The 51,583-nt window shown below is 41.0% G+C and overlaps 1 protein-coding gene and 1 pseudogene across 2 annotated transcripts; one reads left to right on the top strand and one right to left on the bottom strand.

The window, feature by feature from the left end:
- Positions 1-686: 686 nt before the first annotated feature.
- LOC150045716 (large ribosomal subunit protein eL21 pseudogene) lies at positions 687-1,138 on the bottom strand (annotated as a pseudogene).
- An 18,012-nt stretch (positions 1,139-19,150) lies between these two features.
- Positions 19,151-48,988, top strand: LOC150045715 (transforming protein p68/c-ets-1-like). 2 transcript variants are annotated; one of them, XR_016532835.1, is made up of 4 exons: positions 19,151-19,223; positions 31,622-31,698; positions 46,277-46,424; positions 48,766-48,987. XR_016532835.1 is itself a non-coding variant. In XM_090319702.1 (4 exons), the coding sequence occupies exons 1-4, from the start codon at positions 31,501-31,503 to the stop codon at positions 48,795-48,797; spliced, it is 303 nt and encodes a 100-aa protein (XP_090175828.1). In that variant the 5' UTR covers positions 31,431-31,500; the 3' UTR covers positions 48,798-48,988. The 2 variants fall into 2 exon arrangements, 1 of the variants encoding a protein (XP_090175828.1); XM_090319702.1 differs by lacking the exon at positions 19,151-19,223 and adding an exon at positions 31,431-31,546 and having other exon boundaries at positions 48,766-48,988.
- The last annotated feature ends 2,595 nt before the right edge of the window (positions 48,989-51,583 follow it).

Below are 51,583 nucleotides of genomic sequence, written 5' to 3'. Positions count from 1 at the left end.
TAATTGCTACATACATGTATGTTTTGAACCAATCAGCATACACTGACTGAGAGCTGCCTCAAGCCCAGGCTTTGGGTGAGAGGCTGGGATACAAAGATAAATAAGGCCCACTCCTTCCTCTGAATGGGAACTAGTCATGGGCAGGGCAGTGATTGCTTGTTGCATTTGTCTATGGAGTAACAGGGTACTGGGGTATCACGGTGAAATGTGAGCTCAGAATGTGATACTTGATCCCACAAAGCTGCCATTGCTGATTTCACAAAAGTGGGGTATCAGGCTGGGGAAACTGATACAAGAGTTAACCACAAGGCAGGATGAAAGAGAATATTGCTAAGCGTTAGGGCCACAGGTAGAACTCACCAACTAATGGATTTCCATCAGGAGTTTTTTTCAATTCCGCCTAGTTTCTGGAAGCCTGTGCTAGCCCAGGAATATGAACTTCATTTGCCCCTAGAAAAATTAAGACTAAGAAAGAAATTAGTTACAAGGCTACAGGACCAGAAGAGGACTCCTTAGCCAAAGCTCACTTGTTTTTGTTGTTTTTTTCATTTTCTTTTTTTTAATAGTCCAGAGGTCTCTCTTTCTCTCTCTCTCTCTCTCTCTCTCTCTCTCTATATATATATATATATATATATATATATATATATATATATGTATATATATATATATACATATATATATATATCTTAGGCCATGAATTCATAGGGGATAGGTTCCAGTAGCTCAGGCTCCTTCCCATTGGTTCTCACAAAGTGTGTTTCTCTGGGTGCAGCAGGCTGGCACTTCAGCTGAACCCAGGTTCCTTTTCTCTTTGGCTTCCTTCTTTTTCTGGTCATTTTCCTTTACCCATTTCAGGAAGCTATCTCAGCTCTAATCCTCTTGGCAAGTATCTTGCCCTTAACTTGTTTGCTCACAACAATGCCAACAGCATGCTGTGTAACATTGTAGACGCTTCCAGGTTTGCCATGATTACATTTATGGGGCATTCCTTTTTGAACGATACCCATTCCCTTGATATCTACAATATCACCCTTCTTCTAGATTCTCATGTATGTGGTCAAAGGAATACTCCATGCTTCCTGAAGGGCCTAGAAAACATGTACCGGGTACCTCTTCTCTTTCCCTTTGTGTTCGTCATTTTGGCAAATTACTGGAAGATGGCCTGTTTTTTTTATTTTATTTTGGTGCCAGTCTTGTGGTTTGAACTCAGCCTTGGGCATTGTCTCTGAGCTTCATTGCTCTAGACTAGCATTCTACCACTTGAGCCACAGCTCAACTTCTGGGTTTTTAGTTAGTTCCTTGAAGATGCGTCTCAAAAACTTAAAGCCTTTCCTGAAGCCAGGCACCAGGAGTGCATGCCTGTAATCCTATCTACCAGGCAACTGAGATTTGGGAATCATGGGTCGAAGCCAGCTGGGGCAGGAAAGTCCTTGAGACACTTATCTCTCCACTGACATGTTGAAAAGTAAAGAGATAAAACCTAAAGTGTTCAGCATAGGAAACAAAAAAGTGGGGGTCCATTGGAAATTTTGCTTCAGTTCCCTGAATCCTGTCTTGTTTCCCAACAGCAGGGTTTTTAAAAGAGAAAAGAACAATTCACTTTTGGAACTGTGACTGTCTCATTAGCACACAAGTGTCACAGAACTGGGATCAGTGAATAAACACTCCAGGGATGCGTATTTCAATTCAAAATGATGCAGCACACTGGAACATCTGAAGCCACTGGAAACAGAAGTGAGTAGCAGGTAAGCAGGATCAGTTCAAGAGGACTTGTAGGAAAGCCTCTTTTGTTGTATCAGACAGCTTCTGGAGTTAGGGTGACCTCTCCCACTGCTTTTAGACATGTAACAATCTCTAGCAGGGGAACAGAAAGGTGGTTCAAAGACAGCCTGGGCACCAAAGTCCATGAGACTTTTATCCCTAATTAACTGCTAGAAAACCAAAGTGGTGCTGTGGCTTAAAGTTATAGAGAAAGGTTTTGGATTAAAGTACTGAATGAGACCCAGTCAATGGGTATGACAGGAAGTCAATCTTTGGTCTCATTCAGTAACAGCATTCAAACTCCTACAAGTGCGATTTAATTCATGTTTTAAAAGCCCACTTAGATGTAAACCACAGGAAAATAATCTACTGTAAGCCACTCCGGTGACCTTAACTCTCTGCCTCTTTGCCTGCTTCTGAGTCTTTTGTCTCATATGCTTATTCCAATTCAGAGCCGCATGTCCCTGATAAATTAGTATTTTAAATCAGAGAGTTCAGAGTCAGGTTTTAGATTCTGGGGGATTCCTTCACATTGGGAATGTACAAATGACATCACACAGCTCATAGCAGTGAGTTCCTCAGTCCCTGGACTTGGGAAACTTGGTGGCCATGGAGTTAATGTGTGGAATGCTATGCTGAAAACATGCAAATGGTATGCAAATACAGGAGTGCAGAAAAGTCTTTCTTGTGTCTATGTCCCTCCCCGTTCCCCCAAAGTAATCACTGTTATTGTGGGGGGGTCACATTACTTTAGACCTGTGTTAATGTATTTACATAAATATCTAAGCACACATAGAAGAGGAAGTCTTTCTTATGTGAATGGGAATTCTAATGCATAGTTTGTGTTGTGATTTGCTTTATAAATTACAAAAACATCAATGTCTGTAAATCTGTGTAAATCTCATTCAGTTTAAATTATCTGTGGTTTTTGACAGATCTAAGATTTCTCCATAGGGCCCAGTCCTATATGATATAATCATATTCTATTCTGCTATAGTATAATTATATAATCTCAAATTCAATATCCCTAAATAAACTGAGACCCTCCAATGGAGATGGGAAGGAAAAAAAAGAGAATGAGGATTAGCTAGATGCAGTGGGTCATGCCTTTAATCTTAGCTACTCTGAAGGCTAAGATATGAGAATAACAGTTTAATGCCCACTCAGTTTTTTCAGAGCAGCATGGGGGAGGTTCAGGAAATCTGGAAGATCTTTCTATGAAATATTTTATTACTTCTCAAGAACTTCCTTACATTCCAACTTATAAGGTAAGTGTCCATTTATTTTCAATGTCTACAGAAAACATTCCTTTCCTAACCTCTTTGATAAAAACCTTTACTGGTTATTGTGATTATCATTATTACTACCATCATCATTAACATTGTCATCATCATTATTAGTACTTTGGGGCTTAGGGTCATTTTTTGGACAGTTGTGAGATTTGAATTCAGGGCCTGGGTCCTGTCCTTGAGATTCTTTGCTCAAGGCTAGCACTCCACCACTTTGAGACACAATGACACAACCAGCTTTCTGGTGGTGAATTAGAGATCAGAGTCTCATAGACTTTCCTTCCCAGGCTGGCTTCAAACTGCAGTCCTCAGATCTCGGCTTTCTGAGGAGCTAGGATTACAGGTGTGGCTTATTACTGTTATTAAGTAGTTATACAAAGGAGTTACATTTCCATATCAAGTTATGATCTGCTTTGTCACTGTCACCCTTCCACCCTTCTCCCTCATTTCTCCCCTCCCATCCGCATCCACAAGTCTAAGAAAATGAATGTGAGTTTTCAATTTCTTCAAAGTTTCACTCCAGCTTGAGCTTGGAAGAAAGTAGAGCCTTCCTTGAAACTCCAGGAGTATTGACTGTAGTTTTACAGCAGGGACATGGAGCTCACATGAGCCTGGTTGCAGCAGCATCTGTAAAGGTACCTGCCTTGCCCCTGAGGATCTGAACCAGAGCTCTCACTTCCAATTGTGATCTTGTGCTGGGTTTGCAAAAGCCTAGTGTGGAAGAAGCCAGCCACCCATCTTCCAATGAGAAGATCAAAGGAATCACGTTTCACCATTTCAGGGAAAAAGGAAATGGAAAAATTAAAGGCAAAGAAATCAAAGGATGAAAGGAAAGAGGAAATCCCTATCATATGGAACTTACAAAGTAGGCAGCAAGGCAGTTTATACATTGCATTATGTGATGTATGCATGAGGAGACATCCTTTTAAACTTTCTGGAAATCAACTGCGTCATCCTTTACTTCATACACACGCAAAGCTGTGTTCAGAGAAAGGGAGAGACCTTGCCCCAACCAGACCCCTAGTTAATAGAAGTAGGAATGGAATTCAGTTCTTGACTCTACTCATTTGTACAAGGGTCAGTATGAATGAGTGCTACATCTTTTGTTAAATGCCTGGCTTTTAGGGGAAAAAACTATATATATATTTATATATGAATACTAGGTAGACTCTATCTCTAGTGGCTCGTGCCTATAATGCTAGCTGAGATCTGAGTATAGAGGGTTGAAGCTGCCCTGGCAAGTAAAGTCTGTGAGACTCCTATCTTCAATTAACCAGCAAAAGAAGCTAGAAGTAAAGTGGCTCAAATGTCAGAGTGCCAACCCTGAGTGGAAAAAAAGCCATGAAACAGCACCCAGGCCCTGAGTTTAAGCTCCAATACTGGCACACACACACACACACACACACACACACACACACACACACACACACACGAATAGTAGGCAGGTATTTTAAAAATACTTTGAAGGGGAATCATTTACTGGAATTGAAAGTAGGTTAAAGGCTGAGGTGTAGCTCAGTGGCAAAATGCTTGCCTAGCAAGTACAACTTCCGGGTTCAATCCCTAGTGCCCACCCCCCCCTCAAAAAAGACAAAAAATACAGTTGCTTCTCCCCCCCCAACAGGTTTAGATTCATTACTAAAGAAAGCAATATATTAAAATCTCATGAGTAATATGATCTATTTTGTATAATAAAAATTGCTTTTCCAAGGAAAAGATTGGAAAGAAATTATCCATTGAAAGTATATCATTGCCTATGTCTAGGTGAAGGATTATAAATGTATTCAATGTTCTCATTTTGCCTTTATTTTTTACCTTTTAGATACATCTTTCTTTCATATCAACATAATGGTTTATGAATACAATGCATCTTGAACAGTGTCACCCTTTCCACCCATCCTTTCAAGTTATCTGGTTCCATGTTCACATAAGTATATTGAATATTTATGACTGCATTTGCCCATTCTTACTCTCTCCATTCGTCTGCCCTCTCCAACCTTTCCTATATTTCACCAGTAAAAAAAAGCTAATACTTATTACTTTAAGATTTTAGAAAAGAATATTTATTTTTAAAAAGTGATAAAAACATGGGCCTGGAGTTTAGCCTAGTGATAGAGTGCTTGCCTAGCATGCACAAAGGCTCGGGTTCAAATTCCTCTGTACCACATACTTAGAAAAAGCCAGAAGTGGTGCTGTGGCTCAAGTGGTAGAGTTCTAGCCTTGAGAAAGCCCAAAGACAGTTTTCAGGTCCTGAGTTCAAGTCCCAGGACTGTCTAAAAAAGTGATAAAGCCAGAATTGCTTTTGAATACAAGGTCAATGTTGTTGGCACTGGGGATGTAGTTGAGTGGTAGACCCTGGGATAAACCTCCACCCCCTATCTATAACCTCAAAGTCAGCGAAAAGTGATTTTTTTATAGGATGAATATAATTTCAATGTAAATTTTTCTTCTCACAGCTCTGTTGAATTTTGATCACCTTTGGGGAAAACCTTCTTCACAATCTGAGGAAAACCCTTCTGAACCTTTGGTTCACTGCAAGATTGGTCCCTACTTTAGGCAAAAAGCAACAACACTTTTCTAAAACTTAGACCTTCCTTCCATTTCTTTTGTCGTTCTAGAAATATGTATTATCCAAACTTCCAGGATTTCCAACATTTTTGAAATGCCACCAAAATAAGATTAAAAAGTGCTAGACTTGTGCTGCATTGGCCAGGGGCATTCTGAGATGCAGGAGGCAAGCGAAAGCCCTGATTAGAAGTTCAGAGTCTTTAGATAATGAGCTGGATTGTCTCCAGCCACAAGCCTGTTACTAAGAGTTATGTCAGCAACTCTGGGTGTGGGTGTGGAGGGTGGGGGGTGGTGAGGATGTCCAGATACTTTCTAGTTAGTATAAGATTGAGCTCACATTTATGTGATTTCCTTACTTGGCTTTTAAAACAATCATGGGCCAATGATGCTTTGTGCCTTTCTAGGGTGTATCCATACTCGATTTCATACTTGATATCCTTCTTTTCATACTCTATGCTTGTCCCAAATCAGGAACCGGATGAAATTTCTACTCACCTGCATCCTGTGAAGTGTGCTATAGACAAAACACCATTGAGAAGAATGGGTGAAATATTTCCTCCGCGTTTAAACCTGACACACATAGAGAACAAACCAAGGAGAAATAAAACTCAGAAGCCTCGACTCAGTCTACAAATCACAAGTCTGTTTCTTTTATTGTATTTGTCCTCAAGGAAGAAGTAAGATGAGAATTGTACTGAGATAACGTCTTAGCTAATCAGGGAAAGCCAGACCAGATGTAGACTGAATTACCCAGATAACAGAAAGAAATCTGGTGTAAAGTGGTGACTCATCCTGTCTGTTGACACAGCCTGAAATGTTCCCCTGAATTGTCAGCTCTCCACTTTGTGCTACAGAAGAGATAGATGATGCTCCTGACAGGTTTACTTTTGTGTTGATTGGGGAAAAGTTTGTGCTAAGTCAACAGTACAGTATTTAATACAAGGGACAGCGACAGGGTGCCGAATTCAGTATTATGTGTGTGACATTAGCAGAATCAGAGACAAGAGAGCTAAAACTTGAGAGAGTATGAGGTAAATTCTATTGGACACCTTCACTTATTCATCTTTTCATACATACAACTGTCCATTTGTCTGTCATCTGTCTTCTCATTCATTCATTTTTCCATCTATCCAATCAAACATTCACTCATGCATTTACCTATCAAATATTAACTTAATCTTAATTTAGATTTCAGGTTCAGGGCTATGTACTCTAGGAACAATGGGAAACAAGGTGAGTCCATTCCTTGCTCATTGACTTTAACATAAGCAAGAGGAATGTTGCACAAATAAATACAGTATAATTCTTGCTATAAGAAGAGAAGATAGTACATGATTAAAACATATCTAATAGGAAGACAGGATCTCATGAGAGACAGGATGCAGAAGCAGTCAGGGAGAATCTCCCGGCAAAGGTAAAACTCAGGATGAAACCAGATGTGAAAATGTCTGAGACATCTGGATCTCTTTAGCCTGTCTCCCCAAGTCCCTGAATACAGCAACAGAGTTGGCGTGTGGAAGAAGAAAGCAAAGTATCCAGATAAAGATGTCAGTGGCAAACCTGGCATCTGGTTGAAATGATGTTCCAGGATGTCTAAAAATTAAATAAATAAACCAATCTACTTCTAATCATTCACCAGCTCCAGGCCAATATAATGAGTACATTAGCAGCCCAGAAAGGTGGCTTTCCATAAATCTCTCAACATGTGTGTAGCTGCAACTGACTAAACCTGAACATGATGGTCTTTTGTTATGCATTGCACTTGCCCTTTCTGAACTAGCCATTGAAAATGGGTGCATCGCTCCATTAACAGATCAGTTAATCTGGATCTTGCTCTTTTTTTGGGGGGGGGGGAGTTATTGCTATCTTAGCTAGGATCACAGACCTATGGATCACTCTCCCAAGATGTTCAATAGGCAGTGGACACTGGTTTCTATGAGTACATAAACCATCCAGTTATAGGTAGATGTGAGATACTTATCAGCTTTCCCCTAGTTAAAAGACTAATTTTGATGGCTCTGTTTACTTATTTGAATATAGATGTTCTAGGATCAGGAGTACCAACTCTTGAGCACTGCAGAGAAAACTGACCCCCAAACTGCTTTCCTAAGACCCCTGCAAGACTCCCAACAAGGAGGGGATGTAGAGGATCACTTCATCCAGTGGAGGTCAGGGAATTCATTCATGGGCTCAGAGTCCTTCTTATGAGATAATCTGCACCATCTGGGTGCTGGTGACTCACACCTGTGATCCTAGCTACTCAGGAGGCTGAGATCTGAGGATCACAGTTCAGTCTTAAACCAGCCTGAGCAGGAAAGTCCAGGAGACTCTTATCTCCAATTAACCACCAAAAAGTCAGAAGTGGAGCTATGCCTCAAGTGGTAGAGCAGTAGCCTTGAGCGAAAGAGCTTAGGGACAGCCCTACAGTACAAGCCCCACAGTTGACATAGATAGATAGATAGATAGATAGATAGATAGATAGATAGATAGATAGATGAGTCCCTCTATTGATAATGGGCTGCCTTCTAAATAAGATTAAATAATATGGTCAGAAAAACTCAAAGGGTTGGCCCAGTTATCATGCCTTGATGAAGAGGCCAAGCTTGGAGATCTGGCTGAGTCTGGAATAGGTAGACTGTTTCTGAAGGGAAAATGAATGCAACCGACCTTCCTCTGTGTGACCCACAACTACAGTTGTGCTACCCACTCAGTAGGACAGCTTTTCTGTCAAGTATTCCCTATTTATAGACTCTCCTGATTAGAACACTGTAACACCCAACTAAGAAGGAGACTCAGCCGATGCTGAGCCCACAGGCTCGTCCACCTGTGAGGATTAGCACTAAGGTGAGAAGTAGTCCTCGATCCAGCCCTTGCTCTGCCACCCCTCATAATCACTGAACTCAGTACCTAGCACTCACTGCTCCTTTCATGCTCACATAATCCTTGAGCATCCTCATTTGACATATAAGGAAATCAACGACCAGAAAAGTCTTCAATGAAATGCCCATGATATCACAGATGCTAGTCTGGCACGTTCATTGGGTGCTTGGATGGAAGAATATCTACTATAATTCTATGCTATAAAATAATCTTTATGAGAACACTTTTGTTCATTGATCTTATTTTAAAACGTGTGCCGGCCCTGCAACTTTACATGTTCTCCCTGAGCACTCTTTGCTCAAGGCTAGCATTCTACCACTTGAGCTACAGCTCCACTTCCAATTTTTTTCATGAATTTATTTTTTGGTCATGGGGCTTGAACTCTGGGCCTGGGCAGCTGTCCCTGAGCTCCTCAGATCAAGGTTACCACCCTACCACTTGAGTCACAGAGCTCTTCTGGTTTTTCTGGTAATTAATCGGAGATAAGAGTGTCAGGAACTTTCATGCCTAGGCTGGCTTTGAACTATGATCCTCAGATCTCAGCCTCCTGAGTAGCTAAGATTATTTGCCTGAGCTACTGGGACTTGGCTGTGTGTTTTATTCTTATCGCAGAAATATGACATTTGTGAAAATCAGAAAGCATAGACATAAAATTAAAAAGAAAACAAAAATTTCTCATACAAAAGAAAGACTCAATGCTTAGATGATTTCTGCTTCTTTTCCCCTTACCCCTTTTGCCAGGATTTGAACTCTCCCTTGGCTTTCTTGCTCACAACTGATGTTTGCTCTACCACCTGAGTCACACCTCCAATTTAGCTTTGTCAGGCTCATGGGAGATGGAGTTTTGTGGACATTTATGACATGGCTGACTTTGAAACACGACTCCCCTGAGTTGCTAAGGTTGAGGGTGTAAGCCACTAGTACCCAGCTACTTTTTAAAATTAACTTATATTTATATTTGCTTGTTTGTTTATGACAGTACTTGGGATTGAATTCAAGGTCTCATGCTTGCTGGCTAGGTACCCTATCTCCTTGAGCCAATCTTCCAGCCACTTTCTGCATTGGTTATTCTCAAGGTCAGGTCTCACTCTGTGTCCACTGTCCCTGGGCTGCAATCCTCCTATTATGTTTCCCCATGCCACTGGCATGACTTATTTGTGCCACTACCATCACACTTCCTCCATGGCTGGGATAAGAGTTGAAAACTTCTCTGCCTGGTCATTGGCTGAGATGGAATCTTATGAACTTTCATACTCCATTTGGCTTCACGCTGTCATTCTCGGGGAGAATTCAATAACAACAATATAAATTCAATAACAATATCAAGGCATACATTGTAGGCAACAGTCCCTTTCTCTCTGTGGGTACATGGCTCCAAGGAGATTACCATTGAGGAAAACCAGAAATACTGGGAGGCACAGAGTTCAGTCCTGTACTGCATGTGCTTGATTCATTTTTTCCCCCAACACCACACAACTTCCACTTAGAATGTGTTGCCTTTCGACAAGCTAACCTTTTCACTTTATCATTTTAACTAAGCACGTTAACATTTGTCTTGAATTGGGGGAGCACCTTTTGCTTTGGGGGAGGCATATTTTCACAAAATTAAGTCCAGAGAAACTCTCAGCATATCACATATGATTTAAGCACAACTAACCGTAACATGGCGCTAGGTCTCCTGCATCCACTGACCTGTGTAATTAATAGGCACGTGGGAATTTTCGTTTTGTTTTTGCAATTTCTCTTGGTTTAAAACAAATGATTGGGTCAAGTTTGGGCAGACCCATGTGTAATAAATCCAGGAATAAGACAGGCTTATTGTGTTTTGAGTTTGGCTATGGAATTTGTATTTCTCCAGCCTGTATTAAATTCAAGGAGTGTGCCAGAGAGGTGTGACTACTGATGAGATAGGAAGGTCAAAAACACAGAGCTACAATTCTCAAAACAGCTTGGTATTGGCACAGGAACAGGCCTGAAGACCAATGGAATAGAACTGAGGATCCAGATATTAAACCACAGACCTATGGCCACCTAATCTTTGACAAGGGAGCCAAAAAAATAGAATGGAAAAAAGACAGCCTCTTCAACACTGGTTAAGCACCTGCAGAAAACTAAAGCTGGACCCTTCTTTGTCACCTTGTACTAGAATTAACTCCAAATGGATCAAAGACCTGGAGGTAAAAGCTGACACACTGAAAACTCTACAGGAAGGAATAGGAGATACACTAGGCCTCCTTGGCACAGGTCGAAACTTTCTTAATAAGGACCAAGAATCACAACAAATCAGAGAAAGGCTGGATAAGTGGGACTGCATTAAACTGCAGAGCTTTTGTATGGCAAAGGACATAGCTAGTAAACTAATCAGGAAGCCTACAGAGTGGGAGAAGATCTTCACCAACCAAACAACGGACAAAGGCCTCATATCTAAAATATATCAACAACTCAAAAAATTGAATCACTCCAAAACTAACCTCCAAAGTAACAACCATCCCATTAAAAAATGGGCCAAAGACTTAAAGAGAGTCTTCTCTGAAGAAGAAACAAAAATGGCCTATAGACACATGAAGAAATGCTCAACATCTCTGGTCATAAAAGAAATGCAAATCAAAACAACTCTAAGATTCCACCTCACTCCAGTTAGAATGGCCAGGATCAGGAAAACGAATGACAACAGATGCTGGAGGGGATGTGGCCAGGAGGGATCACTACTACACTCTTGGTGGGAGTGCAAACTCATTCAATCACTATGGAAAGCAGTGTGGCAGTGCCTCAAAAGGCTAAACATAGAACTCCCCTATGACCCCGCAATTCCACTACTTGGCATTTACCCAACCATCCAGAAACAAGGACATACTAAACCCACTAGCACAACAATGTTCATTGCAGCACTATTCACCATAGCAAAGATATGGAACCAACCTAGATGTCCCTCAGTTGATGAGTGGATCAACAAGTTGTGGTATTTGTACACAATGGAATTCTATGCTGCTGTCAGAAAGAATGACATCGCCCCATTTGTTAGGAAATGGAAAGACTTAGAAAAAATCTTATTAAGTGAAGTAAGCCAGACTCAAAGGAACTTAGGCTCAATGGTTTCCCTCATTCGTCATAATCGGTAGAAACCTTGGGCTCTATTAGCAGAGATTTGCAATAGAGCAAAATCTTGATACATAAGGCCATATAGTATGAAGCTAATTGAAAGGACCTCCAGGATATTGAAACAAAAGCCATATAATGAATGATTGTTGTCCTTAATGTACTATGTTGTCTCTCATCTCCTTTGCTGTCCCTTGGTTATCTCATATTGGTATAGTATCTCACTTTGTCATCTGATATATTGAATTTATTTGTATTTGGATATTTGAAATTTGATAGGGAAGGGGGGAAAACCAAGACGGGTGGGGGGTGTGGGGGGGGAGGGAAATGGGTACCAAGACATGTGAAAGGGTATCAATGTATGTGAATTAATGCACCTTCTATCTGGCAAATATCATGTAACCCTTTTACTAATTACAATAAAAAAAATAAAAAAAAAAGAAGGTCAAAAACACAGGCCACGCCCACCCAGAAGGGTTGATGAGGTGGAAAAAAAGTAGGAAGAAGATAGAACTACAATAGTGCTTTGCCACAACTCAATCCAAAAAGATGGCTGCCTGAGAAACTGCAGAAGCTAGGCAGGGTTTGTTTTTTTTTGGGGGGGGGTCACTGAGAAGAAACAAGACTGGAGAAGACAGGAGACAAGGCAGTAGATGATAGGGAGAGAATGCTGATGTGAACAAGGTTGCTCAGAAGGAGCCAACGCGGAAGATCACCCCAACACAGGAGTCAAGGAACAAAGCACCTAACAACACAATTCTTTAGGAAGGGCTAGTCTTGGTGCAAACCCACAAGAAAATCTAGAGGAGCACATCATCAAACAGTGAGTACCCATCTGGTGTGCCATGCAGGGAAGGGTACAGAGATGGGCACCCTTGCTTTCGACTCCGTACCCTTTCATGCAGTTTGAAGACTGATTCTATATTTGCGTTTCTGGTTAAAATAGAAAAGCTTGTAGGTGTTACATTGACAGCAAAATTTTACAAAACGGTGAGAAGAATTTTAGGGGACAAGGGACCAGTGGGATAGAATGACAAAAAGTTCAGCTGGACATCCATGGCTTATAACCCTAGGTACTCAGGAGACTGAGATCTAAGGGCTAAGGTTCAAAACCAGCCTGGACGAGAAAGAGTTCTTGAGACTCTTATTTCCAATTAACCACTAAAAAGCTGGAAGCAGAGGTGGGCTTCAAGTGATAGAACTCCAGTCTTGAGAGAAAAAGGTAAGAGAGAATATCCAGGCCTTGAGACCAAGTCCTGGTCCCTGGACAAATTAAAAACAAAATATTTTTTAAAAAGTACAGAGAAAGGAGCCAAAGAAGGAGAGGTAAGGGGACAGTTTCATGCTGACTACCATGTATCCTGTAAACATCCCTCTTACATCCAGAGGGTGACAATTCGTCTCAGGACTGGGATGAAGAGGATGAAGATGTGTCATTGACAAGCCTTATAAAAGCCACTTTGCAGGGCACCTCTCTGAGGTTCCATTCCCCACACTCATTCCACGTTACAGAGAGGAAGTTAAGCACAGAAAGTCGCTGCCAACAATAATGGAGTAGACCATTGCAGGGTTCTGGGAGGATAATGCCAAGAAAACCAGCTTTTCCATAGATAGGCTGTCTGGCACATACAGGAGAACACCTGGATGCCAGATGTGAGCAGGCGTGTGTGTGTGTGTGTGTGTGTGTGTGTGTGTGTGTGTGTGTGTGTGTACCACTGAAGTTCCATCTGGGACTCAAGACAGAAGCCTGGCTTTTGATCATGTAAAGGAGAAAGAGAGAAAAAAAAAGAGAAATTCATTACAAAGTACAGAATAAAAAGTTCCAGAACTGGATGGAGTGTGAATAGACAAAGGTTCTCGACTCAGCACTTTCCTTTAATCGGATCTTTTAGGGCCTCTTCGATATTTGGTGACAACGATGCTTATAATGATATCTGGATCTTACCTCCATTACTGTGATACCTTCTGTAGATTATTGCTTTCCTGCATATAGGGACTTTTTTGAAGCTTTCCATCTTTTTTTTTTCCTGAGAGAGAAGGAAGGAAGGAAGGATAGATAAAATGCAGCAGGCAGCTGATTTTTCTTTTAGTGTTCTTTAAATTTAGTGCTATTTGTCCTTTCAAACCTTACTCTTCATGCTTGACTTACAGAATCATTTCAGAGGAGGATTCCAATGAGGTAACTAACATTTAGCAATTCAAATGAATACTAGGAAGTTGAAATATGTTTACTAAGAGGAGGGAGGGGGAGAAAAGGAGGACAGAGGAATGGAGGGAGGACGGGTGGGTGAATGAAATCATGGTTTTCAGGTACATGTGTGAAATGGGACAAGGTAACTGAGGGTGGAATTGGGAGAGATGAGGGGAGAACGATGGAGGGGATGACATTGACGAAGATGCACATTGTTCTCACAAACTGACATAGTGGATTGGAAAATCCTCTGTTCGACTACTTAAGGAAATGATTAATAATAAAGAATCACTGCGAGTTGGAAAGGGGTTAGTGAATTTCAGAGGGACTCGATAGGAGGAAGAGAAGATTGGTGGGAGAATGGTTGAGAATCCTTGCTAAACTTACCTCCCTTTCTTCTCAAATACAATGGTATAGTTTTGCTGGGCAGCTGGTGCTGATGAGAAAGGGGGGAAAAGAAAAGATTTGTTCACACTTAGCACAGCAAATAGCTCAGTAGTAATTATTCTCAAAACTTCTATAAGTACTACCCTAATTGTATGTCAACTGTAATGACTACCACCAGGGCTTCCGGCTGGCAGGGAAGTTGGTTAATTCCCTTGAGTGTGGGAACAACAGGTCCATTTATCACAAGTTTGCTAGGAGTGTCTTTCTTTTTCCCTCCCTCCCTCCCTCCTTCCCTCCCTCCCTCCCTCCCTCCCTCCCTTCTTTCCTTCCTTCCTTCCTTCCTTCCTTTTTTCCTTCCTTCCTTTCTTCCTTTCTCTTGTCTTTCTTTTTTATTCTAGCTCATGCCCATCTTTCTTTTTATTTTAAATTTTATTGTCAGGGTGATGTATAGAGGGGTTATAGTTACATTCATAAGGCAGCAAGTCCATTACTACTTGAACATTGTAATCCCTTCCTGTATTTCTCTCCTACTTTCCTTCCCCTCACCCCCTCTGGAGTTGTAAAGCTGTAAAGTCCAACATATTGTCTTGTGAATATCACTATTACATTGGCTCACCCTTCGTCCTTTGTCTCATCATCTTGTTGTTTCCCTTCCCTTCTCTAATTCAAATAAAGAAATAAACATATTTACAATACACCAGGTACCAAAATCAGATACAGTAGCAACAGGGGATAAACTGTAAGGAGAAAAAAATACAACGAAAGGGAAAAAAAATAACTTCCTATAGTTCACTAGAAACAACAATCACAAAGATAAGCCTCTTGTTTCCATATCCTGGAGTTCATTTCACTTAATCAATCTATATGGTCATACGCACATAGCTATTGAGCTGTTCTGATCCTCTGCTAGGAAAATTGTAGGCATTTATTAATTATTACAAATGAGGGAAACCATGGAGCCTATGTTTCTTTGAGTGTGTCTTACTTAATATGTTTTTTTCCATGCCTTGTCTTTCTTTCCTTCCTTCCTCCTCTCCCTCCCTTCTTTCCTCTCTTCTTTTTTTTTTTTCCTTGAACTTCAAAGATGTGGTGATTCCCCACTGAGATCCTTCCAGGTAGTTTATCCCAGGATAAGATACTATTGCTTTCTCAGCTCACTGCTGATGCACTCATTCAATTATGCAGTGAGCTTCATGGCCTGCAAGGACTTTCAGTTCCTTGCTCTGAGGTTATAACCACTTGTTTTGCATTGTCATTTTCCTATGCCCCCTGCTATCCATATGGATTAGAGGGCGTTCTCCTAGTGGAAGGCCTACTTCACACAAAATTTTCTTTGGAGCTCGTGTTGGTTATTTGGAACTGTCTTCCCTCATACTTTTCTGCTGGGCTTGAACTGTGATCTCTGAATCTCAGCCCCCCAAGTAGCTAGGATTACAGAATGTGATCTACTAGTGTCCAGCTTCCAGAACTCTCCTATTATCCTCAAATAAAAGTCTGTCCCCATTAAAGTCTAACTCGTTGTTTGCACCCTCTAATCCCTGCTACCTTCTATTTCTACATTCTGTCTAGGAACTTCTCTATTCCAGAGAACTCAGAATTGTACATTAACCTGTACATTAACCCTTTCATATCGGGCTTATTTCATTTAGCATGTTTTTTTAATCAACATTCACTCATAGTGTAGCATGTGTCAAAATCTCATTCTTTGCAAAGGCTGAATAATACTCCATTGTGGGTCTACAGCACATCTTGTTTGTGTATTTATCTTTGCGTGAACAAATGGATTGTTTCTACCTTTTGACATTTATGATCAACATTGCTAAGAACACTAGTAGACAAATATCTGTGTACATTCCTGCTTTCGGTCCTTTTTGCTATATATCAAGGAAGGGAATTGCTGGATCATATGGTGATTTTGTGAGGAACCACCATGTTGTTGGTGGAGCACACAATACTGTTGTAACACTGCTGGACCACTCTCCATCTTTGCCAAGCAAAGTTTAATTTCTCTATATCCTACCCATCATCCTCTTTCTTGGACAGTACACATCACATGAAGTTGTCTCAAGTAGATTTTCATTAATATTTCTCCAACAATTTCTGATATTTCCCTGTGTTTATTGACCACTTTTGTATCTTTGGAGAAATGTCTACTAAAAGAGTTTCTGATTTTTTTTTTTCATTGAGTTTGTCCAGTTGTAATTCTTTAAATGTTCTTATTAATCCTAATTAATAGGATAGTCTTACTAATTATAATTAATGTATAATGAATTAAACAACAGATAATTTTTTATATTAATTATATTATATGATTGATTCAAATTAATTCAAATTGACTCAAATAATATTAATTCTTTATTTGATATGGGAATTACAAAAAGATTTCCAGCATTATATGAGTTTCTCTTTGCTAAGCAAGCACTTTACCACTTGAGCCAAGCCTTGGACCCTTTTTTGCTTTAGTCTAATTTTATATAGGATTGATTACCTTCCTCCACCCTGCTTTTAGACTACAAATCTTCCCAAATCTGCCTCTGTTATAGTTGGGATTACAGATATGCATCACCATACTCCACCTTTCTTTTTACTTTTATTGATAGTGCCCATTGACATACAAATTTTTTGTCCTGATAAAATCCATTGTTTATTTTTACTTTTGTTGCCTGTGTTTTTGATGCTATAGCCAGGAAATCATTACAGATAGGATGTCATGATGTTTCCTCCTCTTTTTCCCCCCTATGGGTTTTCTATATTTAGCTTCTGTTTATGTTTGTCTCACTTTTCAATTTTTGCATATGGTGAGAGGTAACAGTCGAGCTTCAAACTATTGTAGGTGGGAACCTTCTAATGTATATTTCTGAAGATATCATATCAGTTTAAAGTAAAGGCTGTTCTGACCACACTGTAGACAATCTGTAACAGCAGTAACAGATATTGCACATTCTTTGGAATTCTGTTTCTTTTTTTTTTTCCATACCATGACAGAGGATAGCTTTGTATACAAACTCAGTTTATCCCTCCATAATCACACTATACCAGGCATGATGACGTGTGGCTCTGATTCCAGTCACTGGACAAGTAACCATCAGGAGGATCAGTCTAAGTTCAGCTGGGCAAAAAGTTCCTAAGACCTTACCTCAATAGATAAAGCCAGACATGATGGTTCATGGCTATAAGTTCAACTATACAAGAAGTATGGAAAGGAGGATCACAGTCTGAAGCCAGCTGCACACAAAAGCACAAGACCCTATCTGAGAAATAGCAAAAAGCAAAAGGGGTTGGAGCCATGACTCAAGTAGTGGAGTTCTTGCTTAACAAGCACAGGTTCTGAGTTCAAACCCTAGCACTACTTTCTAGTAAGAAGAATAATACCCTATAGTTTTGTAAAACAAGAATTGAAATCTATAGCCATGTGTTGGTGGCTCATATGTATAATTCTAGCCAATCAGGATACTGAGATCCGAGGATCATGGTTAGAAACCAGACTGGGCAGAAAAACTTGAGAGGCTCTTAACTCTAATCAACGACCAAAAAGCCATTTTTTTTAAGTTATGGTTCAAGCAGTAGACACTAAGCCCAACAATACAAGGCTCAAGAGTTCAAGTCCCAGTAGCGGCACATACAAAATGTTCTGTTGCAAATACAATGCCTGGAGCTGCATGATGGACCTGACTCATATTTAGGAGACAGGCAAGAGCTTACACAGCTCTACAGACCTCTCTCACAGAATGCTTCACGTTTTGTGGAGATGGCTGATTTATGTGTCTGCCTTCTCATAACAGTGTGATGATCTTGTTACATTCCCAGGGCCTAGAACAGTGCCTGGTGTAGTTATTAATTAAATTAAACAGAACCAGTAGCACTCTCTTTTTTTCCCCAAGCCGTGTTAATGTGCAGAAAACAACATGCACAGCAGTCTTACTTTAATTACCTCATTACCGCATTGCTAATTTTATACAATGGAGGTTAATGATAATGTGTTGAGTGACATTTAGTAGATTTTTTATGGACTTTTAAAAATTAAAAATTGGTGTCTTCATTTAAAAAAAGAAACAGTGAAATGCCGGTGCCTCACGCCTGTTAGTCTAGCTACTTGAGAGGCTCAGATTTGGAGGATCAAGATTTGAGGCCAGCCCAGGCACACAAGTTTGTGAGAAGCCCCCTTCTCAATATATAGCTGAACTCAGTGCTACATGCCTGTAAGTCTTATCCTAGCATAGGTGAATTGTGCCCAGATACATTCCTGGACAGGAAAAAAGATCTTGGGCAGAGCATTTAACATTAATATGTTTTGGAGATCACCTGAAACCATACATAGATGAGGAGACATTTGAGCTTTATGGTTCAGCTCTGTTCCACACACAGTAATGACCACCTAAGAACATTTAGGTCAAGGCCAGGCCACACAAGCTGGGATGGTCCTTCTAGATGAATAAAGGGCATAGTTATTTTCATATGTAAGTCCAAACCACAATGTGCAACACAGAGCAAAACCTGAGTAACTTAAGCACAACTGTAGTTCTTTCCTTCTCCTAGGGAATGTGGCATTTACTAATAAGAGAGAAGCACAGGGCTAAAAAACTAAGTGGACCACAGCCCTCTGCTAGCTGACAGTCTGTTTTCCCAGTAGCAAGTGTCGACAGCATCATACATTCACATACTCAGTGGACAGAGTTTTATATCATACATGTCCTTTTTCTCCTTTCCCTCCTGGATTTCCCTTGGCTGATTCGAAGCATACTTTCTAAGGGTATAAAGTTAAGATTGCTATAGCTGGTCACACTAGTTGCTTTCCTGTAGACTGCAGTGCCTGTCCTAAAGGAGTCCTGCTCTAGTGCCCAGGGCTGGAGAAAGACTCCAGCTTTCTCTTGACCACACCCCCAATTTAAGGAGGCAGCTCTATTAGAAGCATTATGGTCTTCTCATCCTCTTTAGTCACTCCCTGAGCAGAGAATTCCGCAGGTAGTTGGGCAGAGAAGGCAGAACTTCAGAGGCGTTCACTGGTTAACTAAATTTTAGCCTGCCTCTCCCTAGAAGCAGAGACGTGAAAGGTGAGTTTCTACTTAAAACTTTTCTTTTTTTCCCGTTTTCATTCTATTTTTTCCCATTCTGTGAATCAAAGGTAAATTAGGAGAAACTTTAAGAACATAAGCAAGTTTCTTTTCTTCATCTTACATCTTCTATATATCCAGTCAATTGTTTAATAACAGTTTTCAAAAAAAAAAAACCCACAAAACCAACTTACCTGACGATGGAACAACCTGAAATCAGGATTTAGGTTTTATTTTGTTTCTTTCTCCCAAAGCAGAATCCTGTATGTTGTCTATATTCAAAGGACTTGTCACACTGGGTTTGCTTAGCAGACTGGAGCACTTCCAAAGAAATAAAACTGTAATTCAACATAGAAATGTCTCCTCAATCCCAGCTTTTCACTCCTAGGGTTACAGGTTGGAATTGGGAAAAACAAGCTTTACCACTGTCTCTTGTCTCACAGTTCTTCAAGATCAACCAATCCTTTGGGAAATCTTTGTCATGCCAGTGTATGGGTGGATGAGAGGGGTAGAGGGAGGTGGGTCTCTGTCTCAGTTGCTGCCAAGAGGTGCATGGAAGAAGGTAATGGCAGTTCCTCTCTATTCCTTGATATTATACAGCAATTCCATCCTGCCTCTGTGTGTGTGTGTGTGTGTGTGTGTGTGTGTGTGTGTGTGTGTGTGTGTGTGTGTTTCTCAACGACTGTTAAAAACGTTGCTATTCTTCATTTTTAAAGTAGCATTTTCTACCTGGTGCTGGTGGCTCATGCTTGTAATTCTAGCTCTGTAGGAAACTGAGGATTGAGACTCAAAGCCAGCCTAGGCAGAAAAATCTGTGAGGTTCTTAAAAACAAAACAAAACAAAACAAAACTAGAAGTGGAAGTGCAGCTCAAGTAATAGAATATCAGTTTTGAGGAAAAAAAAAATAAGACAGTGTTCAGGCTCTGGGTGCAAGCCCTAGTTCCAACACAAGGGGAAAGAAGCATTTTCTGTGAGTGAGCTGTCACAAAAAGATACTGGGAGATTGAGATAGAGTTTGGGGGAGGGGGTTCATTGTCAGTGTTTCTTAGTACTGTTCATTTCCTCTCTTTTTCTAACGTTCTCCAGACTATTTTTCCATTAAATTATTTTTGGAGCATAATGATGTTTGTTAAACAACAGAAAGTACAGTTCTTGAAATGATAACTCAGGCGGTTCCATTTAATTTGCGAAATGACTACCACTTTAATTCTTTCATCAGCGGTGGCCTGGATTGCTTCAACTCCTTTTTATCTTAGGAGAAACCCCTTGTGCCCAAGCTGCAGCGGGGTGGCCACAGTCTGGGAGATAGCTGCTTACCTGGTAGTTTCTGAATGGAGAGAAGAGAGAGCTTGTCTTTGCAAAATGCTTTGAAGATGAAAAGGTCTTTTCATGTGTTTGGGGGCATTGTCGTTATTAATATTAATATTTGAAGAAGCATGCTGCTTCTAATTGTAAATCAACAACTTCCATCCTTGCCAACTCAGGACTGAAATAACAAACAGTTCAGGCTGCCACACAAGCCTTTTCCGTTTTTTGGTTCCGCTGCTGAGGATGTAGGAAGCTCAGATTGATTACAGAGCAGGCCTCACTGCCTTACCCGCTTCTTACACCCAGGTGTCCGTTGCTGGAAATACAAGGAGGCCTCCCAGCAGAGTTGGGGGGGAGACAGGGTACAGGGGTGATCCTTCAACACCTGGCTGTTTTCTGTTACCTTGAAGAATCTGCTGAGAGCCTGGACCCGTGCCAGCTGCGTGTTCCAGGTAATGGAGTTCAGAGGCCACAGCAGAGTCAGAGTTGACATCCAAGCTCTGGCTTGGAAATCAGGAAAATGGCAGGTCCTTGGGTGGTATTACAGTTGTCCCATTGTGATATCAATCAAGGTGCCTTGTACTTATAAATGGATATGTGGATCTGAAACCTTTAAGATAATATTTTTTAATGTTTTACCTTGTAATCAAGGACAGGTTATTGAATGTGATGGGTTTTGATTTTTTTTTTCCCACTAGAAGTGAATGGCTCATGGAAACCACTTAGTTCAAGGAGATGAGAGATTAGAAGTAAATGGCATAGAGATTTGGGGAGAAAAAAAGGAGCCAGCAGTTTCAGGATAGCATGAAGTAATGCTGCAGGAAAGTGGGTGTGTGAATGGAGGTCCCCAGAGAAGGGTGAGGCAGGAGTGAACAAATGCCAGGGAGACAGAACTTGGCCCAGAATGTTCCATGGTTGCACACAGAGCTGCAGTCTACTGGTGAATTTTACACCCTTCACTCAGGTTCTGCTGTGCTTCAAAATTGTATGGATTGGTGGAACAATAATCCTTTCAAATTCCCCATTCAAATTTCCCAATTGCTCCTATCCAAAAGCAGAAGAAATCGATGTAGCCTAGAAACTGGAGCATCTTCTCCCCTTCACTCTCTTCTCTCTCCTCCTTTTCCTTCTCCCTTTCATTTTCTACTCCTCTTTTTTGCTTCTATCCTATCCTCTCATCTCCTTTCCTTTTGTCTCTCTCCTTTCTTCCCTTCTCTCTTTTCTCCCCATGGTCTCTTTCTCCTCCTCCTCCTCCTCCTGCCCTTCTTTCACCCTTTCTTCCTCCCCTTTACCTTGTCTTTTTCTTCTTCATGAAAATTAAAAAGCATCTAGCATTGAGTGAAACTATGTGATAGGCAACAATTTAGTGGCGTTTGAGGCAAATCCTGAGGACAGTTACCTATGACAACATAGTTCTTTTTGTTTGCTTGTTTCTTCACCTGTCTACTGAAAAATGTAGCTACAAGCACTCACTCTTGAATCTAGTCAAGTCCCTGAATATCTTTTCTGGTTTCCTTTACCTCACCTAAGAAAAGAGCCCTGCTACTTGTTTGAGTTTTGACTTCTTCCTTTCCTTTCCTCTTCTCCCTCTCCCTCTGCTTCTCCCTTTCCCTACCCTTCTCCCTCTCCCTCCCCCAACCCCCACTCCATTGCCCATGTTTGCCTGAAAGCCTAGGTGCAAGGATTCCTGGATGGGACTGTAGGCTGATACTGCGTATCTGGCTCTAGTTTATTGATATAACAGGTTCCCTTGAAAGGCCTGATATCTTGTAGATATGGCTGTCATCTGGTTCCTGGCTTGAGAGGTCTAGAAAAAAACCTGAGTTGTGCAATTCAAACCTCCCAGGTTTGCCTTCCACCTTATCAGACTTGTGTTCAGCCTTGGCCCTGATGTCTTCTTGTTGGTCCTCGGGTGGTCGCTGCTCCCTAAACATCCACTTTGTTAAACGCATTCCATTCAGAAATGTAATTCAAGGCGTCCAGCTGCCTACCTACTCACTGAGGTCCTGGAACCTGCTGCTTCTGGGTCACGTGCTCAGCTCCAGAACAGGACCTCCATCCTAAATTTTTGCAACAGGATTCCTGAGTGATTACCATGCATGTGATCGTTTGGGTGGGTGTTGCTTTATAACTAAAAGCTAGACAACAAAGGTGGAAAACACAAACATTTTATAACACCTTTCAGAGTAGATTACTACTTCCTTATATTGATAGCTGGTTATTCCACAAAAGAATGTTGGTTTAACTTGGGCCTGCTGCTTCCATGGTTCTCCAAATGTGCTAAGCAGTCTCTCAAAGACTTCCTTGGTAGCTAAGGAAAAAAAAAATGCTTACTTCTTGGTTTTCTGCATAACAATGGTGTCCACTGAGTCATATTTGATATAAATTATGGCTCTTTTCTCCTACAAAATTCCTGACTGGGTGTATTCAACCTAGGGTTATGGAAGGAAATCCTAATATTAGTCACGCGGGGAGGGACTGGGAGGAGACAAGGATGGAGTGTGGATTTAAGTTCTGTGGGTTTTAGTTCTAATTCATAAATAAAGCTACTCATTCAAGGCTGTAAAAAAAAAAACCTGAAAATAAATAAAACTCATCCTTGCTATGATCTCTACTGGAATAGAGTTAGGTAAAATAGGGCAGTGAAATATACTCACACAGGGGCTAGCTCCAGCTCGCTAAAAACATCTAACCTTACTGACTGAGCTTAGTGAAATTTAAATAAAATAAATTAAATTAAATAAAAATAAATCTCTTTCCAACTCCAAAATTCACTGAACTTGCAAAGATCCTTCTTTACAGTCAGCATGCCAACAGGCTGTTTAGCATTATACTGAGAAATTGGGACTTTACAACTCAAGCAATAAAGCAAACAATAACAACAACAAAAATACAAAAAAAACCCCACACATAAACACAAAAAACAAACAAACAAAAAATCTCCACCGTGGAAATTACAGTCAGACATCAGACATAGTCCAAGCAGTTACTTGATGGTTTTGAAACATTCATGTCAGCTGGTGTCTTTTAATTTAATTCACTGAAGGGCATTATTGTGACTCTCCAGCCCCCTTTAATTCTTCTCTCAAGCTCTCTATTGATGTTCAATTTATTGAGAGCTCCATAAAAGCCAGAATTGAACTGATATTCTATATTCAATCCCTCCTGATCTACAGACTATGAGCTGAAAACAAATTATTTAAAATTCTAGGCCAGGTGAGAGGTGACATTTTTGGTCTTTCAGTCCTTCTCTGAGCTTGACCTGGCCAGGAATCTGTTCTACCTGGGCATTCACATCCACAATGGTTGCAAACCAGAATAGTTCATGTTATTTCTCTGGCTTCTTTGTGTGTGTGTGTGTGTGTGTGTGTGTGTGTGTGTGTGTGTGTGTGTGCACGTGCATGCATGTCAACACTGGAACTTGAACAGGGAAGCTGACACCCTACCACTTGAGCCATAGCAACATTTCCTGCCTTTTGCTGGTTAATTGGAGGTATGAATCTCATGAATGTGTTTGAGCTGGTTGCAAACTGTGATTTTTCAGGTCTCAGCTTCCTGAGTAGGCAGGATTACAGGTGTGAATCAATTGTGCCTGGTGGTTTATTCTTTTTTCTTTTCTAGGTATTTAGCAAAAAGGAAAAAAAACCCTGCTAATCTATTTATTCCATTAATGATGAATATCTAACATGTTCATGCCACTTGATCACATCCTAATTCCAAGTGTGATTATTTATGGAAGTTCATGATTTAAATGCAGAGCTGAGGAATAGCATTTGGATACAAGCTATAGCTACTTTTATTCTAAAATGTCTTTAATCTCCTGGAAGCTGTTTCCACCCACACAAATACTGACCAACCAGTAGATTGTTGGTTTCTGATTAGTTTCTGTTACATGGTTTAGTTAGCACTGTCCGACTGAAATCTCCAGGCATGTTGGAGTTGGCAGACTTTAATGCAGGGTGCCTTTTCCCCCAGTTTTGAGAATGTACTTAGTATGATGGCGAGGAAACCTTTTTTCTCATTCAGAAGGAAATGTAAAGGTAAGCACTCCTTACTTAAAACTAACCCAGGCACAAAAGACCAAGAGACTCCAGCTCCAATTAACCAGCCAACAGCTGGAATGGAAGCATAGCTCAAGTGGTAGGGCCTTCAGTCTTAAGCAAGCAAGCAGAGTGAAACCCTAGAGCCCTAAATTCAAACTCCAAATACCAGTGGAAAAGAAAGAAAGAAAAAGAGATGAGGAAGGAAAAGAAAGGGAGAGGAACAGGGAGGAAAAGAAGAAGGGAGAGAGGGAAAAAGGGAGGGAGGAAGGGGGGAAGGGAGGAAGGAAAACAGTGGAGGACACTGAATTGATGTGATATGTCAATTCATTTAGATAGAATACCACCTTACAGTAGCTTAACACTCAGGGTTGCACAGGACATACTGTAGAGGTGAAAACTTTTTTTGGGGGGGTTCTAAATATATTGATACCTCCATGTCATTGCTCTTTCCTTCATGTAGCCTGGGCTGTAATAAACTTAAACAAAATGCAGCTCACATATGTCCTAGGCACCACCTAACAATACACAGTCCTTTCTCTCAGAGAACCCATGACTCAAAAGCAGAAAAAGGTGGGAAGTAGCATACATCTTTGCTGCCCTGTTATAGATGATCTCAGGAGGAGAATCATGGCTGACCTTGTACTGCCCAGGATCTTAAGATAGAGGCAGTTCTAAGATAGAGGCAGTTCTCTAAGCCTTTAGAAATATATATATATTTTTTGTGTGTGTAGTTGACCCTCTGTGTCCACAGACTCAACCAAGCACAGATCGAAAGTATTACAAAACAACTCTATCAGGGTTGAAGATATAAAAACTTTTCCCCCTTGTCATAGTTTCTACACTACAGAATTGACATCAAATTGGAGATAAGAAATCAAGAGCTATCTTATAGTATGCAGGTGGTATGTGTTAGTGGTATGCCAATACTAGGCTGTTTCATAAAACAGACTTGAGCATTCACAGGTTTGGGTAAGGGTAACAGTTCCCCTAGGATGTATTTCAGAAAGAAAAAAAAATCAAAGTCAGTGCACTGAAAATGAAAATGTGGCCTTGATATTAGGTGTTGCTTTTAATTTGGCAGAGGCACTGTTGTTTGGAATAAGCACCTTGAAGTGGTGGCCAGTCATTTTGGAAGCCAAATTCTTTCTATACTGTAAATCTTTTTTTAAAAAAATTTTTATTAAAGAATTTATTAACATTGATTTTTATATCATATTTCAAATGACATGTTTAACAAACAAATAAACCTTAAATGAAAAGGATATCCATATTTTTTTTCATCTGAATAGATGACAATGCTAAATTGTTGACATTAGGAGAAATGCTCCTTGCAAATCTTATCAAGTATTTTGTAGCTTTCCAAGAGGAAAAGATAAGGAAAGACATAGATATATTCTATGAGAGATATATCCAGAGATTGATTGTACTTTTGTACTCTTTATGCAGTCTCCATACGCAGGGTCAGTCTTACCCGTAATTCCATGCCTGGGAAGCTAACCCGAAGACTGTAGGGCAAGTTCCATTCATCACCATGCATATTTATCAACTGATTTGTATAATGACTTAACGATTGAAAAAAAACAACCCTCAACCCTTCACAATGTTAGCTGGATGTTGTTTGTCATTGCAGCCCTCTAAATTGAGTTCAGAGGGTCTCTGGGAACATAAACCTGGCTGCAGTTTCAGGCCAGCCTAGTATGTACTAGAGTTATACATAATTTTAAAAAAATAAATAAAATGGCAATAGCAATTATTAATTTCAATGCCTTTTTCAGTAGCAATATAATTCTAGCTTATGTATTATGAGGTGAAATTTGTTAATCTATATTAAGATATAGAATTTATATCTTTGTGTCAACAAAACGGGCTTTATGGCATGTAAAAGATTTTGGGAGATTTTACAATGAATTGGGAGAAATCAAGTACACAGCAGTAAGATCTTCATTGAAAAAAGTACAATGAATGCATACACAGCAATAGAATTCCACACAGTCTTAAACTTCATAGAATAGAGCTGTATTTATTGAAAATACCAATCTTACGATGTCAAGAATCAGTGGAAGACATATAACAAACTGGACACCATTGGCTCACGCCTATAATCCCAGCTACTCAGGAGGCTGAGATCTGAGGATTCCGGCTTGAAGCCAGCCTGGGCAGAAAAGTTCATGAGACTTTTACCTCTAATTGAACACCAGAAAACCAGAAGTGGTGCTGTGATGACTTAGAGTGGTTGACCACTAGCCTTGAGCACAAAGAAGCTCAGGAATAGTGCCTAGGCCCTCAGTTCAAGCCCCAACGGACCAAAGAAAAAGAAGTAGATAACAAAATTGTATATAAGAAATATCCCCCAAAGTAGGGCCGGGAGTTTGGCCTAGTGGTTAAAATGCTTGCCTAGCATGCATGAAGACCCGGGTTTGATTCCTCGGTACCATATACATAGCAAAAAGCCGGAAGTGGTGCTGAGGCTCAAGTGGTAGAGTGCTAACCTTGAGAAAGTCCAAGGACAGTGCTCAGGCCCTGAGCCCAAGCCCAGGACTGGCAAAAAAAAAAAAAAAAGAAATATCCCCCAAAGTAAAATTACAATCTTTTTTATGTATTACACTTGCATTTATATAGATCCATTTACAATATTAAGAAGAATATTGAATGAAATATTAATATAATCTTATAGGATTTGGGGTGCTTTATAATGTCCTTTAAGACTATTATATTTCAAAGGTAACATACTTTTTGAGTTAACAACATATTATTTTATCAAAAGCAATTTTCTGGGTTTTGGGAGGGGGAGGAGTGTACTGGTGCTTGCACTCAGAGCCTCCTGTTCTTGGTTGGCTTTTTCCTTCAAGGCTGGACCTTTACCAGTTAAGATATATCTTCACTTTACGCCCAGCTTTTTACTGATCAATTGGAGATAAGAGTCTCCTAAGGCTTTCTTCTCCTGCCTGGTAGAAACTCAATCCTTAGATCTCAGCTTCCTGATTAACATTGCAGGCACGAGTCACCAGTGTCTAGCTTAACAGCAATTAACTTGAAGAGATTTTGTGTTGCTTTTACAGCAGGGTCTTGATAGGTAGCCTAGGTCAACCTCTGATTCTTGGTTCTCATGCCTTACCTAGTGTTGAAATTAGATACATACACCATACTGGGTACATAGGAGAAAAGGTTTACATTATAGTTTAAAGATTTAACCTTTCCTTTAGGAACAGATATCCGAAATGAAAATTCTTTAACTGATGTCACTACTACATGAAGATACAGCCAAGCAGGCCAGAGTTGATGGGAGCAGGAGCCTGCTCTGCCTAAACCTTACCCTTGGACTTTCCTACTCTTCTGATGTCTTGACCCCAAACATCCCTCTTGTACCCTAACCTTCCTTTTCCTTTGTCTCTCAGCTTGTTCTGGGAACACTTGGGTGAAAGCAAGTACCAGGCCTACAGATCCCTACTGGGTTGCAAGATGGGCTGTTGGAAAAGTGGCACATAGGCTTTGCAAAGGACAGAACCTTCTTGCATTAGCTAGAAAGAGATTTGTATGAAAGGACTCAAAATCAGGGCTCAGTTGGTGGAGTTCCTCCTATGGAAAGAAAGCAGCTTTCTTGAGTTAAAGGATCTGTGTTTATTTTCTAACTTAGGTCTGGTAGTCAACAGCTATTGTGTGCCAATCTCTTTGGTTTAGGCCCGTCAACACTGTGCTAGAGCAGAGATATGGAGTGAAAAGAATGAGCTAAATCTGCTTGAGAGCCTGAGTTGTACTGGGGTAGCAGTGAGTGGAGACAATAGATGCTCAAGTATTCCAGTGGAGAATAGGATGTGGCTTCTTGTTCAGGACTGTGGGAAAAGATAAGGTGATCTGAAATAGCATTGAAGAAAACAGTTTTCATATACGCATTGCTATGGAACAATTTTTCTAAGATGGTCTTTATGCAGACTTGTCACCTATTGAGACTCTGGGATTTGAGAAATATCTTCACTTATGGCCCACTTCTTTCACATTTAGTCTCCTGAGACCAATTCATTCATTCACCCATCCAGTTATCCAACTGTCCATTTACAGATTTACACACAGTGAGTTTCTGTTATGCAACATGAAAAAGGAGACATGGCTACATTCATAGCCGTTCAGGATCTAGTGGGAGAGGCAACTAGAAGCAGATGTTTGCAGAACAGCGTGATAAGTACAAATAGCAACATGGAGGAACTTAGGGAAGGAACAGTTATCCTTGCCTGGGCAAAGTGTAGCTCAAGCAGAAGAAACTCTGAGTGATTGCTAAAATCTTGAAGAAGAGGGGCTCACTAGTTTAGAAGTGTGGTGAATTGGAGGGTTGTGGTTAGCCTTCATATAATTTGAGAAAGGCAGGGGAATTGGGGAGGAGAGAGAATCCCTCCATTACATCAGAGTTCCATGGTGAGATGGGGTTCTGGGTCCAGTAGTGTGGGTTGGGGAGGTAGAGGGAGTGTGGAGTGTGGAAAGCTGGATAATGAGTCTGGTTATTCTCTATCCATATACTTTACTGCTTGAACAGTGCTAGTTCCATTGAAGGAAAAAGAAAGAAAAGAAAGAAAGAAAGAAAGAAAGAAAGAAAGAAAGAAAGAAAGAAAGAAAGAGAGAGAGAGAGAGAAAGAAAGAAAGAAAGAAAGAAAGAAAGAAAGAAAGAAAGAAAGAAACTTGGCTCATCCTGAGCCCCTGTTATCAAGTATTCAATTCATTTCTATACCCAGACAGGTCCCACGGCTGCTTCCTGGCTGAGGAGTAAATCTGGAAAAAAAAATATCACACAGTTGTTTTCTATTTTGGTAATACGCATGTGCAATATCAAAACAAAATGTTCAAGTCCAGCTGATGTTCAAACAGTGGTTGTGTGGGAGGGAATTCTCTTTGGCCAAGAAGACAAGGAAGGGGTGGGGGGATCCACCCTCCTCTCCTCCCCTCTGGCACACACACACACACACACACACACACACACGCACGCGCGCACACACACCCTGAAACAACCCTCCAATAAGCCTTTCTGCATCTTCTGAAAGAGTTTAGAGCCCTCGCAGCTGTTCTGTGTAACAATCTACAAGTTGGGAGAGAGAGAAAAGAAAAAGACAGGTTCTTTTTTTCTTTCTCCAAAAAAAAATTAAAGTAGCAATCCATTTCTGTCTCAGCTATATTTCCTGAGATGACAGCCCTGGAGAGTCCTGGCAACTCCCTCTTTTGAGTTTCCTTCCCTGGGCAAAGGGCTTTTCCCCCTAGAGAAGCGTCATTCATGGACTGGAGAATGTGATCCAGCACACAGTGCACCAGATGTTCAGCCAGAGGTTTTCCCCACTCCCTCTGTCAATGGAACAGAAAACATGTTTCTACCCAACCTCCCACCACCCCCAAGTCTGTTGCTTGGAAGGAGAGTATTGTCTGGCAGGCAGACAGAAATCCTTGGTGTGTCTTTGAGCTGGGCTGCAAGGAGGCCTGTTATTGTCAATTCCCAAAGTTCTTTCTTTTGCAAATGTATAAGTAAAAGAGGCATCCAGAAGGGCAAAGGGCTTCTGCTGCTTGTGGGAGTCTGGGATGATTCTCTGGGGACCCTGGTGATTACAACACTCTCTTCTTCTCTTCTCTCTCTCTCTCTCTCTCTCTCTCTCTCTCTCTCTCTCTCTCTCTCTCTCTCTCTCTCTCTCTCTCTCTCTCTCTCTCTCTCTCTCTCTCTCATCTTCTCTGATTTCCCATTCCTTTCACCCAGCAGAGCTGTCTGCTACTTCTGCTTTCCATATTGCTGGCAAATTATTGATCATATCATGTTATTTACATGGGACTCTCTCTTCTCCACTTTTCTTTTTCAGTGTTACTACCCTAACTGTGGTAGAATGTCAAGGCCACAAGGGCAGGAGATTTTGCTTATTTACTAATGTGTCTCCAGGATCCCAAACAGTACCTCAGCACATAGTACTGAAACCAGGGCTTGAATTTCTATGAAAGCGAAATAGCTAGGCTCCAGTGTCTTACAACTATACTCCTAGCAATTCTGGAGGGTGAACTCCAGACAATCACAGGTCAAAGCTAGTCCATGCGGAAAAGTCTGAGAGACTTCACCTGTAATTAACTAGCCAAAAGCAGGATGGGAGGTGTGATTCAAGTGATAGAACGCTAGCCGTGAAAAAGTAAAGCTAATGAGAGTACAGGTCCTGAGGTTGGGGGGGGGGGGGGGGAGTGTGTGAATTGATTTACTTTAGAGATAGTAAGGTTTGATATACAGAAGATTTATTTATTTATTTTTGGTTGGTCTTGGGGCTTGAACTCAGGAGTTGGGCGCTGTCCCTGAGATCCTTTTGCTCAAGACTAGTGTTCCACCACTTTGAGCCATAGCACCACTTCTAGTTTTTTGGTGGCTAATTAGAGATAAGAATCTTACAGACTTTCCTTCCCCTTTGGCTTTGAACTGCAATGTACAAATCTCGGCCTTCTGAGTAGCTAGAAGTTCAGGTATGAGTCACCAACACCTGACTTCCTTTTGACATACTTATTTTTGAGATAGAGTCTGTGTTTTGTGTCCAGGCAGGTCTAGTCTTTGATCATTGTATTTGTGTCCCCCATGTCACTTGAGACAGCAGGCTTTTGAGCCCATACAGGTGGAGTCTGGTGAGGTGTTTTGTTTTTTGGTAGGGAGGGGCAGGGTGAGCTGGCCTCAGATTGTGACCACCCAACCTCCACCTCCTAAGTAGCTAGAAACCACAGACTTTAAGCCACCCCATGAAGATCTTATTTTAAGACTCACAAGACTCTGATCTCTGCCTAGATTCCTATAGAAGGTGCCCTTGGTAGACTCTTACTCCATGTTGTCTGATGTCTGCACAGCCATAATACCTGGCTGTCGGAGGGCTGGCTCTATCTCTGTCTCTCTCAATTTCAGTCTTCTATTCTGCCTCATAGAAATGTGAACCAAATGACTTCTAGGGAGACTCCCAGCAAGAGTCACAGGCTCCTTGGAGGTGAGAGTCTGAGATGGTTCTGATTTCCACTGCCGTGGGCAGTCAGAGGCTCAGTCAATACTTTCTCCCATACAGGTGTGAAGAGCAGAATGAGCTACGCTGTGGATTCCGCCCTGGGAAGCCCTGTCCCTTACACAGCCCCTGCAATGGTGGTGAGTGGTGGCTCCCTCTGTGTCTCTGTCCTCTTCTCCCGCTCCTCTCCCCCCTCCTTTTCTTCCTTGACTCAGAATATACAGAGTAGTAGCCAGGAACCAGAACACCACCAAGGTTGGGGTCCATTTTCAGTCTTTCAGAGGAGCTTGCTTTTGACATTATTTCTCTTCTATTCAGTATTAGCGTAGCCATCCCTACAACCTGATGAAGAAGATATATTGTTGTTGTTGTTGTTTTTTTAAAGATTCACAGACTGTGAATCTACCTGTGGCCTGTGACTCCCAATGGAAAGCCCAATGATTTTTCACAGTTCAGATCACTTAGTGTCAGTTTTTCACATGTGCCTTAGACATATTTTTTAAATTTTTATTTTAGTTTTTATTTTTGTCGGGGTAATGTATAGAGGTGTTACAGTTACATTCACCAGATAGACATATTTATTACTGCAAATAATACCATAAATAATACAGATTCTCTTTGTGGGTTAATGTGTCAGTACTAGAGCTTAAGACCAAGGTCTTGTGCTCTGGCTTAGATTATAACACTCATGACTGGCCCCTGAGCTATACCTCATTTCTGCTAGTTAATTGAAGACGAGTCTCAAGGATCTACCTGCTCAGGCTGGCTTTGAACCATGATCCTCAGATCTGACCTTCTTGAGTAGCTAGGATTATCAGCATAACACATGGGCATCCAGCACAAGTTATCTAATCATAGAATTTGAAACTGAAAATATGGGGAAATGTGCCAATAAGGTTATAAGAACGTTTCATCAATCTTTCATTAAGAAGGGCTGAAGGGATTTTACAAAGACAGAAGTTGATAAAGTTTTGTGGAGTTTTTGTTTGTTTTTGTTTCTGGCCATAAAGAAAGCTTTAATATAGGCTATATGCTGATCACTAGAATTGTTTAAAAATTGCTATAGGATGGCTGATGCTGTAATCCTAGATATTCAGCAGGCTGATGAGATCTGAAGGATCATGATTCAAAACCAGCATGGAAAAATACAATCCTAGAGACTCAATCATCAAAACAACCAGCACAAAGCAGGGCTAGAGGCATGGCACAGGTAGAATAGGGCCACTTGAACAAGCACAAGGCTTTGAATTCAAACCCTGGTTGGCAAGGTTTGAAAAGAAACATTAGTATGTAGACAAGATCCCAGAATGGATGAATTTAAATGAAACTTTAATGTTACCAGATGTGTGGTTAGATTCTCTTTCTAAATTCTGTATGTGCTTCTGAAAATGTAGTTGTCAAAAAAAAGTTGAATTTTTAAACTTAGTCTAGAAATGGGTAGAGAAATTCATTGTTAACTCTTCCCAGTACATTTCTGGGCCTAAATAGGCAACAGTCAATCGGATTTCTGTTCTGATTAGTCTCTGCCTATATCTTGCTTGAAGTCCTGTGGAATTTTTTAACATTGGTACTTCAAGTTAGCCATGACTTCTCATTCTAATTACATATGAACAGATCCTAATAGTTCGAGACTCTTTTCTGCCATGTTGCAAAACGATTGCTCAAAACTGTTGTATAAGCTTGGCGAGGTGGCTTATGTCTGAAATCCTAGCTACTCAGGAGGTTGAGATCGAAGGATCATAGTTCAAAGCCAGTCCAGGCACTAAAGTCCATGAGACTGATCTCCAATTAACTACTAGAAAAGCAGAAGTGGTGCTGTGGCTCCAGGGGTAGGGCAGTAGCCTTGAGCTGAAGAGCTCAGGGACAGCACCCAGACCCAGAGGGTTCAAGCCCCATAACCGAAAACAAACAAATAAATAAATAAAAGCTGTTGTATAGTCACAGAAAACTGTGTGCTAGGGAACATTAATGCATCTTTCTCCTGGAATTCTCTGAAAAACATTTTTGTTTTTAAAAGCGGTTTCTATTTTTTGTGTAATTACTATTCACTAGTCCCCAAAATTGGAAGTAGGAACAGGTTTTTACCACAATTTATATCAGAAATATGTTTAAAAAAAAAAAAGAAATCCACTAAGCTAGGCACAGTGGTTCATGTCTGTAATCCTGACTGCAGAAGAAGCAGATAGCAAGAAGCTCACGGTTTAAGGCCAACCCAGGCAAAAAGTAAGACTGTATCTGAACAAATAAATTGGGCATAAGCTGCATAATCTCAGCTACACCAGGGACTGAAGTCCAAGATACATCTGAATGAAAATGTGAAATCCTATCTGAATGATAAAGCAAAAAGGACTGGAAGCATAGCTTGAGTGACTGAACACTAGCACAGAAAGCATAAGGTACTGAATTCAAATGCCAGTACTACAAAAACCAAAGAGTCACTTTGACTTGTTTATTAGAAACTGCCAAGGGACTCAGAGTTCAAGGCTAGGGAAAGGACTGGAAACATTACAAGGGACTTATCTCTGCTTCCGAGATTATCACCTAAAGTCAACAAAATTATACTCCATTTTTCTCCAAGATAATACTGTACAGATTTGTCAAAACAAAATAATGGTGGTGATTTCAGGACAAATATGTCACTGACTTGGAAAAGACAATTTAAAACCAGTGTATGTTAATGCTGGCATTATAGTCAAATTAAACATTCATATCTTAAAGGAAATGAATTAATTAAGATTCACACCCCGTGCAAGGAAAAAATACCACAAAGGTATGTACTTACCAGACAAAAAACTTTAAGTGTCTAACTTGCAGGTATAATAGGATATTATCCTGGACAAGATTTCTGGGATTCACAGACAGTTAAAAATAAAAGTTCAACCATGAGCCATGAGCCAGTGACTCACACCCATAATCCTAGCTAATCAGGAGGCTGAGATCTCAGAAGCCAGCCCAGGTAGAAAAGTCTGGGAGATTCTTATCTTTAAGTAACCACCAAAAAGCCAAAAAAAAAAAACAATGGAGCCGTGTCTCAAGTGGTAGAATACTAGCCTTGGATAAAAAAGCTCAGTGATAGCTCTCAGGCTCTAAATTCAAACCCCAAGACTGGCACAGAGAAAAGCAAACAACAACAACAAAAACCCCTTGGTCAAAATCAATCCATTTTCAGCTGAAGGCCAACGTCCCCAGCTGGGTAGCCCTGTGAATAGTTCTCATTAGTTTCAAAAGGAAGAATCCATGCAGTCCACCACCAACAACACCATGTCGGAGAAACACCATCAGCGCATGGGATGTTTTCCAAGTTGCTCAGGTAAAAGCAGAAGGTGGGGTGAAGTGAGAGCTTGAAGTGCTTATTCCAACACTTTCACTGGACCTCAATTTCTCTGTCACTGGGTCTATCGAGGTAATCTTTCAGAACCGCAGAATAAGCAGAGCCATTTTGAATGACTCCTCTGATAAAGAGAGGCACACAAATAAACATGGATTGGTGCAAGTTCAAGTTTATTAAACCTCCAGGGTAAACTTTCAATATTCATCTAGGCTATATTACAGAGAAAGAGCCTATATGTTGTTGTCTGCATCTTAAAACCTTCAATGGGGACACTAGAAGAAACTAACAAAGCAAACCTTCCAGTCCTTAGCCTAAGCTAAAACCTGGACGAGGACAGAGCATAGCTTCCTTTAACTACCTATGTTAGAGAGTCAAGTCTCAGCCCACATGAAGCCCCATGCGTATTCTCAACCCAGCACTCCAGGTCTTTCTGCCTGAGCCACAATTTAGTTGGACCCCTTCCCACTAAACAACAATTTTGTCCCAATCCAGGTATGGTAAACTTGGGAGAGTGGGAGAATGGAACTGATGAGGATAGGTGCGAATTTCAACAGAGATTCTTTGGTAATGCCCAGAAATTGATTGGTTGTCAAGGTCTGAGACATGTCAAGCTCTTTGAGTTGATAGAGGCCATAGACTCACCTAAACTTCCTCTAAACACAAGACAGAGTCCCATAACAAAGACTTATCCCGAGGTTGAGAAAAATATAATACCTTCATGTTTGAAAGCTGAATTGTAAATGCAGCAACACCATCTCAGCAGTTCTTGGCTTGTATGAATTACTGCTTTGGAAAAGAAATGCTCAGAATAGAAGACAAGTGAGTACGTGCTCTTAGTTTCTAAGGAGCTCTATTTAGAATGCTCATTTAGTTGGCTAAGAAGCAATCTTCTGAAATAGGATGTAAATATTTTCTAAGCCTGAGAAATTGCCAAGTCTCAGGTTCCTGGTTTGTACACTCTGGTTTTCTCACCAGAGGCTGTCATGAAAATGGATGCCACCAAACAGGCAACATGATCCCAATAAGAGGCTCACGCCTATACTCCTAGCTACTCAGGTGGCTAAGATCTGAGGATTACAGTTCAAAGCCAGCCTGGGCAGGAAAATCCATGAGATTCTTAACTCTGATTGACTACTAGAAAACTGGAAGTGGTGTTGTGGCTTAAAGGGGTGATGTTGAGCTAGGCTTGAGTGAAAAAGCTCAGAGACAGCACCTAGGCCCTGAGGTCAAGCTCCATGACCACCAACCACCACCACCAACAAAGGAAAATGGATGCCACCAGACAATGGTGACTTAGGCCAAAGTCTAAACATCTGCCTCTGTGTTGAGTCTGACACAACATGATTGTGTCTTTTTCCAAACTGTAAAGTCAGCCCTCAGGGGGCCTTCATGAATGGAGTGATGTCACAGCCTCAGCTGGAGAGGTAGAGAAGCCAGTGGATGGGAAGCTGGATGGCCTTTGTGTGGGAGGGGCCCATTTCCAGGTACTTCTGTGGGGTGTGCAGGACCCTTTCATCCAGAGCGGGAAGCACTCCTTCCTGTTATGCTGGCTGGCTCTGCCCTTCTGAGCCCTGGAAGTCCCTGCAGTGCTGGCTCATCAGTCCTTATGTGCGTCATTCTCCTCAAGCCACTGAGCTGACCCAGATGGAGAGAGTAGACATGAGGGACATGGGCCTCTCTCTTCATTTGACCAAACATGCCTCGGCCTTGACAGGGAGCCTGAGCCTCAGAGATCACTGACCCTGGGGCTCTAGAGACCTTTGGAAGCACCTTAAAATATTCAGAGAATAGGGATAGTAACTTCCACTCATCTCCTTTCAGAGCGGTGTACGTTTGGGGACATAGCATTGAAATGGGCTTTGGTAAGAGTGGATGTCCAAGGTTCTAGGCCACATAGAATATTCAAGAGGTTCAATAAAACCAGAAGCTCATGTCTATAATCCTAGCTACTTAAGGCTGAGGATCATAGTTCAGAGCCAAAGTGGTAGAGTGCTAGCCTTGAGCTGCTGAGCTTAGGGGCAGCACCCATGCCCTGAGTTCAAATCCCGAAACTGACAAAAAAAATGGTTCAATAAATAACCCTAAATTCCACAGACTTCCTTAGCATAGGCCCAGTCAGGGGACAAACATCCTTGCTTGGTAAGAATGATTGACATTGAAAACTCATCACCCTCTCATCTAGATCAAATCCATTTCACTTATTAATACAGTACCTTTATTTTTTCAATGAAAACAGGGTTTGAGAAAACCATTCAACCAAAGGCCTTTTCTTTCTTTGACTTGTGAATGCATTGTCTGGTCAGAGGGTTCACAGTTTTTAGACAATTCTTCTTTGTTTTGCCAGTCCTGGGGCTTGAACTCAGGGCCTGAGCACTGTCCTTGGGCTTTCTCAAGGCTAAAGCTCTACCACTTGAGCCACAGCACCAATTCTGGCTTTTTCTATGTATGTGGTACCAAGGAATCAAACCTGGGTCTTCATACATACTAGGCAAGCTCTTTTACCACTAGGCCAAACTCCGGGCCCTAGATAATTATTCTTGTGTAGGACAAAATATCATGAAACTCGAGCTGATCACTGAAGGGATAGGGTGGAGGAAATGAACTCAAACACATAGCTGAGGTCATCTTGGGTTGTGAGGGGGGTCCAAGGCCACTGACTATCTCTGGGGTCTGTGCCATCTACCTGGGCAATGCCAGAGAGTCTTTTGAATCTCAATTTGGTTGGTCAGAGAGTAGCCCAGTCAAGAGGCTTAGCTGAAAGAAGTTCAAAACTGAGCTTCAGACTGTGGCTCTCAAAGTCTGTGTTTCAGAGGTTTTAAGATTGAATGGTGGTGTTGCAATCTCTCCATGGTTTGGGCAGATTCTCGTTTTTATTTCTTCTTTCTCTCTTCCCTGATCAATGGATCTATGGACAGCTGATTTATACACAATTCTCATTTCCAGCTTCAGTCACTCTGGTGAGGCAGAACAGAGACATCCTGCTGTACTCCTTGTCTGACAGCAGACATAAACCGAAGCTTTTAATCCTGTGAGATGCATCTGACTTTGTTTATTTTCTGCGACTAGATCACAAGGCTTGAGAATGGGAAATTTATAAAGAAAAGGTATTTATTTAGCTCATAGTTCTGTAGGCAGTTGGGGCTTCATCTGATCAGGGTCTTTTTGCTACAGCCTAACAGGAAGGAAACATTTACATGATGGGAGAGAGAGAATGGAGATGGAGATGGGGGTGGGTGGTTGAAATCATCCTCCTTACTTTTTTTTAAAAATCAGGAAGTTTCTTCGGCAACCATAGCATTAATTCATTCAGGAGAGCAGAGCTCTCTTGATAGGCCCACAAAAATATCTGCAATCACAACAGCACCTTAGACATTCATAAAGGAAATTACTTGGGTTTTAGAGTGAGAGATCTATGTTAGCTTCTGGATGCTGATTCCCTTGTCACAGACAGAAGCTTAGGCAAAGGGTAACCTCTTGGATGTCAAAGCTTTGGGAGAGAAGTCACTGGAAGGCTTAAATGCGACAGTGCCTGTCAAGTGCCTCCACAAAAATTGCCTCTATTAATTCTTTTTTCCCTTTGTTCACTGTCTTCCATTTTCATTTTTGGTGCACGCACATGTGCTTGCACCTGCACGCACACTACCATGGGAGCTTGAACTCAGTGCCTGGGCATTGTCCCTTAGCTTTTTTACTCAAGGCCAGCCCTCTACCATTTGAGCCACACCTCCATTTCTCTTTTGTTTTTTTTTCTGGTTACACACTTTCCTCCCCAGGCTGGCTTTGAACTTTGATCCTCAGATCTAAGCCTCCTAAGTAGCTAGGATTACAGGCATGAGCTACTACCATGTGGCCTGGGCTTTTTGATTAGGTTGCATAAACACCTAGGACAATGGTAAATATAATATTTCCTTGTTGTCCATACAAGGATGTTATCAGAGCAAGATGGGGGAAAAAATGGAGACATTCTTTCTTATTGGGAAACCTTCTTGCTTCATTGTGGCCCTGAATGAAAAACAGTTCTCTTACCACTAGATCCAAGTTCTCTTTTGATGGGCCAGTGGCTTACAGTCCCTGGTTTTCTTCCCTTGAGTAATTGAAATTTAACTGGACCTCTTTGGGCAGCAATTCTCTTTTTACCCAGGGCTTTAGCTGGTGGCACTCTCTTCACCTCCATCTGGATCCCAGAATTCCCATATATTCATAGGGGAGTCACTGTTCTCCTTGCTTCAGCTACATGTATCCTGATTACTCCTACATGTGGATATTTTTCCTTCTCTTTGGGAGGGCTGGAGGCAGGGCTCTGATGCTCAGAAGCCCTTTTCTTGTCCTGTCCTCCAAGTGTCACAGCCACATCTCAGCAGGTATCATTGTGCTCTTCTTGGCTGGCTCCTGGCTGGCAGGAGGGATTGCAGTATTACTGTTGGGTATGATGCTTGCTGACTCATTGAGCCTAACCAGATGGTCTACACAAGTGTTCAATTAGCCAAAATGGGTGGTTCATGCCTGTAATCCTAGCTACTCAGGAGGCTGAGATTTGAGGATCAGGACTCCAGGCCAGCCTGTGCAGAAAAGTCTATGACACTCATTTCCAATTAACAAGCAAAAGCAAAGTGCCACAAGTGATTCTTTGACTCAACTTGTAGAACACCAACTTTGGGTTAAAAAAAAATGCTAAGAGACAGCTCCCAGGAAATATCGGCACCTAAATAAATAAATAATAAGATTAATTATTTAAAAATTAAATAGCACACTGAAAAATTAAAAAGCACAATTAGATATTCAGATACTCTCTTTCCCCCATAGGCTTCATATTTTTCTTCTTTCAGATCCCTGCTGTGTGTCAGGTCTGCCCTTTCACCAAGGCCCAGGCCTATCACTCCTATTGTTTTAAGAAGAATTTCCTGGCCTTGAGTCTAAAATTAAATTGCCCTTTGAGAGTTTCCTATTTTGTCTGTTCCTGCCTCTCCTGGTTTCGACACTGCCCATTCTTGATCAGGAGAGCTAGGAAGGACTTTTACTCTGCCTCCCTCCCTTCTGCCTCCTATCGAGCAGAATGGTGGCGCCCCAAGAGCCATCTCTAAGCCTCTATGTCCTTCTGAAGCCAAGCACCTCCTAAGCACCTCCTTAGTGGCTCTATGCAGACTGTGTCTAGTTAAATGTAAGAAGATACTGCGTAGAGGGAGTGTAGACTTGGTTAGAAGCCAGTGGATTTGTTCTACCTAGAGTCAAGGAGTGACTGAGGTAAAGAATTGAAGCTAAAGTATGGCTGATCTATTGCTCTCTGTGTTTTAGTCTCTGTCATGTAAGAGTCTGATGACTTTACTACCAAGGTACTTTCCTGAAACATGGGGTCTGTGGGGGCAAAACTATGTTTGGGCATTGTTTCAGAGAGGTGTGAATACTTTTGAAAGGGACATTGTCATGCATTGGCACTGTAATGGACAACTTTTGGCTCTCCATACCCCTCTTCATTCTGTTAGTCTGAAGAAGGTTGTCCAGCCTGATGTCAAGAAGAGAACGTAGGTGGGTCAGAAGAACCCAGTCTTTGAGTTGGCAAAGACCTCTGAGATTGGCGGGGCCAACCTGTGCAGGAAACAAAGTGTAGGGATGCCACAGGTGACACAGCTCCTTGGTGGTAGAGCAGGATTTGAACCCAAGCTTTCTGCTCTAGAGTCTTTCTGTTAGCCTGCAAGAGAATCTCGGACTTCCTAGAAAACAATACATCAATTTTAATGCCAGGATTTATGCACCCATCTTGACTCAGTTACTTCTGGCTTTCAAATGTGTTTAGAAATCGCAGCATCTTAAAAAATATTTATTGTGCTCTCTGTTTATGGCCCAGAGCTAACTATCCCTTAGCTTCAGGATACTAGAGATAACCAAAAGAAAGGCAGAGTTAACCCACAGAGAGACATGCAAGAAAAGTGAGAGGATAAAGAGTGCACAGGCAAGCGAACCACCAGCAATTCCAAGACTAAAGCCAGAGAGACCAGCTGAAGAATAACACACACATTCTTGTAGATTCACTGACCTCATAGGTTTGTGATTTGGAGTCATAAAACTATTCTCCTGGTTTCTCTGCTCCCATTTTATGGGACTCTGAGGGAAAGAGAGAAGAGAGATGATGAGAAAATGAAATGGCTTTGAGATATCACAAAGCAGCAGGGGGAAGAAGAGGTGACTTTGGAGATACAGCAGCAGACAATGGAGAAGGAGAGAGAAAATTTCTACTCCATAGCCTTGAAATGTGAACCATAGAGTGAGGAAGAGGGCACAAACAGGGTTTGTGGTCATCGTATCTCAACCACCTGAATTTGCCATCAGCACCCAGCTTCAACCACTATTGTGTGTGTGCCTTTGACTCTGTGTGTTGGTCCTGAGACTTGAACTCAAGGCCTGGGCTAGCACTCGAATCACAACTCCACTTTCAGCATTTTTTTTGTTTTTTCTGGCTCACTGGAGACAGAGTCTCACAGGCCTTCCTGCCCAGTCTTTGAACTGTGATCCTCAGATCTCAGCTTCCTGAGTAGCTATTGCCAGACAGATCAGTGTTGTAGAGGTCGAAGCAAAGAATCTGAAATCTGACAGAGCAGGCTTAGAATTATGTCTCTGGTTATTTTATGAGGAGCATGGTCTTTGGGCTTTAAAAGTCTCCATTTGTTCTTTGGTGAAATGGAGATGAAAATAGAAATGGTACAAGATTGTGGTGAGAATTAACAGGCCTGTTGTCTGTACTGTGCCTGCCAGCTGTTGCCAACAGCTGTGGGATGTCTGTTGGTTCTATTCATCAGTCACCTTTGGGAGGAAGAGTGAAAAACTGTCAGATGGTTTCCTTAAAACGGTGGCAGAGATTGGGCGTGTGGCTTACATCTCATTGACTCATCTCTGGCTATGGCCAAGAAAGGAAGGTATCAATAGAGTTTGTTTTACGTGCTACCTTTTAAGTTCAATGAGCAAAGGGGCTTTGCCACCCAGATTTTGAACCCACTGATACCTGGATGATTTCTTCTCAAATGGGGGCAGTTTCATAATGAATTGGAATTGGTGATGTGGTTCTCTTTGAGTAAAAACGGCATTTTCGTAGACTATGAGATACTTTTTAAGTCAGTTGTTGAAATGTCAAACAAAGAGGCAGGTGTCTAGATAACAGTACATTGTCAGTGACATGCACTAGCGAAGATGTTGGTGGCTTATGGGAGACTTGTTAAATGCATGGCCTTATTCATTAATAAACAATCCTCTGGCTCCATTGAGGATATCTATAGAGAAAATATGACTTTTAAAAATGCACATTTTATTGGGTATAAGAATCATAGGTTAAAGCCAGCTTGGACAGGAAAGTCTGTGAGATTCTTATCCCCAGTAAACTACTTTAAAAACATAGAGGAAATAGAGGTATGGATCAAGTGGTTAAATGCTAGCTTTGAGCAAAAAAAAAAAAAAGCTCAAGGATGATGTCAAGGCTCAGAGTTCAAACCCCAGGACAAGCATAAAAAATAAATAGATAATGGGCCAGGTGTGTGGCCTAGTGATAGAGCCTAGAATGCACAAGGCTTTGGGTTCGATTTCTTGGTAGCACATACACAATAAAAGGCAGAAGTAGTACTGTGGCTCAAGTGCTCAAGTGATAGAGCGCTAGCCTTGAGAAAGTTCAAGGACAGTGCCCAAGTGCTGAGTTCAAGCCCCAGGACTGGCAAATAAAAGATTAAATAAATAAATAAATAAACCTAGTTTTATATATAAATAAAAATGAACTATCCTTCTTGACAAAAGAACCTCTTTTAGGAAAAAAAAAAAAGATGCTGAGCCCAAAAAGACAGTGACATAAAATTAAGGTGATGCCGTGCATAATTGTCCCACACACTCTGTGAACTGGCATTTGTCACCAGGACACCACCACCATTTTGCAGATTTGAACCTTTTTGTTACCTCTATACCCTCTTGCTCATACTTTGTTTTGCCTCTCTCCTCTGCTGGTTATACTAGATAATTTCCCTTTAATAGTTCTTGGTATATTAAGCCTTGTTTTTCAGTGGCCATAGAAAAGAAGACTCATACTTTTCAATTTGAATTCTATTCATCTGCCGTCTACCACCCTATCAGGGTCTATAACACATGGCCCATCATCTGCATACAGGATTTCCGGTTATACTGCCCACGGCCTGTGACAAAGCTCCTCTTTCCACTTTCCTCTATCATGTCACAAAGATCCTACGGACACAATCTATTGCCACTTTACGAGAACACCCGACTTACCCATCACCACCTTCAAAGGATTTTTTTTGCTTTAAGTAAGCCATGGACATGTATGACCCAAAAGAAGAAAAATATGGGTAACTTAGAGTTCTCCTTCATACCCAAAATTATCTCCCTGGATGTCCTCTTCCTAGGACTCTGATACTTGATATTGAATTTGGAGAAAGGATCTGAAGGATAGGATTGAGAGGCCATGGCTTGACTTACACATGTAAGAAATGAGTGTGTGTGTGTGTGTGTGTGTGTGTGTGTGTGTGTGCGCATGCGTGCGGGTGTGTGTTTTGTCTTTTGCTTGTTTGTTTTTGCTGGTCTTGTGGCTTGAACTCAGGAGGTGGGCATTGTCTTTGGGCTTTTGTGCTCAAGGCTAGTACTCTACCGCTTGAGTCACAGCTCCACTTCCAGCTCTTATGGATGGATAATTGGAGACAAGAGTCTGTCTGATGGAGAAATAATTTTTAAATGGATTGTTTCCAAGTGTTGTGGCTGACATTGTTAATTGTTGGAGAATCAGAAGAACTTCTAGAAGTCACTTTAGGGGCTCACAGCACTAAAAGAAGATGTCAGCAAAATGGTTTAAAGCCAGAATTCAAGAAACTGTATGTGACCCAAGCTTGCAGTGTTTTTTCTAAAAAAAAAATTATTTTTAGTAATAATTGACCTAAATCTCTTGGTTCAAAACATATACAGGCAGAAAAGTTTTTCTCAGGTTTTCAGGGTTCTTGGCAGCAGAAGGCCAAGAACATTAGCCTTGACCTTCATTTAGTTCTCAGAACTAAATGTGGGGTGGTAGAGGGAGCATAGTATTGTGTTCTCAGCCACCCAGAGCAGCTGGAAGATAAACACCCTCAAAGTAAATGCCATCCAGTACCAACTTAAATAATTTTATGAGTATTACAACATACAAGACCCAAGTTCATGGAGTTTTACATTGGGCACAGTGCCTTCCTTTAAGGTTCAGTTGTCACTTGTCTCTGTGCCAATGTATTTTCTGTTTTGGGTTTTTTTTTAGGGTCAGTTCTAAGAAACTTGAACTCAGGCGCTGTCCCCTCGTTTTTTTTGTTGTTGTTGTTGTTGTTGTTCGAGGCTCTCTATCACTTTAACCACAGCTCCATGTCCTACTTTTTGGTGGTTAGTTATAGATAAAAGTTTCATGGACATTTGCCTGCCCTTACTAGCTTTGAATTGCAGTCCTCAGATCTCAGTCTCTTGAGTAGTTAGGACAATAGGTGTGAGCCATGGACCCCTCACTATATTCAATTTTTTTTTAACTGAGATTTGGGGGATGGTGCAAAATAGGGGAGAGTGTGATAAGTGGCTGAATGTAAAATAATGGGCTGACTTCTTATATGCTCAAGAGGAAAGCAGGCATCAAATCCTCCAATCAGAGAATCTATTAAGCTATCTTTTGTCAATATTTCCTAGGAGGTATGCTCCTTAGCATTTCCCATCAATTGTCTTAGTCATATTAAATTCTTTGCAGAGTTTTGTTTCTCTTAATTGGGGTTTTGGTTTCAATGGCAGTGGAAGGGCCAGAAGAGGACTAACTGTAGGGATAAAGAGATAAGAAAAAGACACAAGAGGAAGTTGATTCTTATTTTCAGAAAATCTTTCCATGAATCTGCCTCCTTTTTGTTTTCAATTTCATTTTTTATTTTATTTTATTTAATCTTAATATATAAGGCATTTAAGGAATGCTAAATGATACCTACCTGCTTTTTATTGAGGGTCACTATCTTGAATTTTTGCATGTATTTTATTAATAAGTAAGTTTGTTACATAGTATCCTAGTTTATTTTAATTTTATACTAACAATACTAAACCCTGAACTCAGGGCCTTGTGATTGCTAGTAAGTGCTCTGCTACTTGGGGCATGGATTCAGTCCTTTTGCTGTTACATCATTTCTCAGGTAGTCTCTAGCTTTTTCCCAAGCTGGCCTCAAGAATAATGAGTCTCCTGTTTCTGTTAGCAGAGTAGCTGGGACTACAGGCATGATCCACCATACTCAGCCCTTTTATTTTTACTTACATATAATTGTCTTACACATATTATTTCATGTAAATTGCCTCTTACTTTGTGAAATAAGCAGAATTCTCCCCACTTTCTAACCAAGTAAAATGAATTTAGATTAAGAAGCAAACCAGATTTACATTAGTAAGTGGTGAAGCCAGGACTTGAATCTATGTATGTCTGACTTCATCTGAATTCAAAAGTATGGTTTTACACATTGCACATCATGTTTTTGTTTTTATTTCCCCTAGTCTGTTTCATGGCATAAATCCCCACATATTAGAAGAAAATCTTGTCCAACAACCAATGTCATTAACACTTTTACTCACTATCTGAGAAAAACTAGATGAATTTCAAGCTATAGATCTGCGTTTATTTTTAATTTTTATTCTTTGTGGTGGTACCCATGTTTGAACTTAGAGCCTTGTGCTTGCTCAGCCTCCTTGTTCAGCTGATGCTCTACCTCTTCTGTTGGTTACTTTAGACATGGAGTCCCATGGACTTTTCTGCTCAGGCTCGCTTCACCGTCCTCTGGATCTTAGCCTCTTGAGTAGCTAGCTAGGTTTACAGGTGTCAGCCAACAGCATTAGGTCATTTTTTAAATTTTTTCTTTGGCATTTGCCACCTATCACTTCTCTATATTGGAATGCCTTGTCAGAAGACTGTTTCATAGTGGTTTTATAGGGTAAGGTACCCCCAAAATTAAAATCTAAAAATGTATTTATTTAAAAGATATATCGTTATTGTGTCTTGTTGCTAACTATGAGTCTCGGTTGGAGGGTTCTTAGATTTTGCACCCATTAAGCAATCAATCTCCCATTTGAGCTAAGTTCTCAGCCCAACTTATGAAAGGTGGTCTTTCAGTATATGAAGAAATGAATGGAGATGAAGATACTCATAATCTGAGTCAGAAAGTCTCTTTATTTGTCATGTATTTCAAGGATAAAGGGGAAAAAATCAATAGTTGATTCTGTTCTATCATTTCTGGATAATCTCTCCTCACATATAATTGGATAATAATAAAGAAATCATCATAAATATAGAGACAATAATGAAGTCGTAGCAAATATAGAGATATTTTCCCTCTAAAACATACATATTCTTTTGTTTTTCCTGGTCACAGAGGCAGGGACCTGTAAATACCTTTGAAGATCCTCGAATGACCTGTACTTTCCAGTCGAATTATCACCACCAGCAAAGACTCTGCTACCCATTCTGGGATGAGACGGCGACCCAGGAAGTTCCCACTGGTCTTGAACACTGTGGCTCAGGTAGGGACATCAACAGGAGCTGGGAATGAGGATAGAGTTGATGGATAGGGGAAACTGACAAGGCACACGTTCTCTGAAGTTAACAGCTGCTACGCCTGCGTGGGTATGGGCTATTGTTCTGGTGGAAAGCCCCTGCCTCTGCAATCATTTTGCTTTATTTTGTTCAACAGGAAGATCCAAATCTAAGAACAGGTCCCAAAGAGGTCACTTGAGGTCTGTTTTGTAAATAGTGTTGCCTTCTATGTACTTCCTGACACCGGTTTCTATGACACCATGTCAAGGCTGTTGACAAAGGGCCTACATGTGTTGCAATCATAAAGGATGAATTAGAAAAACAAAGATGTGGGCCTGTGGATTCACCTTACAGACCATAATTGTTCATCATTTCCACTGTTTCCTCTGTGCTTGGCTGCTCCTTTCTCAGTCTATCTCTTCAGTCCTTCTGTCCCAGCATCTCCTCCCTTCTTTTCTGCAGTCCCACTTCTTTCTAGGCTGCTGATTCGCAGTGCTGCCCTCTGGTGAGCAGGAGTCAGATTCCTGCAGAACTTTCTAGAATGAACAGAACTATTCTTTCCAGAGCCTGACCTCTCTTCTGCCTATTCAGGATCTATTCAGTTTCTCACAGAATTGATTCTTCCTTTGTTTACTTTCTAGCATTTCCCTTGTTCCCCCCCTCCCAAAACAAAAATACAAAATGTAAAACATGAGTTCAAAGCAATCAATCAGATATTCAGATTAATTTGTCCTGAACCCATGGTCTGATGTATGTGCCAATACTAAAGCCATTCTAAACTTGATTTTCATTAAGATAAATTTCAAACATTTTAACATCCCTACTCTTGTGAAAATAAAGCGATTCTGAAGAATCGCCTGGGTGTAGCTGTGGGGTGAGGCGAGTTTCTAGAAGCTAACTTAAGTGCAATTTATTTATTTCTTTTTGGTTCAGTATTGATTTTTAGAATAGTAGAGAAAATAAAACAAGCCTTAGCTTTAATAATTATGCTTCATCTATCATCAGAAATAGACACAGTACAGGATAAGATGCCATTGCACTTGCAAGGGTCTGCTCAGTGTAATCAGAGAAGCCAGAGGGCTGCTTTCCAGTTGGTTGACTCTTCTCTAGGAAAGAATGAATTCAGTCTCTGTGTCCCATGCTCTCCTCACTCAGGAGCCAACTGATCTTTCAGGGATTCTTTAACATTACCCTGGATTTTGGGCATAATAACATTTACGTGATCACATTCTGTGTGTAACTGTGATCCTTCATCCACAAACACAAAGACCCCTGTGACATACCCGTTTCATGAGAAGGTCAGAAACATTCTGGATACCTATTCAACTTAAGGACTTAAAACACGAAGATGTGAGTAACAGTGACCTTTAAAAATTCTAAGCCAAAGTAGATTGTATTTGTGTAGGCAGAAGATCAAAAGGGTTGTGTCTGTATTTGTATAATTCTTGAACACAATGTCACAAGGCTTATTTTTTTTTTTTTTGCCAGACCTGGGGCTTGAACTCAGGGCCTGGGCACTGCCCTTGGACATTTTTTTGCTCAAGGCTAGTGCTCTGCCACTTGAGCCACAGCAACATTTCTGGCTTTTTCTGAATATGTGATACCAAGGAATCAAACCTAGGGCTTCCTGCATGCTAGGTGAGCACTCTGCCACTAAGCTATGTTCCCAGCTCCAAGGCTTAAATTTTCTATTTCCTAGCACAACTCAGGTTAAAGCTACCCAGCCATAAACTTCCAGCTCCATCTGCTTGCTACAAATTACATCTTATTGTGACTGTGTCTGAACTTGACTAAGGCCTTATCTCTTCTTCACAGCAAATAAGCATGGCCCTCTATCACTGCATGTGTGTGTGTAGGAAATTTGAGCTTAGGGACTGGGCACTGCCCCTTAGTTATTTTTTCTCAAACCTAGAACGCTATCACTTGAGCTATAATTCTACTTCTGTGGTTTTGGTGCCTATTTGTAGAGAAGAGTTTTATAGACTTTCTTGCCTGGGGCTGCCTTCGAACCTCCATCCTCAGATCTCAGCTCAGTTCCAAGCCTCTTGAGTAGCTAGAATTACACACATGAGCTACTAATGTTCAACATCTCAAACAAGAATTAAATAAACTTATGGGGTTTTTTTGTTCTTTTTTTAAAAAGATTTTTATTAGCATTGATTTTTACATCATATTTCAAATGTCATGTTTAACAACTGGCACATGGATTTTAGAACATAAATGAAATTAAGCTGAGGGTTTGTATGTCATAGATACACATGATTTTTTTTATTTTCTTCCTTATTAAAGTTCCCAAAGCTACAAAACAAAGTTGTTTCTTTGTTTCAGAATTCATGAGACAGTATCTATGCAATGTATGAAGGTTGGTGAACCGTCCAGATGAAGGAGTCCTAGAAATTCTTTCTGGGCTGTGGTCCAATTTATGGTGATGGTTGTCCTTTGGAAAGCCATCATGGAGTCATCAGAAATGGGGACAAAGACGTGGACCAACCAATATGCTGTGGCATATTTCCTAGGAGATGTATTGAATAAAAAGAAAGAGAGAAAAACATACTCCACTTATGGTTTTTTCTTTTTTCTGCCCCAATCTTCTTTCATCCTATTTATAACTTCAGTTTCCTTCCCGTTCTCCATCTCATGGCTACTTCCCACCCTCCTCCCCCTGGATATTTGTGCTCTCCAAAGGGATGAATGAACATCTTTTCCAAGGATTTTGCATCTGTCGGAGACTGGAAAACCAGCAGGGGCGGGGGATGGAGGAGTGAGTGGTCAGCTTCCTTACAGCATCCTTCATTGGAATGTTGTAACTACTCACTAATAGGCAGAGGCAGAGGCAGAGGAGGAAGAGAGGAAGAGCTGGGGAAAGCACAAAAGATAGGAGTTGGGGAAAAGCCTGGACAGGTGATAGGAAAGATGAATAAACCAGGATCATCGACAGCCACCTGGAAAGAATAGATGATAAAAAGGGACACACAGGAAGACAGATGCAGTGGGTGGAATTGGACAGGAAATGAAGGTGGGTATGGTGAAGAGAGGTAGATCACAATGGGGAGAGATTATGAATGATGAATTGGGGAGGTGGGGAGTGGGGAGCCTGGAAAGAAAAGACAAGGCAACAAGAAGAGGGAGAGGGATGACATGAAAGAGAAAAATAGATGATTCTGAGAGCATTAACTATCCAGCTAAAAAGGGAAGGCACATTTGCATGCAATTGCCTGTGCAGCTGTACATTTCTTCATGACAATCTTGTAGTCATCATTTTCTTTCATTTTTACCTCCTCCTCCTTCCCCTCCTCCTCCCTCTGCCTTAGCCCCCTCCTCCCTCACAGCCTGGAGCCATTATGTAAGCCAATGGGGGCTGTGGGCTGGTGTTCTGAATGAATGAATGGACCCTTTCTGTCCCGGCTTCTCGTCATCCTTCTGTCAGGGAACTTTGTGAATCAATGAGCCCCTTACATGAGACAGGGCTGAAATGTCTGTGGCTGTTTATAGTCTGACTGGAGTGACTCTCCCTGATCTTGCCTGTTCTGTTCCATTCCTCTCTTCCATTCGCTTCAGCCCTCTCTTCAGCCTTCTTCCTCATCATAACCAGAATCACTTTGTGTGACAAGATTTTGCTACCTGTCTCAAAGAGATCCTTTGTGAGCTACCAGCATCGTACTTCGAAGTCACTAGCACTTTGCTGTCACTATTATGACTAGTTCTTTTGCACAGACCTATGGAGAAGTGACAGGATAGAGGAGACCATTCTCTGATAGAAACAGGAAGCCTCAGAATAGTGTCTAGACCTGGCCCCTGTCATTCATGTAAAGTCTAGTTTTCTATTGAAATCCAGAAATACTGTTTATCAGACAGAATGGAAGCATAAGGCTCTAACACCACTAGAACAAACAAACAATAGAAAGAACGAAAGAAAGAAAGAAAGAAAGAAAGAAAGAAAGAAAGAAAGAAAGAAAGAGAAAGAAAAACAAATCCAGGACATGAACCAGACTGTTGCTTTGCAAGCCATTCCTTACCTGTGGCCTTAGATGACTTGGTTTTCCTCATATATAAAAGAGATTTCTTAAAGCGTGTTCCCCAGACCACCAGCAACAATACTATTTAAAAATTGGTAGAAGTTCAAAATCTTAACCCCTACCTTACACCTCTCCAACCAGGAACTCCTGAGGCGCAAAATCTCCTGGAGTGGGATGTAGCTCCATGGCAAAACTTGTATCTAGCTAATGCAACATTCTGGATTCGATCCCAGTATGCAAAGAGAAAAGACACACACACACACAAAAAAAAAATCTCCTGGAGGTCTTTAACACAGCCTTAATCTAAAAAGGATTTCCGATTCAGTGGGTTAAGGTTAGAGTTCAGGAAAGTACATTCTTTTTTTTTTTTTCTTATTTTCGATTTGGCCTGTATTATTTAAATACATTTATTTACGTAGCAATTACTGCCTCTATCACAGGTCCTGCTTCCCTTATTCCCAGAAAGTAGCATCCCCAACAGGTTTCCTTATTCAGCTGTGTAATTTTAGGAACATTTCTATTAGTATATATGAATTATATCCACTGGGGTTTTACTACAGTATTTCCATACACACCTGCAATGTCCTCTGACCAAACCTACCTCCGCTCTCCCTCTCCTTCATGCTTCTGGTCTTGATGTTCTAGTTCATCTGTGTCTATAGCATATTTCAACCAAAGTCACCCTCCCTTACCCTCTCCTTTCTCTCTCCCCTTCCCACTACCATCCACTTTCCATCAGAATCTGTTACAATTATTATCCTTTATTTCCTTCGGTGAATATTAGTTGTACACAGGGATTTCACTGTGATATGCCACACATGCATTCTAATACACTTTAATCACCTTAGCCCTCTCTACCAGTATTCTTTTCTTCCATGTGCCCCCTGTCCTCTAGTTCAACAGATTATATCTTCTTCACTAAAAAATTCTCTTATACTTCCTCCTTCCCCCAGGTCATCACAAATACTACCACAGGGGTGTGTGTGTGTGTGTGTGTGTGTGTGTGTGTGTGTGTGTAAAATGTATCTTTTAGGACTAAGTGCTGAATATGAGAGAAAACATGCAGTCTTTGTCCTACTTCACATAATACATTGAATTCCAGAGAAATGTGCACTTCTGTCAAGTTCCCC

This window comes from Megascapheus bottae, chromosome 27 (genome assembly GCF_031878675.1).
Source record: "Megascapheus bottae isolate mThoBot1 chromosome 27, mThoBot2.hap1, whole genome shotgun sequence".
Classification (NCBI taxonomy): Eukaryota; Metazoa; Chordata; class Mammalia; order Rodentia; family Geomyidae; genus Megascapheus; species Megascapheus bottae.
Note: the sequence above shows the minus strand (reverse complement) of the source record. Positions and strands in the feature narration are given on the sequence as shown.

Bases quoted from the DNA above. Each gene is read 5' to 3' on its own strand.
- LOC150045715 (XM_090319702.1), top strand. From the start codon at position 31,501: ATGACTTCTAGGGAGACTCCCAGCAAGAGTCACAGGCTCCTTGGAG. The intron at 31,699-46,276 runs GTGAGTGGTGGC...TCCTGGTCACAG, and splicing joins ACACAGCCCCTGCAATGGTG to AGGCAGGGACCTGTAAATAC. The intron at 46,425-48,765 runs GTAGGGACATCA...TCTTTGTTTCAG, and splicing joins TCTTGAACACTGTGGCTCAG to AATTCATGAGACAGTATCTA.